The sequence below is a fragment of the Lolium rigidum genome, chromosome 1 (genome assembly GCF_022539505.1).
Source record: "Lolium rigidum isolate FL_2022 chromosome 1, APGP_CSIRO_Lrig_0.1, whole genome shotgun sequence".
NCBI classification, from domain to species: domain Eukaryota; kingdom Viridiplantae; phylum Streptophyta; class Magnoliopsida; order Poales; family Poaceae; genus Lolium; species Lolium rigidum.
The window spans coordinates 232,270,318-232,339,838 of record NC_061508.1 but is presented as its reverse complement, the minus strand read 5'-3'; the positions used below and the strand labels follow the sequence as shown (position 1 = coordinate 232,339,838).

At 42.7% G+C, this 69,521-nt stretch overlaps 5 protein-coding genes, 1 long non-coding RNA gene and 1 other non-coding gene across 7 annotated transcripts; 5 read left to right on the top strand and 2 right to left on the bottom strand.

Moving 5' to 3' along the window:
• Positions 1-4,284: 4,284 nt before the first annotated feature.
• Positions 4,285-5,242, top strand: LOC124683308 (pectinesterase inhibitor 28-like). Its single transcript, XM_047217856.1, has one exon. It carries the CDS (start codon positions 4,389-4,391, stop codon positions 5,034-5,036), a length of 648 nt encoding a protein of 215 aa, XP_047073812.1. The 5' UTR covers positions 4,285-4,388; the 3' UTR covers positions 5,037-5,242.
• Positions 5,243-11,341: 6,099 nt separating this feature from the next.
• LOC124683307 (protein mago nashi homolog 2) lies at positions 11,342-14,082 on the bottom strand. Its single transcript, XM_047217855.1, has 3 exons — positions 13,810-14,082; positions 13,534-13,710; positions 11,342-11,605 (listed from the first exon to the last, which is right to left on the bottom strand). Exons 1-3 carry the CDS (start codon positions 14,047-14,049, stop codon positions 11,540-11,542), a joined length of 483 nt encoding a protein of 160 aa, XP_047073811.1. The 5' UTR covers positions 14,050-14,082; the 3' UTR covers positions 11,342-11,539.
• Positions 14,083-15,325: 1,243 nt separating this feature from the next.
• Positions 15,326-25,409, bottom strand: LOC124655877. Its single transcript, XM_047194709.1, has 6 exons — positions 25,084-25,409; positions 18,837-19,236; positions 17,423-17,626; positions 17,214-17,319; positions 16,899-17,125; positions 15,326-16,810 (listed from the first exon to the last, which is right to left on the bottom strand). The coding sequence occupies exons 1-6, from the start codon at positions 25,407-25,409 to the stop codon at positions 15,326-15,328; spliced, it is 2,748 nt and encodes a 915-aa protein (XP_047050665.1).
• Positions 25,410-34,123: 8,714 nt separating this feature from the next.
• Positions 34,124-37,687, top strand: LOC124691356 (GDP-mannose transporter GONST1-like). Its single transcript, XM_047224644.1, has 9 exons — positions 34,124-34,202; positions 34,978-35,203; positions 35,326-35,465; positions 35,962-36,091; positions 36,282-36,380; positions 36,515-36,669; positions 36,933-37,049; positions 37,137-37,234; positions 37,334-37,687. Exons 1-9 carry the CDS (start codon positions 34,192-34,194, stop codon positions 37,390-37,392), a joined length of 1,035 nt encoding a protein of 344 aa, XP_047080600.1. The 5' UTR covers positions 34,124-34,191; the 3' UTR covers positions 37,393-37,687.
• Positions 37,688-50,648: 12,961 nt separating this feature from the next.
• LOC124655866 lies at positions 50,649-53,296 on the top strand. The gene is made up of 11 exons (XM_047194700.1): positions 50,649-51,053; positions 51,163-51,345; positions 51,817-51,924; positions 52,024-52,065; positions 52,142-52,237; positions 52,324-52,416; positions 52,524-52,637; positions 52,754-52,786; positions 52,877-52,927; positions 53,000-53,077; positions 53,184-53,296. The coding sequence occupies exons 1-11, from the start codon at positions 50,649-50,651 to the stop codon at positions 53,187-53,189; spliced, it is 1,209 nt and encodes a 402-aa protein (XP_047050656.1). The 3' UTR covers positions 53,190-53,296.
• Positions 53,297-53,784: 488 nt separating this feature from the next.
• TRNAF-GAA lies at positions 53,785-53,857 on the top strand. Its single transcript has one exon. It is a non-coding gene; the product is annotated as a tRNA-Phe (tRNA).
• Positions 53,858-62,252: 8,395 nt separating this feature from the next.
• LOC124683306 lies at positions 62,253-63,218 on the top strand. Its single transcript, XR_006996628.1, has 2 exons — positions 62,253-62,428; positions 62,904-63,218. It is a non-coding gene; the product is annotated as an uncharacterized LOC124683306 (long non-coding RNA).
• The last annotated feature ends 6,303 nt before the right edge of the window (positions 63,219-69,521 follow it).

Below are 69,521 nucleotides of genomic sequence, written 5' to 3'. Positions count from 1 at the left end.
GTGGTCTCTTATGAATCTTATTCATATGCTTGCAAGACATTAGACGACATTCCACCGAGAGGGCCCAGAGTATATCTATCCGTCATTGGGATGGACAAATCCCACTGTTGATCCATATGCCTCAACTCATACTTTCCGGATACTTAATCCCACCTTTATAGCCACCCATTTACGCAGTGGTGTTTGGTGTAATCAAAGTACCTTTCCGGTATAAGTGATTTATATGATCTCATGGTCTTAAGGATTAGGTAACTATGTATTGAAAGCTTATAGCAAATAACTTAATGACGAGATCTTATGCTACGCTTAATTGGGTGTGTCCATTACATCATTCATATAATGATATAACCTTGTTATTAATAACATCCAATGTTCATGATTATGAAACTAATCATCCATTAATCAACAAGCTAGTTTAAGAGGCATACTAGGGACTTCTTGTTTGTCTACATATCACACATGTACTAATGTTTCGGTTAATACAATTCTAGCATGATATATAAACATTTATCATAAACATAAAGATATAAATAATAACCACTTTATTATTGCCTCTAGGGCATATCTCCTTCACTAACAATACTGCACCAATAACTTTACATCCATATGATTCTCAAAAAAAAAAACATTGCATTCATATGAAAGCCAAAACAACTGAATATCCAAAACATTAACCTTGCACGAGGAACTAACATCACATAAGTACTACTACCAACACGGTGATGTAATCTCCTGTACAAACTGCATATATGTACATCAATATCGTGTTTTATGAAAGAGATGGTAATCATGTGACCATAAATTAAAGGTGATTAATTATATTGCCCAAGTATGATAATAGCATAGTATTTATAGTTTCTGTAGAGTATCTTCGCTTGAGTTCAGGAGATGATAGGTTCGAATCAACCTCCCTTCGTAAAAACATATGCCTAGAAATATTCGTGGGTGTTTTCAGTTATTTATAGCGGATACGGAGGATTACAATTTATACCTTAACAAATGAGTACCGATAACACGTGTTAAATAAATTCCACACATCATGAGAGATAAGAGCCCCTCGCATTTGCGAGGGCCACTATGCTAGTTAATAAATAAAGCAATGTCATAATATCACAACTAAGGTAGAAAGTGAAATTATTCGAATGAAATAAATTGGGTGCTATAGATAAATATTTGATTAAGAATAAAAATATAACTTCTCTTAATTTGTACTGGAGAGAGTACAAATGAGTTTTTTTTATTTGAAAAAAATGAGAAAATTTGCCCTCCAACTCCAAATTAAGTGACGTGGTCTTGTATAGATACGAATATATGTACGCATTAAAATATGTCTAGATAACGCAGGTATGGAGTCGAGGTGTATTGTCTGAGTACTCTCCGGTCACCTAAATAAATCAACAAAAGTACATAACCGAAGTCCACTGTCCACGCACAAAATATTTTCGAACGAGTAATACATGGACCGTGGTTAGGCATGAAAAGGAACCAAAGATGTCCAATACATATGTAGAATGCTCGAGATTACCAAAGCATGTATGCGAGCCAGCTGGTGTAAATGTTTCGAAGAGTTATTTGTTACTACCGTGCACTTCTAAAGTTAACCTAGCCTAATTAATACTCCCCTACACTTGATATGCATTTCCAAGTTACATCTTCGTAGCAGCAGAGCTTCGAGAAAGAGCTCGAAGCCTCGGATTGTTCTTCAATTCGAACGCGTGGTTGAGCTCGGACTGGATCGATCGGTGTACACTTCGCCGTGTCCCGTTGACGTAGGGTTTTTTTGCTTTGAGGAACCCTGCCGGATTCTGCCAACTGCCAAACCTCCTTTTTGTATGCAATAGTCAAGCACTCTTGCTTGTCTAGTGGATGACTGGGTGAAGAGAAGCAGACAGGAAACCAGCTGGGGTTCCGCCTACAGTCAACACGCCTACATGTTTAGCTGCACAAAGGAGTTCCGAATCCACTAACTCGATCAGTCATCCACCTTTCTCGCGTGTCAAGTCAAGCTAGCCACACAGATGATACTCTCTCAACGATAAAGCTCATTTTAGGGTTTTGATACAGTATCCAGCACTCAACTTTAGCCCTTGTTCCCTTTAAAAAAAAAAATAGCCCTTGTGATATGGATAGGTTAGCAAAAAGTTATAGATATTAGGATGTTATATGGAATATATGTGAGAGAATTTGTCACCTAAAGAAAAATTGAAGGTTTAAATACAAGTGGTAGGATGGTAGGGTTGTACATCCTCTATTCCTCTGCTCCAGCCAAATGAGCTATGCTTTACTTTCCATAGACAAATTTAACTACCCAAATGATTTCATGGATTAATTAGTAGCCAAAGTTAGCGAAATCTAATTGTAAGGATTCTGAGTTGGTGTACTCCTGTATCTAATGGACAGTTGGGCAGTACTACTCCCTCCATCATAACTACCCTGCCTTCCAGGTTTAGTCCGAGCCAAATTTTGTAAAATTTAATCAAATATATAAGGAAACATATAAGCACTCAAAATATAAGCTTGCATTATTATAATCATTATATAATATATTTTTTCACATTGGTATTATAGATAATGATGTTTTTCCTATATGTTGTTAAATTATAAAGTTTGCTTTAAACTAAACCCAAAGCTCAGAGTGTCTCTGCATAACATAGATCCACGCAACCCAATTAGAGAAATTACATGTTTCACGATAGAGCCGATATACTTGTCCTAGATTGAACCCTAGATATGCTACATATGGAATTAAGTATGTTTGTCATGGAGTGAGCACTTACATGAACGTGCTATCAGGCTAAGCTAGGGCACAACCAGACACAAGAAACGTGCATTTTTTAGTGTCGCGGTGCCTTTTTCTTTTAAAAATCATCCGGTTCAATATACTGATTTATTCCACAAATGTGAAAATATAAATTTCGAACACCAAAATAACAAACATGTGGATATGAGTATGCATATTTTTAAATCCCCAATTTTTTATCAGATTTTATCATTTTTATGTAGCCCACAATACAAAGAATTTCACATTGAATTTTTTGCATGATTGTAGGCTACATCATTGAATATCTCCATATTTTTCATTCTTTTTTAAAAACTTATAAATATGATTTTAGTTTTCTAAACAAAGGGATCACTGGAGCTTGGGAGCCAAAAACATTTTCCACGCATGACTTAATTAGAAAATAGCGGAAAATTTATAATTAACAAAAGTGCCGACGGCAAGTACTTTTCTTGCTAGTGCACAATGTCATCAATTTCTACTTGTCGAGACCAAATTAAATTAACACGTTGCTTCCAAAACGAGCCAATGTCATCAAATGGTCTGTTAGTGCACTGCAATATATATAAGAGAAAACAACATGTGACCACATCTTAGTAGTATCTACTCCTAGTAATATTATATTTCGCCCAGGGTCCTCCTTTAAATTAACAATCTTTACTTTGGCCAACTCATATTTTCCTTTCCTGTAACAATAAAAAAAGTTGAATACAACTCACTTTTTTAACACTAATACATCTCACATTAAACAAGCAGCAACATAGCTATCCACAGTAAAAAAATTCATCTCTAGTACTCCCTCCATCCTATACAAGATGTCTTAACTTTGTCTAAATTTAAATGTACAGTTACATCAAAATTTAGAAAAAACTAAAACATCATTTATGGGATGGAGGAGTACATTTCTTTGGGGGGGGGGGCGATATATGGTGGAGTAGGTATGACTAGATTTTGCCTTAGATACTCCAGCCTAACCACTTGCACTCAGCTAAAATTTTGTACACCAAGTCTTTTCTAATTGTCATTTTGGACATCACATAGGGTATGAAATATTCTCTTGACAATTACCTTTTCTAATTACATGCTAGTATAATCAGGTAAACTTAGGAGTCACAGAGAGAAGGAGATTGAACAAGGCAGACTCTGTGTAATTTGTAAAGGTTCAACAATTCTAGAGACAAGTCATCAGAAACACCAACTTCATGTTTTGTCCCGTTTTTCCTAGTATAATATTTTCTTCCTTTGTGAACTGCAGCATCACTCTACCCACCTGAGGAGGTTTGTTAAACAGAAGAAACGTACAACGGCCACATATAAAAATGGAAGAAGCATATGTATGGCACACGGTGTGGACTGCTCCACTTGACAACCAACTTAATTTGGCTGATTACAGGAGTAGGAGTCAATTTTGGCAGCCATGTATGGAGTATGGACTAGACTGGCCAGCTCTCTTCCTATAAAACCCCATCAACACACCACAAACACCACACGCACAGAGCTCTTCACTCTCCAAAGACAGTCACCACAAGAAAGCATCTCCTTCTCCACAGAGCCACAGCTAGATAGCTCAGAGCAAGAAGCTACCTGGTATTCGTAGCAAGTTCAACTAATGGCGCCAACAATGGCCATCACCACCGCCACCCTCGTGCTCCTCGTCGTCTTCCTCCTCGCTCCCACCGCCCTCGCCTCTCGCTCAGGCCCATCCTCGCACCACGGCCACGGCAGCCACGCCAAGCACTCGCCGCCGCCACCACCCCCGCCCGCGCCAGTCGCCCCGGTGGCCGCGGCGCTGGTCCGCACCACCTGCAACTCCACCGCCTACTACGACCTCTGCGTGTCCTCCCTGGCCGCGGACCCCTCCAGCGCCACCGCCGACGTCCGCGGCCTCTCGGCCATCGCCGTCTCCGCCGCCGCCTCCAACGCCTCGGCCTCGGCCGCCGCGCTCGGCTCCAACGTGACCGCGCAGGGCGGCGCCGCCGTCGACGGCACCGTGCAGGCGCTGCTCCGCACGTGCGCGGTCAAGTACGGCCAGGCCCGGGACGCGCTGGCCGCCGCCAAGGTCTCCATCGCGCAGCAGGACTACGACTACGCCGCCGTGCACGTCAGCGCCGCCGCCGAGTACCCGCAGGTGTGCAAGGTGCTGTTCCGGCGGCAGAGGCCCGGGGCGTACCCAGCGGAGCTCGCGGCCAGGGAGGAGGCGCTCAATCAGCTATGCTCCGTCGCGCTCGACATCATCTCCCTCCTCAGCGCCACCTAGGCCTAGCTGAACCAAAGCTACGACCGAATCGACTATGATCAATACGTGCTGCGCACAAGCGTACACGTACGTATAAATTAAGGATGTGACCGTATGTGTACGTGTAGTTGTAACTAGTGTAGCGTACGTGTAATGACACGTACTAACTACTAAGTCTGCTTATGTTTCTCCTACTACTAAAGGCCGGGTTACAGATATTTGTTGAATTATATGGTATACTTACTTGATCACGTTATTTGGGAAGTTGATGTCTAATATTTTCAAAAATCCCATTCACCTAAAATTAGGCATCAATTAGTTCAAGTTTGAACTTTGAAGTACTTAAAGTGTGCAACTTTTGCTTGACGGTGGTGTCCGCCGCAAACATCAAAAGCCTTATTTCTAAAACCTTCGTAGCCATCCCTTCGTCTCACGAAACATGAGACATGCGGCGACACCTCTACCTCCCCAGATCTCCACCGACGTGAGTACTGGTCCCTTCTTCCCTTCGCTTGCTGCTCCGGAGACACATAAGGGAGGGGGGGCCGTTCCTCCGTTATGGTCTACTAGTGGTTTTTAGGTTTTGTGTTTGTCTAATATGGTGTGTCGTTGGGTGGTGGAAGCGACAACCGGTTGAATAAATCTGCCTCAAGTCTACTCCCACACCGGTGTCGATCTTCACGACGACGTCTCGCTGTCGTTGCCTACTCGACAATACCCCGTAGGAGGGATCCTCACGGAGGGGGAAAGAAATGAGGGCCATAGGCGGAGAGCACTCGGGACGGTGGTACGCGATTTACCCAGCTTCGAAACACCTGCTCGAGGACAGGGCCTACTGCTGCTTGTCTAGAATTATGTGGGCGTTTTCGTGTTGTTACAATGAGTTGTGGTTGGGCCTCTAGGGCTCCCATGATACGGCTTATAAAGGCGCCCGGATCTAGGATTTACACGGAGAGTTTTAGCCGGAATACAAGATGCCTAACTACGGAATATACATTGCCGTGCAGATCAAGGATCCACCTAGATCTAACTTACCGTCATGGATCCAGATACTTCATGGGCTTCATGGATCCGTCTACTTGCATAGGTCGGTCGGGATCCGACTCCTGTTCCTGGGCTGGACTTCATCCATCTTCTATCAACAGCAACTGGGCTGCCCGGTGGGTCATAAGTCACCACCACCATCTGTGGGCCACCCGGGCTTGCCGGATCTAGACCATGTCGTTAGCATACCCATAAATTATACCCACAACACTCGCAGTTGATGGCATCGTGTGCTTGTCGATCCTTCAGATTGGCAGCTTGGTCTTCTCATCGTTCTTCAGATCGATTTGGTGGGACCAGTTTCTCGACGTGTCGCATGCATTGGTCGTTATCCACGGCGGTGCTATGGGCCTAGGCGAGGTGGATGATATGGAGTAAGGATGTTGGTCCAAAGACGATGGATTTGTCGTTATTCCCTCACTCGTCGATGGGATGCGGTGGATCCTGGTCCAAGACAGCACAGGGACATCCCAGTCGACGTGCCACAACAACATTTGCCTCGTTGTTTGCAGCGGACATGTTCATCGACTTACACAACCTCGTTGGCGATGATGCTTTTTTTTGGATTTGGCAATGGTAGAGGCTCAATGTTTCTTCCAACGTGCGTGTAGGCGGTGTTGGACTTTGGCGGCGGCCGCTGGTTTTGGCGAATGCAAGGAACTCTATGGATGATATTTTTATGTCCTTCAGAGTTATTTTGCAAAGTTTTCAGGATAATTGTTTTCTCCTGATTTGTTTGTTAGTTTCCACCTTTATTTATTCATGTAACTTGATTTTCTATTAATTAAAAATATGTGGTTGCTCTTAAAGAAGAGGTTTGCAACTTTCTCTAGTCAACGGAAGAACCTCCAGACCTGTGCATTTGAAGATGCACACAACTAGTTCTTACAAAGTTTTTAGTTTGACAAACCTTACAAAGTATTAATAATAAATAAAAGATAAAAACAATACGGTACTACATGATTTCATTTTTTTTTTCGAATTATGGTACTTACTTGATCACCTTAAACAAAGCCATTAATAATAAATCTTACCCAATTTCAATATCCAAGAAAATTGTGCTCTCGAAGTTTCAATAAATATGTTTTACCTACTAATATACTAGTTATTGGTATTATATATAGTACTTGTTAGGTGGTGCCCTTTAGAGAGCTTCACCATGAATGCATATACATACATTATATATTTTATGCTCATTCAAGAAGGAACTTTTTACAAAATACAATTAAGGATGGCACAATTTATTTCAATATGTAAACTAGAATTGTACAATTAAGAACATTAATGCTAACATTTAGCAATTTTTGTATGTGGTTAATTGCATAAAAAAATAATAGAAAATTATACACGTTAATACCACAACATGAAAAGAATATTTTCTAAAATGTACAAAAGTTGAGTACAAATTTGCCATCCCTTTACTATTTTTTCTTCCGCCATTGAAAAAATGGACTGAGATCCACTTCCTTGCTTAAGACAAGGCATGGATGAACAGTGTCATGCCTTGACCCCTTTTGTTACCACTGGATCCATAATCAATGGCTAGATGAATATCCATAGTGCATGATGTACAGTACCATCTACAGTGCGCATGCTACAGGGCGCCTACTATAGTGTCACCTACAGTGCATGTGCTGCAGTATCTACAGTACGTTGCTACAGGGCTCAGGTCCTTTTCGTCGATTTCCAATCTAACGTCCAAAACATCAAGGCATGTCACAGTTCATCCGTGCCTTGTCTTAAGCAAGGCACTGGATCTCAGTCCTGAAAACATATGTGCTTCACATCTTTCATCATCATCATGATGAGACTCGTGTATCTGGGGTTGTAATTTTTAACTTAGAACACAAATTCTAATCTTTTTTTAGATTTTTTCCCTAGCTTTATCATACCACCCTTGCACTTGTTTATGATACATTGCTCTATTTTAACTAAGTAATCAATTTGGTTCATTGATTTCATAATAGCATCAGGAATTTTCAATCTAAAAAGAACTTGTTTTGTACTATCTAACTAGGTATTCTCACATGGAATGAATGACTTGAAAATCGTATTGAAACCCCATGAAGTCGAGCAGTCGCCGAAAAACACACCACAATTGTAGTGATGATTTTTTTCAGCTTTTTTTTGTATCACCTCCGTTATAATTATATATCTCCTCAAATAGTACATGAGTGTACTACAGGAATGGCGCAAGGCGCCGACGGACGGAAGCCCTCGCCGTAGCCACAGTAGCCATCGGCGTCTAGACCCTCGGCGCAAGCTACGCCATCTGTTAACTTAAAAAAAAAAAAAATTTAATCTCTCACATAAATCATTTTAACTCTAAGTCTCTAACTACACTTAATCTTATGTTAAATTACACTCATGGTCAAACTTCCCAATTTTGTCACCCATCCTCACACTACTCCAAGCCTAGCACGCTTAACATCTTCGTTCCTTTCAGTTAAGCTTCCATGAAAAAACAAAACATTGTTGATAATACTACCATATCAATCCTATTAACCCTTAGACCGTGATATCACAAATCTTTATTATTTTGAATTTTAAACAATTATTTAAATAAACATCAATGATTAAGTATTACTAATCTTTATGCGAAGGATGCAATTAATAATTTAATTTTAAAAAAAATAAAAAATATAAATCATGAATTTCTGAACAAAAACTAAAATCTTCTTGCTTTCATATTTCCATTTGAAATTTTGAGAATCTAAAAAAATGCCAACCGAGTAAATCCCGGTGAATTCGGATGCAAATTTTCCGGCGATCATTTTGATATATTTTTTTCGACTTCGTATGCAACCAGAAAAATAGTTTTACCAATACATGACGCAATTTTGCAAAAAAGGTTGAAATTCATTTTTGTTAAATTCTCTTGCAACTAGATGACATAACACATTGACATCTCGAAGGATTTTATTTCTTGATTTTTTATATCATTTTTTGCTATTCAGTTGAAACTTAAAAAGGCGATCCGCGGGGAGGGGGTGGTGCGTGGAGGGTAAAAAGTTGAAGGCTACGCCGAGGGTGGCCGTCGGCGTAGATTTAAAAAAGGGAGGAGGCTATGTCGAGGGCAGCCCTCGGCGTAGCTCTAACGTCGTGACAACACCGTCACGGCCTGGCTTTGGAGGGGCGCGTGTCCAGGCCTACGCCGATGGCCCGGAGTACACCGAGGGTAACCATCGACGTAGAGTTGCCTACGTCGAGGGTGTCGCTACGCCGACGGCTATTTGGCAGGGCTGGCCTGGCCGGGCCCTACGCTGACAGCCCCGACTTTTGGCCGTCGGCGTATCAGCAGGCCGTCGGCGTCTTGCGTCATTCCTGTAGTGAAGCCCAGCTCTCTTGTCCTTGGTAATTCTACTCTATCGTGTCCTTGGTAACTCCACTACGATAGAGGTCGGCATAACTGCTTGAAAATGTTAAACTTTGCAACTCTTTTCGTGTACATAGTACTGTAGTTTCTAATCATCATTTGTCACAAATAACTAAAGAAGAGTTAACAAAGTCATAGCTAAAGCAAAATACTTTGGGACTGTCTTGTAATAGAAACTCGTGAACTTAATTATGGAAAGACCAATACTTCTGGCTCGGTTTATACGAAAAAACACAGATAAAGATTTGTGTGAACATAAATAATATTGAAAATTCAAAGAATTAGAACAATCCCAACTGTTTTCTTCGAGAACAAACAAAAGGTCCATGCATCATTGTACAATGGTAGCAGCAAAAAGAAGACATCGCCCCTCTTGAATTCAGGTGCCCTACACAAAGCCATCAAAGCTTAACTGATTTAGCTGGCCATTGCACTGAATTTGAACACAAAAAAGCCTAACTAGACAATGCATTGGGATGGGAATATGTACAATAGGGTAAAAGCCATCAGAGAATTGTGGAACTAGTAATGATGGTTGGTAAACTCAAAATGTGTTTGGGCCATCGAGATGATGGATCTTGCCTGCTTGGACCATTTGGGTTTTTTGAGAAAAGGAAAGCAGTAGCGAGTGAAGTAACATGCTTCTACTCCTGATTTTATCATGGAGCGGGAATAAAACTGAAAAGCAGCAAAGCATGGTCGTCCAATTGTTCCCTGCTGTACTGGGTGCACGTGCACCTGAAGAAGCAGTTTCAATTCATAAACGTGTTCTTTCTCTGCCTATTTTTTTTCTCCTCCTCGGCAGTAACCTGGCTATTTAATTCTTGGTCAGATAGAACTTATTTAGAGCTCGGTCATGTCTTTAACTGTTGGATTTGTCACATAGATTAATGTTGGTATGGTTGCAAACGAAAATTTTCTGGTTGAAACATGGGTACAACTGATTTTTTTTTTTCAGTATTGAACTGGTTTTCTTTTCAGTTGTATATACTGGTTTCAACAGTTCTTTTTCTTTTCATTTTTACACTATGGCACCTCATGAATCAGCGGCAACTAATATGGAGCAGAGCAAGGGAGTACTTTTTCTTTTAACTGATTAGCTCAGTTGCATACTACTGAGCACACCCGGTACAATTTTTTTATACGTAGGCGATGTCATTCGACCGAGATTGCCATTCGCACCAATGACCTCCTTCCCTTCCAATTTACTCTTATGTTTTGAGTTTACCTTTCAAAACTAGTCTTCTGTTATCCACAATTACAAAGTTTTACTGTTGGCTACACGAGGTAACATGTCTATATGATGGAGAACACGATCATGTTCATGTGACTTTTCTCACGTAATAAGATCTGACCTTTTTTCCTTTACTATATTCCTCTTTACATGTAAGAAAGTAACCTCCGGTATGCGGTTGCAAAAGCCAAAAGAAGGCTGGCTGGCTGGCAACCGAACAGTGCATCCGAGATGTCATTAACCGCACTAAAGATGGATCCTTTAATCACAGGCTAAAGATGAAGGTTCATAGGCCAATGGTGCCTTTAATCACACTATTCTGCTTTCCAAAATAAAGGCCCCATCCCTACTTGGTGATCTCTCTTATTAGTGAGTTTGCTAGTACGAGTCAACAACTTACGAAAGAATCTGTAGAAATCAAAAGAATATCTTCAATGCTGCATTGGCAAAAAGAACACAAGTGCAGTTTTCCAACATTTGTAAGCATGTTGATATGCATCAAAGTTGACATCAGGCAGACAAACATAAATAATGTCCTGATGAAGTGATGAATCAAAAAACTAGTGACAAACAGAGTCACGAGGGCAGCAGGAGGAGCTCTGGTCATAAACAAGAAAAAGGTTGTAGAAAGTAAAGCCACGTTGATATAAAAATAAGATACATAGTACCAGATAATGGAAAAGAAGCATGCATAAATATCAATGGGCACTCAAAGTTTGCACAATCCAACAACCTCAGGCGATACCAAAATATATCAACCAGTGTTTCACGCACATCCCTACATCACGAGCAACTCACTTCATATTACATAAAATACAGAATTCTCTAACACTTCCAATACCATAACACAACTGGGAGACCAAAAGGAGCTCAAAGTTGAATAGGCTTGATCTTAAAGTGGAGGTTGATAAGTGAAAACACGAAACACTTCAGGTCCTGCACGCAAAAACATCAATAAATGTTAGGAATAGTTTTCAGTTACAGGTACAGAGTAGTGGTGCAAAACAAAAAGTACTAGTTATCCTCACAACCATTTGAGCCAATTAGTCATTAATCTTGGCGGGGTTAACAGAAGCAGCTCGTAACATGGTTTTGTGCCCAGCTTTAAACTTTGAGTATAATGCATGTGTCACTAACAGTTCCTTAATGTAGGCAAGGAATTATTAATATATGGCCGCACATGGCATTTGTCCACTAAGTCAACCTAAAAGAAAATCATGATTTAATGATCAATATTCAATAGATGGCAGACAATTTTAGTCTTTTTTATTAGGTAGAAAATAATCAAATTAAGAATGCCATCAGAAGTGCGCTATTATTAACTCAATTAAGTTTATTCTAGGGTGGAAACCTAGCATCTTGAAAGTACTCCATCTGTTAAATAATATAAGACGTTTTAGGTTGTAGTAGATTCATCTATTTTGGTATGGATCTAGTCTACTTTTAGTGTGTAGATTCACTCACTATGGTATCTACTTCACTTTAAAATGCCCAAAACATCTTATATTTGCGAATGGAGGGAGTATTTCTAAGGAACCCTGATGCGCAATCAATTATACTCATGTACATGAATAGTCTGTTAGGTCAGGAAAACTACCAATTTGGTTAGGTTTCAACAGTGTCTTTGGTAGTACAAAACCGAAAGCAAATGTCTTGCTCTTTTTAAAAAAATTTGCAAGCATATAGTAGAGTTTAACAGGTGAATGTCATATCATGTTCAATATTTCTTTCTTTGACTTCATATAGTTCGTCTATTTTTACAACTTCCATACATGCCATGCTTGCTTGTCAAGATGGAACCAGGAACACCTCAGAAAAGGAAAGGACACTAGCAGATGTCAAACTGTATTTTTGTGTTTTCAGTTTTCATCTTGGTAGCTCGTAGTACACCAAAAGGTTGATGTGATGTGGCATGTGTATTTTTTGCTTCCTTTAGATAGCAGGTAGGGTGCTTACGGTGGTACCACGCTTTAATGACTGGGTTTAAAAGGTTGTGACAAATTGGTTGTCCCTTTTTTGTAATGGACGGGGTGGGTCCAAATTTCAGAGAAAATAAGATAATTTGACATCTAAGCTAGCGATTCACCAGCAATATATCTCAAAATCAGTCAGCTTGAATTAGACATAATGCAAGTGAAGATATGGCTTTAGTCCTCCTGCAGCTGATAGATAACATATTACAATGAAATTACAAACTGGTGAACATATTGACAGCGTGTTCCATAAACATATCAGAGTGTTCCCAAACTTCAAATTTGGTTGTTAAGTGTGTATTTCAGTGTACAGCGAATGAGTTTGCCAAAAGGATAGTTCAGCACCAGCACAAATTAGCAGCAAACTTGTTGAGGGGCTTCCCATTTTCTATTAGTTATCAGTACCATTAGAAAAGCATTCTAATTGCTACCATTATGACTGTACAGACAGAATACACGGAATCTACTTACAAATGTGATACCAAAGTGCACATTAGCAGACACTGATGTTTTTCCATCAACTTAAACGAAAAATAAAAAATCTGCAGGGCCATTGTCGTGAACCTACTTCAGCTAAGCTGATTTTTAACCATCAAGCTTATAAATGAGACAGTGTCAGTATAACCTCTCCCAAGTGAACAAACCTAGGCACATAATCTGTGATGCTATGCGTAAAGTTTTCCTCTGGTGAGTCTAGAGCTATGCCAACGACAACACATATTTGTCAAACTGGAAGGTACATCCAAGACACAATCGACAAAATTAGCACGAAATTGAGACTAATTTTCGGTTAAGTTATGTTCCAAATAGCAAGCAGAACATATAATCCACATTGCCGACATGAAGCAAAGTGTGCTGGCGATTCCTGGGCAATAATGAGGGTGGAATTACCTGGACGAGGTAGTAGAAGATGCGGAGGCCCTCCGGGTCGTTGCTGGTCTGGACGTCAACGAGGGAGCCGATCTTGGAGGTGGTGAAGGAGATGTGCTCGTTGCCCATGACAATCTCGAGCTCCTGCCTGCCGACGCGGTCGGGCTCCGGCCAGTTGCTGTCGTCCTCCTTCATTATCTGCCAACAATTCCAGCACCCACAGATTCGGCCGTCAGTAACTAGAACCCCGCAACCCTAGATTTCCTGTTGGTAATAATTAGCAAGGGGGATACAGACCTCGGAGTCCTGGATGACCCTCCTGGCCTCGCGGAGCACGGAGGGGGAGACGAAGACCTCCTTGCGGATCATGGTGTCGTTCTTGTAGTTGGAGTTGTTGGCGTACCGGAGCTTGCCGTCGGGGCGGAACTCGAACTCCAGGAACTCGTGCCCGAACTTGCCCTTGTGCCCCACGTAGTACCGCAGGTAGAACTCGGCCCCGCTGGCGTCCTCGCCGCCCGCGCCGCCGGCCGCCGCCATGGTCTCCTCTTGGTTCGTGGGGGCGGAGGTGCTCTGTTCCTGTTCGTGCTTGCCTCGTCGTCGACCTCGAGACCTTACTGGACCTCCCTTTTCTGCCTATTCCTCCTTTTATGGGCTGTCGTCATGTTTGGGCCGATGAAAAAGGCCCACATTTGGAGTCTGATACGTTCTCCTTTGTAATTCAGTCTGAGGCCCGTTTATCTTTCATCCTAAAAAAAGGTTCGAATACGTGTTCAAATTTAAACTTTTGTTTGACGCTGTAACAGTAGTTTTTTTCCTACTCTCTAATTTTATACCAAAATAATATTTACATATGTACAGATATACAAAGAAAAGGGAAAAGATAAAAGATAAAAGGCAGGGAGAAAATTCAGAGATTCAGTTGTATCCAGTCCTGACTCCTGAAGGTGTTGAGTTTTTTTTTCTGTTTTTTCTATATGAAAAATCAAAGCAAAAATCATCTTTTAATTGTCTTTCCCAGTTCTGAACTGAGGGTATTTCTCCCTTGGACACCTTTATGTTTCTTTCATTCCAAATTTTCTAGCATCCCATGATGATGATTTCCGTGCAATTATCTATGTGAAAACTCTGATTAGCAAAGCCTATTTCAGCAAAGAACGAAATGCCTCTTTTCTTTGCTGGTAAAATGAAGTTCCAGCAGTCCTTTTCAAAAGAGCAATAACACGCAGATGGGTCTCTGTGAGACTGTTTCTGTAACATCTTCTTCGCATAAAACACCGTTAGAATTAGGTAAATGGAAGTTTTTTTTTTTCCTTTGCAGTAGGTTCCTTGTATTAACTCTGTCATACAGCAGCAGCCTGAGAAAAAAAAAACTTATGTTCAAATTTAAAATTATCATGTAGATATCACATTTTCCTTGAAACTAAGCTCAGTTTTACAAGCTTCTCAAGCCTGCAATGTGTTTATTTGTTTTGATTGGGGTGCACCTTGCCCTGGTAATAGTCCACTTTTTTTTTTTTTTTGCGAAACTGGTAATAGTCCACTTATCTGAACATGAGAGCCCAAACAGATCAGAGAAATGTTAATTCAAAGAAAAAGGATTCAGTAACATGGACTTCTTCTGCAAAAGTAAGCATGGAACTTGGATCAACCACATCGTCCAACAATGCCAAGAACATATCAATAACAACTTTTGTACTAGCAACCGTTAAATCACTTTAAATTTGTACCAACAGAATCGCTTCGCAACAAATATGTAGGTGCACAGGGACTTGATACAAATCAAAGTAATATTGTGCCATGATAAAAAGAAAGTCTATCGTAGATGCAGAGTTTGGGATGAGACCCTTGGTCGTTTGGAGTCCCCCATGAGCTCCACCAATGACGGCAATGGCCGAGGAACTGCCACGTTCATCGACCTGTACAGCCTCCTCAGCTTCACGTTGAGAACCTTCGAGGACCCGACTCCAGCAGTATCTGCTCCATCGGTACCAGGGCCTTCAGATCTGTTGCTAATGTCTGCTAGTACAATGCGATCCTCCGAAGGCAGTTTCTCTGTTAGTTCTACTTTATCTTCTTTACCTACTGCCTCGACAATGAATCCGGCGCTATTCCTGGTCTTGCAAACATCCCAGAGCTTAGCTCTTGCAATTGAAATCGCTTCTCTGGATACGAATCTAGCTTCCCTGACTCGTTCCGCGCTCTGACTGCATTTCACGTCCTCGACAAGTTCAGCACAGCCTTCTGTACTCGAGCTCTGCTCTTGCACTTCACCTTCAGCAATGTCGATTACTTCACTGCCGTCAATGGATCCGCAGTCCTTCTGCAACTCAGGTTCTATTGCTGAAGCATGGAGCTCTTTCGTTACAGCCTGAGTTGAATCAATCATGCCTTTGTCAGGTTTGACATCCTTCCACAGCTCAAAGGATTTTGTATATGAACTATGCAGTTCCTCCTCAAATTTAACCTGCTCGTCCACTTGAACACTCCCATACGCGTCTTTCCACAGTTCACAGTCCTGAGGTAACCCAAACCTTGCTCTCCCAAAAAGTGTCACCGGTGGCGCCACTTCAATTGCAAAATCCTCTACCACTGATTCTTCATTTTGTAATACCTGACTGCAAACAGCAGAACAAGTGTATTCTTCCTCACTCTGCTTCATGGCTTCTAGTGCAGTTGGCGCCGTCTGCTGTGAGCCTACGACAGTAGAATTCCCATGCGGTATTCCAAGCAACTTCCAGATGGGATCATCAGGGCCTAGCTTGGACATGAAGCAGTGTTTCTTGACGTAGGACAGATCCATGGCAAGGCATGGAGGCGTCGTCGAGATGACCCACTTGGGCTGAAGGAACCGCAGGGCCTCCTCCAGCTCCTCGCGAGACGAATGCATCGATAAGCACACGTGCCACACCCCGAATTCATCCCGCATAGGCTCCGTCAGCACCAGCTTCTGCTTCAGTGATGCCTCCTGCGGGGCATAGTGCGCATACCACTGGGAGGAAGGCCTGATTATGAGGGGCTCAGGCTGCTGCTTTGCCCGTGCCAATGCAAGCATCTCCGTCGCCTGCTCCGACAACCGGGGGAATTCCATCACCTGGAAGCGCGAGGACGTGTCTTCAGTGAGGATCTCCGGTGCGACAAGCGAGAGGTTGTGGTAGCAGTCTGGACTCTTGTCCCTGTTGACGTATATCTTTGACCCGAATGCCCTCGACACCTCGATCAGTATATCCTCCTGTCCCAGCATGTCGGACACGAGATAAACCGTCGGCGCATTTGGGTGCTCCCAGATGCAATTGATCACCTGATATTTGAGGGCACGAAATGAGAATTCGACACACAAGCTCAGTTGATGGTCTGAATTGCTGAGTGCAGCACCATAACACAAGTACCTGGCGTATGGAGGCCTCCTTGGTCGGGAATTGCAGCGAGCACTTGGCAAACGTGCAGTCCAGGAAGAGGTAGTCGATGCGGCAAGACGGCGGCGCCTGGCTGGCTCCTGATCCCTCGACGGTGATGTACCCGAGGGGCAGGCCCTGGATGCAGTCGGGAGTGAGGCGGCAGTCGCCTGTGTGTAGGACGTTGCCGAAGGCGCCCTCGAACAGGAACATCACCGCGCCTGCCAAAAAAAAAATGGAGTCAGTCGTGGTGGCACCAATGAGGAATTAACCAAAAGGGGAAGAGGACGACATTGGCGGCGGACGGACCAGGGCAGTGGTTGGCGTCGAATGCGGTGACGGTGAAGTCGCCGTCGGGGTCCTGGACGAGCACCGGCGCGCCGAGCTCAATCTCCAGGAACGCGTCCGGTCCAAGCTTTGAGAGGAGAAATTTTCCAAGAACACAAGAATGCAGATCAGATGGAAAGAAACGGATAAGGCAGAGAGAGACGAGGCGTAGGTTGCTGCTGGTGGGTTACCTGAGGGAAGATGTGGCGGGCGATGAGGACGGTGAGGCGCGAGGCGTAGACGGCGCCGGCGGCGCTGGTGGTGGTGATGCCGACGAGGTGGTCGCGGTGGGCGTGGGTGAGGAAGCGGTGGCGCTTGAGGGCGGAGGCGGGAGTCCACGTGTCCACCGCGAAGGGCAGCCCCCTCGGCAGCTCGATCGGCATGGCCGCTCTCTCCTCCGCCTCTTCTCCCTCCCACCACGACGACGGCGGCGGCGGCGGCTTTTCAACGGTTTTCTCGCTGTTTTGTTTGGGTGGAGCCGTGGAGGGAAAGCGCAAATTACTTTAGCGCGCCGTCCGAAATAATTGAATTTTTGGCGCCAAACAGTTGCGAACATTTCTAAAGGCTAAAGCCGATCAGATATTACTATTTCTATATAATTTTTTTATGTTTTTTTAGCAGATTTAGATACGAATTATATTGGGTTGTGGATTTGGAACTGACTCGGATCGGAAACGAATAGTTAAGCAACTATACACATAAAATTGGAAGTACATTTCTTTTATGTAAAAGGTACGAGCAGAAAGAGTGTAATAGTAGATTACAGTGAGACGGGCACACGTGTTCGTATAATAAAGCAAGTTGCGTGCTAGTAGAATATATAGTTGGGCCGATGAAGTAACTATGTTGTCTCGATTTTTAGGGTTGGGCTTTTTTTATCGGATTATTCTCTTTGAGGATCTCAGATAATCCGTAAAAAATGTTGGATAATCCATACTTGTCAGATATTATCAATGTCATATTCGCTACCATATCCGCCGGGTATTCTCTTGACCAATATTTACATCCGCATCCATATCATATCATATCATATCCTCAAAAATAGATAAGATGCGAATTCGGAGTGAAAATTATGTGTACCATTTACACCCCCCTATGCTTGTATTGGGTCTAAAAATAGTGTGTCCAACAGTGTCCACTTAATTTTACATCTGTTCCAAGCAGACAGGGTGTTTGATTTTACCCAAGTTTGCCTTAACAAAAAAAAAATTCCAAAATTTTGGTTTTAAGGTTTTGCTTGCCCATGAGTTGGCCAACAATTACAAGAAAATTGAACGGGGATAGCATTGGCATGCCAAAATGTTGGCCATTAATATTATTATCCAAATAAACAACCAAATATTTGCCCATGACAAAAATATCCGTAAGGTAGCTTTTGGCCACACTCCCACTCATCAACAAACTCTGTAAAATACCTTCAAACATACCCTACAGAACATCTCTGCATAGCTGTCCTCACTCCTCACAATCCCACTCATCAACAAACTGATCCACAACGACATATATTTTTTATAAGGTAACAGCAATATTTGGAATCATCTTGTTCTTCTTAATGGAGAAAATACCTAGTCCCTTCTAGTAACGATAGGTTTGAAGCCTCAGTGCCTTAATCCTGGCACACTTGGCTCTGAGGACCGTGTTGCCGACGATCTTGAAGCAACCAGTCACATGAAGACGCTCCAACTGAGGGCAGCTATCAACAATGACTGCCAGGTCTCCGTCGTCGATGGCGCAGCCTACGAGGGCAAGGTCTCGCAGCCCTTCCAATGCCGCGATCCCAAGAGCCTGCTCCCTGCTCCCGTGGTGTAGCTCGAGACGCCTGAGTTGTGTGCATGTTTTGCCAATGATTTGATACACATCCCTTCCCATGTATTTGTAGCCGAGTTCTTTGTAGCCCGAAAGCACGATTCCATCCAGCAGAGGAAACCTTGGTATCACCTCGGCCAATCCTTCATAGGAGATGTTGCTGCACTCAACAAGGTCAAGGACCTTCAGAGAGGGCGACCTGCAAAAGCAGCACAAGCCTCTTAGCAACCCCCTGAAACGTTGATCTTCTATTGGAAGCCAAATGAACATGGTTACAGCTACACAGCTCATACGTCCCATTACAATCATGGTGGTGCATTATCTGTAACTTTTTTAAATTGGTACATAACTTTGTTTTTTTCCTTATAATTAAATACAAGAAGATCCGTAGAATGCTATCTTTTCACTGTTTTCATAGGAAAAACTTAGCCGTGCTATGTAGAATGCTACGTAGTAAAACGGTAGATAATCCAGCATACTAAAAATTGCAAAAGATGACTGCAATTGGATTTTACATGATGGATCTAGTTGGCTTGCATTTCCTAAACCATCCGATCCAAGGGCACCAAGAAATGAATTGAGAGGGTTGTTATGGAAGGCTGAAGTTATGCATCACTGATTTGACCGCCAGTGATAATTGAATTGCCACCAGAATTCTACACAAGTATTAATCTCTTTCTTGCAACAAAATTCCTTTCTCTACCAAGAATTTCGACCAGTTGTGCAGTATAACTACACTGGCCAATTACAATGTTGTTTCATCAACGTGGTACAAGTATACACATCCAAACAACTGATTTGACTCATAGTCATGGCTCATCATTCATGAACCTTCAGTTTAGTAAATGAATATAGGTGCCTGTATCTATTATATACTAAAAGCACAATACGGATGTTTAAATAGAGACGCCACGTTAATCCACATCATCCTAATTATTGTGGTTGTTAGATCTATAACTTACGGTGGAGATTTAAAGATAACAAAAGTTACGTAAAACTGTGGTTGGTAGACACAGCGGTTAAGGATGGCATGTATAAGAAGTCCCTTTTTTAGGAACTGTCACGTATGAAAGATACTTGGAGAACCTAGCTGGCCAGGAACAACCAAAATTATCCAAGTTTCTATATGTGAACCACTCAAATAGATGGGGGGTTCCAATTTAAAAGGGAAACAAAAAAAAAAAAGCTACTTAGCGTGCAACGCTAGGACACCATCCAGGACTTGAAGAAACAAAGGGTCTCCTTCACGTGGGCTGATCACTAGAAAACGGGTACATGCATGTAAGTAAAGAAATAACGTCTGTTGCTTCACATACCATATAACAAGCTTGGCATGTGTTTTCTCTATCTAAAAAATATATTTAATATTTTTATAAATATGAACATATCTATAATAAAAATAAATCTAAAAATATATGTATCTAGATAAAAGTAAGACACTTATTTTAGCACAAAGGAAATACTACTCTTCCCATAAAAATAGCTGCTCCTACTCCGTGATCGTGATGGGAGAAGGAGAGTCCCTACTATGCCGACCGACTGAGCATCATGATATTCATGAGAATGTTGGTCTATTTAAGTTTTAATATATACTTTGTAAAAGGAGTGAAGGTGAGTTTTGCGTAAATTAATCACAATAATATATGCCAGCTATACTAGACCACTTGAATATCTGATGGTTATGGCTCACGCGTTACACCTGAATATGAGAAATATAAGGATAAATGTAGAATTTCAATTAAGTGCTCGCGAGCTCCAGTGAACTTAGGATTTTAAAATAAAAAATGATATTTTAGTGTTTAAATATTTTTCTAAAAGTATTTACATGGAGATTTTCCAAATAATATGGAGACATGCATATATTTTCGACATGCATACAGAGATTTTCCCAAATAATAAATTGTGTTTTGGCTACACAAAAATCACAAAACCATGGCTTTGAAAAGGTCAAAAATAACTCCAATTTTTAAAATATTTGTGTCTTTTTATGGACCACATATGAAAACATTTTTCAATGAAAACATGGTCGTACATACATGTACCCGTATATTTATCTACCGATTTTTCACAGGAAGAAAATAAACTGTTGATTTTTTTTCTAAACCAATCTCACTGAACGTCGGAAGCCAAAATAAATTTTCACTATATATCAATATTATCATATTACTAAGACCGTTCTATTTGTTTAGCATGATTGTACATATAGGCTAAAATATATGTTTGTTATATAAAAAAAATTTAGGTGGATGAATGGTCCAATCCTATCATATTAATCCATTGCTATATAACATTTACATTTTCTTTTTTCGTCATTTTCTCTCTACAACAGCAACAGAAAATGAGAGAAAAAACATGATTTTGTTTTCATAAGAACTCCATATCAAGTAATGCAACCAAGCTATCTATAGAATTTACCGATAAATTCTATGCACATATAATTATGTTTTCTCACACAGACAAGTGTCGAGGGCAACTTGTGTAAGATGAGCACGAGCACAAAATTTAGGGAACACAAATGCACGAAGTGGAAAAAAAACATCAATTCGACACAACTTAAGTGTTCCGTGAAAGAAAACATGCTAAGGACACATGTAAGAGTGTGTGGTGATCATGGATCAGTTTGTTCAATATATTTTATTTATAGATAATAGATATATCTAATTATACATGTGAGCAAAAACTTAGTAAATATATATCAATTTTTTTTGCATCAACGATACCAACAAGAACATTGGATTATAAAAAATAGCTTGTGTAAAATGACAAATATGCATAGAGCTGCATACCACCTACACCAGAGAGCATACACTAATTGAGGTAAAGGCCTCGCAGATTGTAGCATACTTTGTAGGTTTCACAGCTCCAACTTTTTGTGTTACATGAATGTCTTTGAGAAAATATAAACCACTACCATCCGATTTCCCTAAGATATATTTTATTTTCTTTTGTTATTTCTATGCAACATACAAATATATTAATTTACAAAACCGAGATAAAGTTAACCAGTATCAAAGTATGTATTTTCAAAACAATTCCGTAATGAAGAAGATTAATAGAAGGAAAAAGGTATAAATAATTTAAAATAATTTTAAACATTTATAATATAGATGATGCCCTCGCATTTACGAGGGCCACCATGCTAGTTTGGTTTAAAACACAACTGCGATGTAAAGGCAGCACAAAAGGCCTTACCTAGCTTTAGAAATATGTGAAATCTATTTAAATTCTAAGAAGATAAATCCTCCCGTGTTTTGTGAAAAAGGCAGTGACGATAAGAATTGGGACATGATTTTAACACAAGAATTATCATACTGTTTGCAACTAAATCCTTCACTATATCCACAATCTATTTGCCGACATATAGTTTAGTATCACAACCTAGTAACTAGAAAATAGTACCTGTCGCCTATGTACTTGAGGAGGTTATCAGTGAGAAACCAGTCTCCCACAAACACCTCCATCCCCCCGGCAGAGCGGTCGACAGCCGCCTTCAACATTTCCCGCAGATCAACAGCGTTACTAAAAGCACAATACGGATGTTTAAATAGAGACGCCACGTTAATCCACATCATCCTAATTATTGTGGTTGTTAGATCTATAACTTACGGTGGAGATTTAAAGATAACAAAAGTTACGTAAAACTGTGGTTGGTAGGCACAGCGGTTAAGGATGGCATGTATAAGAAGTCCCTTTTTTAGGAACTGTCACGTATGAAAGATACTGGAGAACCTAGCTGGCCAGGAACAACCAAAATTATCCAAGTTTCTATATGTGAACCACTCAAATAGATGGGGGGTTCCAATTTAAAAGGGAAACAAAAAAAAAAAAGCTACTTAGCGTGCAACGCTAGGACACCATCCAGGACTTGAAGAAACAAAGGGTCTCCTTCACGTGGGCTGATCACTAGAAAACGGGTACATGCATGTAAGTAAAGAAATAACGGCTGTTGCTTCACATACCATATAACAAGCTTGGCATGTGTTTTCTCTATCTAAAAAATATATTTAATATTTTTATAAATATGAACATATCTATAATAAAAATAAATCTAAAAATATATGTATCTAGATAAAAGTAAGACACTTATTTTAGCACAAAGGAAATACTACTCTTCCCATAAAAATAGCTGCTCCTACTCCGTGATCGTGATGGGAGAAGGAGAGTCCCTACTATGCCGACCGACTGAGCATCATGATATTCATGAGAATGTTGGTATATTTAAGTTTTAATATATACTTTGTAAAAGGAGTGAAGGTGAGTTTTGCGTAAATTAATCACAATAATATATGCCAGCTATACTAGACCACTTGAATATCTGATGGTTATGGCTCACGCGTTACACCTGAATATGAGAAATATAAGGATAAATGTAGAATTTCAATTAAGTGCTCGCGAGCTCCAGTGAACTTAGGATTTTAAAATAAAAAACGATATTTTAGTGTTTAAATATTTTTCTAAAAGTATTTACATGGAGATTTTCCAAATAATATGGAGACATGCATATATTTTCGACATGCATACAGAGATTTTCCCAAATAATAAATTGTGTTTTGGCTACACAAAAATCACAAAACCATGGCTTTGAAAAGGTCAAAAATAACTCCAATTTTTAAAATATTTGTGTCTTTTTATGGACCACATATGAAAACATTTTTCAATGAAAACATGGTCGTACATACATGTACCCGTATATTTATCTACCGATTTTTCACGGGAAGAAAATGAACTTTTGATTTTTTTTTCTAAACCAATCTCACCGAACGTCGGAAGCCAAAATAAATTTTCACTATATATCAATATTATCATATTACTAAGACCGTTCTATTTGTTTAGCATGATTGTACATATAGGCTAAAATATATGTTTGTTATATAAAAAAAATTTAGGTGGATGAATGGTCCAATCCTATCATATTAATCCATTGCTATATAACATTTACATTTTCTTTTTTCGTCATTTTCTCTCTAAAACAGCAACAGAAAATGAGAGAAAAAACATGATTTTGTTTTCATAAGAACTCCATATCAAGTAATGCAACCAAGCTATCTATAGAATTTACCGATAAATTCTATGCACATATAATTATGTTTTCTCACACAGACAAGTGTCGAGGGCAACTTGTGTAAGATGAGCACGAGCACAAAATTTAGGGAACACAAATGCACGAAGTGGAAAAAAAAACATCAATTCGACACAACTTAAGTGTTCCGTGAAAGAAAACATGCTAAGGACACATGTAAGAGTGTGTGGTGATCATGGATCAGTTTGTTCAATATATTTTATTTATAGATAATAGATATATCTAATTATACATGTGAGCAAAAACTTAGTAAATATATATATCAATTTTTTTTGCATCAACGATACCAACAAGAACATTGGATTATAAAAAATAGCTTGTGTAAAATGACAAATATGCATAGAGCTGCATACCACCTACACCAGAGAGCATACACTAATTGAGGTAAAGGCCTCGCAGATTGTAGCATACTTTGTACGTTTCACAGCTCCAACTTTTTGTGTTACATGAATGTCTTTGAGAAAATATAAACCACTACCATCCGATTTCCCTAAGATATATTTTATTTTCTTTTGTTATTTCTATGCAACATACAAATATATTAATTTACAAAACCGAGATAAAGTTAACCAGTATCAAAGTATGTATTTTCAAAACAATTCCGTAATGAAGAAGATTAATAGAAGGAAAAAGGTATAAATAATTTAAAATAATTTTAAACATTTATAATATAGATGATGCCCTCGCATTTACGAGGGCCACCATGCTAGTTTGGTTTAAAACACAACTGCGATGTAAAGGCAGCACAAAAGGCCTTACCTAGCTTTAGAAATATGTGAAATCTATTTAAATTCTAAGAAGATAAATCCTCCTGTGTTTTGTGAAAAAGGCAGTGACGATAAGAATTGGGACATGATTTTAACACAAGAATTATCATACTGTTTGCAACTAAATCCTTCACTATATCCACAATCTATTTGCCGACATATAGTTTAGTATCACAACCTAGTAACTAGAAAATAGTACCTGTCGCCTATGTACTTGAGGAGGTTATCAGTGAGAAACCAGTCTCCCACAAACACCTCCATCCCCCCGGCAGAGCGGTCGACAGCCGCCTTCAACATTTCCCGCAGATCAACAGCGTTCATGTCGAGGACCTTGGGGTGGTGCCGCGTGTGCACCGATCGCCACAGATCAGGCTGCTTGGCCTCCTCGAGCCATGAGTGGCAAACAAGGCCCGCGCCCATGAGCAGATCAACAACCCCAAGCTTAGAGAAGACTGAATGGAGGGGCTCAAGAGGCAGCTCCGACCAGTTCCTGGCAGGCTGCTCCGGCGACGGCGGGGCGTCCATTTCTCTGGGATCAGCCTCTGTCGTGGGACTTCTCCTGCTCTTATAACTTGGCTGATCAGCCTCTGTCGTGGGCCTTATTATGGCCTCGGTGCCAAGCAAAATGGCACAAGATACCGCCTCGGCTCGAATTTAGTCGCCAGTAAATGGTGCCGATAAGTGATCATAATTTAGGCTCCAAATCTGCACGCGGATCCATTGTTAGATGCAGAAGTATGCTTTTTTTAGTAATCCGCTAAATATGGATGGATATGGATATAAATGTGAATATTGGTTAAACGGGTATCCGACGAATATGGTATTTCCCCCGGCCCTAAATACTTATCACGGATTTAGGTATACGTAGGATAAAAAGCGTCTAGATTCATTGAGCTGTGACAAGTATTTACATCTACTCACAATGTGAACAAAGTGATAATATTCGCTCAATACAAAACAACAAAATGGAAACACAACCGTGGAAAACAAAAGTCGTAAAAACTCAGTCAGTGCAACCTGCTTGTCGTCGCCCTGACTCTTTAATCGGTGTAATTTGTCATGTACTCATGTGTCTGCATGGCCTCGTTTAGCTCAGGAAGAAGGGACCTTCACTTTACTTTAGACTAGCTACAATGAAAGTATCATGAGTAGTCATACATGTCATGTTGACAAAAATCTGATGTGACATGACAATTAATAAGAAGAGATGCGAGAGTGATATCATAGGTAGATATTGTATCATAGCACCTAAAACTATAAAATTTATATCAAATACATCATGTACACATATTTGCATTGAAATTCTATAAAATATAAAATATGATGAAACTATGATACTACCTCACGATACTATGCATTAGAGGGGTGATATCATAAACTAGTATCATATTCATGATAATAGTGTATGATACTTTTCATTGTGACTAATCTCATAGATTCATCATTTTTTTTTTACCAAAAACAGCTAGCGGTGCCATTCAGTGATATTAAGAAGAAGGATGGTGCGGCAACGAAAATCTACAACACCTAGCAAAACTAGGACCCGAAGCATGGAAAAACAACGAGCTACATCAATAATTACGACAACACCAACCCCAATCCCCACAACAATAATAACAATACGAGCTAACTCACACCTACCAACAAAAGAAAGCACACAGAAAAAATTGCACGACACAAACTGTCAGGGAGGAGGACCTTGTCTTCCATCTTCATCTTTTTTTTAGAGCATGCCAAAGAAATACCTTATTTTTATAGAAGGAGAAGAACACAATTTACAAGAGGGCTAAACTAGGATGCAAATATCTTGGAAATCCACGAACTCCACACACACCCACACTAGAAAACCTAAGCCTACTCTCGCCAAGGTGGGGTACTCCCTCTAGCGTGAGCCAACTCCCAAAGACATATCTCCTCTTGTATGCCTTTAACAAGTTGAGATTTAGTGCATTGCTCGTGGACATTCCATCTTCATCTGACAAAGCAAGGCGGGCGATATGAACTTGGTCTTATCTTTTCCACCCGACAATACCCCAAAAAGAGGGAGGGGTGTCAAACATGAATGAGGTGGTCCAAGAAGGAAGACAAGCTCGCTAACCCGGCTTCCGATGAGAGCATCAGACTGACCCAAGGGCACACCACAAAACGGCCAACCACCTACAACCACTATCACAAAACCCTTTTGCGCATACCGACAAACAACACTGCGATAGAAACAACATAGGACCATCCCGGTTTAGGTGGCTCCAAGATGGCGCCTCCAAGGAGGTAGCGACGTCAAAGACAACACCCTTTGTCCGATCTAAAGAAAGATCTATGGCTTTTTCCCAAAGAATACTTAGAGTAGTCGGGTGTGCGAGGTCCACGACCATGCTTCCAATGAGGAAGATGGCGCACAGGAGCACCGACACAGAGCTTTCGCTCATAGAATCACACCCGAGGCCGCCACCAAACCAATTTGGCTGCAAGGATATCCGAACCTTAGCACTCTAGTCGGATTGAAGTTCATGAAGTTCGTGTCTCCTCCAAGGAGATGGCCACACCGAAGAGCTCCCCATACGTTGCAAACGTATCTATAATTTTTGATGCTCCATGCTTGTTTTACACCAATTTCTATATGTTTTGTTTATACTTTGTGGCATTTTTATGCATTTTATGAAACTAACCTGTTAACAAGATGCCACAGTGCGCTTCCTATTTTCTGCTGTTTTCGTATTTCAGGAAAGTTGTACATGAAATATTCTTGGAATTGGATGAAACAAAAGCCGAAGTTCCTATTGTACTATCACGAAGACGGAGTCCAAAGCAGAGACGGAGAAGAGCCAGGAGGCGGCCGCATGATACGTCTCCGACGTATCGATAATTTCTTATGTTCCATGCCACATTATTGATGATATCTACATGTTTTATGCACACTTTATGTCATATTCGTGCATTTTCTGGAACTAACCTATTAACAAGATGCCGAAGTGCCAGCTTCTCGTTTTCTCGCTGTTTTTGGTTTCGAAATCCTAGTAAAGAAATATTCTCGGAATTGGACGAAATCAACGCCCAGGTTCCTATTTTGCCCGGAAGCATCCAGAACACCCGAGAGCCGCCAGAGAGGGGGCACAGGCCCACCAGACCATAGGCTGGCGTGACCTGGGGGTGCCCCGCGCCCCCCTATGGTGTCGTCGCCCCGTTGACCTTCTGACGCCGCCTCTTCGCCTATATAAAGCCCCTCGACCTAAAACTTCGATACGGAAAAGCCACGGTACGAGAAACCTTCCAGAGCCGCCGCCATCGCGAAGCCAAGATATGGGGGACAGGAGTCTCTGTTCCGGCACGCCGCCGGGACGGGAAGTGCCCCCGGAAGGCTCCTCCATCGACACCACCGCCATCTCCATCAACGCTGCTGTCTCCCATGAGGAGGGAGTAGTTCTCCATCGAGGCTCGGGGCTGTACCGGTAGCTATGTGGTTCATCTCTCTCCTATGTGCTTCAATACAATAATCTCATGAGCTGCCTTACATGATTGAGATTCATATGATGATGCTTGTAATCTAGATGTCATTATGCTAGTCAAGTGGGTTTTACTTATGTGATCTCCGGAGACTCCTTGTCCCACGTGTGTAAAGGTGACAAGTGTGTGCACCGTGTGGGTCTCTTAGGCTATATTTCACGTAATACTTATTCACCGTTATGAATGGCGTAGTGAAGTGCTTATTTATATCTCTTTATGATTGCAATGTGTTTTGTATCACAATTTATCTATGTGCTACTCTAGTGATATTATTAAAGTAGTTTTATTCCTCCTGCACGGTGTAATGGTGACAGTGTGTGCATCCGTGTTAGTACTTGGCGTAGGCTATGATTATGATCTCTTGTAGATTATGAAGTTAACTATTGCTATGATGGTATTGATGTGATCTATTCCCCCTTCATAGTGTAAAGGTGACAGTGTGTATGCTATGTTAGTACTTGGTTTAGTTGTGTTGATCTGTCATGCACTCTAAGGTTATTTAAATATGAACATTGAATATTGTGGAGCTTGTTAACTTCGGCATTGAGGGTTCGTGTAATCCTACGCAATTAGTGGTGTTCATCATCCAACAAGAGAGTGTAGAGTATGCATTTATCTATTCCGTTATGTGATCAAAGTTGAGAGTGTCCACTAGTGAAAGTCTAATCCCTAGGCCTTGTTCCTAAATATCGCTATCGCTGCTTGTTTACCTGTTTTACTCGCGTTACTACCGCTCGTGTTACTACCGCTTGTTTATCGTCCCGGGCAAAGCACTTTTCCGGTGCCGTTGCTATCGCTTATATATATTCATACCACCCGTATTTCACTATCTCTTCGCCGAACTAGTGCACCTATTAGGTGTGTTGGGGACACAAGAGACTTCTTGCTTTGTGGTTGCAGGGTTGCATGAGAGGGATATCTTTGACCTCTTCCTCCCTGAGTTCGATAAACCTTGGGTGATCCACTTAAGGGAAACTTGCTGTTGTTCTACAAACCTCTGCTCTTGGAGGCCCAACACTGTCTACAGGAAAAGGAGGGGGCGTAGACATCACCGCACCATGCCTAGGCACGGGCCACCCCTAGCCACGCCTAGGGATGGTGTGGGCCCCTCGGGTGTCCACCGACCTTGCCCTTTCGCCTATAAATTCACATCCTCGGGAAAAACCTAAATACCTGAGCCTCCATCCATGAAAAGTTCTGTAGCCGCTGCCATCGTCAACTCTAGTTTGGGAGGGTTCTGAAGCTCTTCCCGGCACCCTGCCGGAGAGGGAGATCATCACTGGAGGCCTCTTCATCACCATGCCCGCCTCCGAAGTGATGCATGAGTAGTTCATCTTTGGACTGCGGGTCCATAACAGTAGCTAGATGGTTGTCTTCTCCTCATTATGCATCATGTTTAGATCTTGTGAGATGTCTATCATGATCAAAATCATCTTTATGTAATGCTACATGTTGTGTTTGGTGGGATCCGATGAATATTGAATACTATGATTGAGTTGATTATAGACCTGTTTATATGTTATTTGTGATCTTGCATGCTCTCCGTTGCTAGTAGATGCTTTTGCCAAGTATGTGATTGTGACTCCAAGAGGGAGTATTTATGCTCGATAGTGGGTTCATGCCTTTAGTAATCTGGGTTAGTGAAAGTAACTCATAAGGTTGTAGATGTGCTGTTGCTACTAGGGAGAAAACAACAATTCTTTATCCAAGGATAATTCTATTATTTACTTTACACACTTTACTTAATGCAATAATCTGTTGCTTGCAACTTAATACTGAAAGGGGTGCGGATGCTAGAAGGTGTAATATTAGTCATAGATGCAGTTGGATTACGATCTATGAATCTTGTTATAATGCCCAAATGAATCTCATAGTAATCATCTTGTCATGTATGGTCTTTATTCTATCAATTTCCAGTTGTAATGTGTTTACCCAGCATGTTATTTATCTTTATGGAGAGACACCTCTAGTGAACTGTGTACCCCGGTCCTTTCTGTTACACTGATAAAACCATCTACTACAAAGCACTGTTCTCTTTATTTCACTGCAAACAAATATCTTTTTCCAAACTATACGTCTAATCTTTTGTTTTCAGCAAAACCAGTGAGATTGACAACCTCACTGTAAGTTGGGGCAAAGTATTTTGGTTGTGTTGTGTGCAGGTTTCACGTTGTTGCTGACACCAGTAGTGCGCCCTGCCAAAGTCAGCCAGCAACACCTTCAGAAGTGATTTGTTTCTCCTACTGGTCGATTAAATCTTGGTTTCTTACTGAGGAAAAACTTGCTGCTGTCCTCATCATACCTTCCTCTGGGGGTTTTCCAACTGCGTGCTCTGCACAACATCAGCTCCCATCGACCCAAAGACGGCACACCGCACAAGAGCCCACCAAGGAAGGAAATCCACGGCCTAACTACACGACGCCTTAGCGACACCAGATCTCCATGCCTCTACACCACCGCACTGCCGCCCATCGCACTGCCTTCTCCATAGTGCCCACCGAATGGTCGTCGGATGCATCAATGCTCGAGGCCAAGTAGGATGGAAATGTAGCGGGTTTGGACGGAGATACCAAAACTAGATCCATGCACAAATCCATTAGCCTCGCTCTGGCCCACCCACGAAAGTATCCATGGCATGGATGTCGCTTCAAATCCAAATCCGTCGGATATCCAGATATCCATGGATATCCATGTGTTTGCGCACTATGTACATTAACATAATAATATTTAAGCATAACAATAACAATTTGGCGGCATTTCGATAGTATTTTCTTTAGCATTTCAACAATAAGTATGTGGGCCATGAATAGGAGGAGGAGAAGGAGGAAAGGCGACATGGTGAGAGCAAGCCCACCGCCAGCCCGCACGTCTTCTAGGCGGAGGAGAGCCATACTACCAGAGAGGTGGAAGGGAGGGCCGCTGGCCAAGCCCTCCCTCGCAGCGTGCGAGGGAGTGCGAGGGGATCCGTCTCTCGCATCTTGATTTTACCCTCAAGAGAGGGGCATCTAGGCCTAAGTAAAATCTCATGTCTCACTGACATGTAGGTCCCACATGCTAGCTGGATATTCATGGAGCAAAACCTCTACCCATGCCCGCCCCATGAAATCCATGGGCATAATCTTCCCTCCATACCCGTGCCCGTTGGGCCAGATATCCATGGATAAAATTGCCATCCTTAGGCCAACCCTCTGCCGCCTAAAAACCCTACACACACTAGCACCACCGCAAAAACCCTCCCGTCTCCACCATGACTGAGCTTGCGACCCTCACTGATGCCATGTGTAGACACACCACCGTGCCACACAAACCCGCGACCGAGGGCGCCATGTCCAGCGCAAAATAAATCACATGATATGATGGTATGTCCTCTTTGTTCCTATGAATTTGAATCAAATAGTGTTTGATACCTCAGGAAAAACAAATTAATCGCCATAATAGGTACGAGGGGGTGTGGTTTTTCTTTAAAATAAAGAGGGAAAAGGTCCATACCAAAAAGATCATAATGACTCAGCGGTGAGAATCAAATGGCATGCCAAAGGAAGATCCCTAGGAATTTCTACTTATCAAAGAGGGATTGACGCACAAGAGAAATAAAAAAAGTTTGAGTATATCTATAAAGTTCATGCATGAAAATCAAAGAAGCTTGAAATAAATTCTTAAGGGTCCAAAATCCTGGAAGTCAAACTTATTTCTAAGAATTTTCAAATTCTAAAATATTCTAAAATTCTTTTAAATAAAGAGAAAATTGCACATAGCCATAGTTTCAAGTCAACTCATGAAGGTTAGCCCCAACTTTTGGGCAAACTTTCATAATGCAACTTATTTTAAAGAAATATCTAACTAGCAGTCAACAACTCATCCAAATTCACCCTTTGATTGACAAAACTGACATTTCAGTCCTTGGGTCGGTTCTTGATGGCATGCATGTACACCACGCTGGCCTAAGATGTGAGACCCAAAATGTTTGTTTTGCGGTCAATGCGTGGATTTGGATGGATCATTCCTGTTTAGCTTAAATGTTGGGGTATTGTGGAAGGTTGTTCAGAAGTTGCGGCAAACAGTTAGGGATGTATCAGGTGAAAATGGCATATTCTGCAATTTTGACTAATGTCTGCCTGAACCGTTGGATCGTGTACATCTACAGAGATTTACCCAGCTCTATCCCACCCCAACTGTTTTTGCAAAATGAACACTGAAATCATATTTCCCTCCCGTTCTCACACATTGTTCTGAGTTCTCACTCTTCCCATCTTCACCACTCCCTAGCCAAGTCCCTCCCCACTGAGGCAACACGCTGGCAGTTCAAAGAACGGAGGCGAAGTGGATAGCAAAACCAGCGGCGAGAAGACAAGCAAGATTGCAACATTTACTTCCTTCTTCTCCCCCATTGGGGCCTGATTTTGCTCGGTAGAACACATGGCTCAGTTTGTTTGTTGCCATTCCCCTCAAAAGTTGCAACAGATCTAACTGAATGATCGCAAATTCGGTAATAACTTTTGTCGTGTTCTCTCTGAAAAGGCGAGGTCTGTTCTGGATTTGGAATGTTCATTTGGACAATGATTTTTTTACGGTGACATTTTTTTCGAGATTTTTAAAAGTTATGTCTTCACATTCGAAATTTCTTCAGATCGGCTTTTGTTCTTCAACTTCTTCGTAGCTAATTTCAGCGTTGCTAATATCCAAACTAACTCGGTAACGATTTCCTAGAACATGAAAACGGGGTTATATGAAAACATCTTGCCTCATCTTTGTTGCTGGGAAAATAGTGAAATCTCACCCTTGGTACATGATCGAAGGGCTAGAAATAAATAAAAAATCAGATTTTCAGAACTTGGACATTTGCAGCTGATACGTCCCCCAAACAGTTATAAGAACATCTCCAATGAACCACCTAAAGAGGACATGAAAAGTGTCGGTTTTGGTTGGTTTTGTGGTCGAGGGCAGACATGATCAGACTTGGATAGTGTTCACATCAACAGAAATCCACCCCAACTTTTGCTCGGAAATGGGGCGAGACAAATAGAAAGCATACTGCTTGTCCGCTTGGGGTGTCCAGTTGGGTGCTTGTGTTCGTCCATCCGACAGAAGTGGGCACGAAAAACCAAATGAGATTCCCCGTAGGAGATGCCCCAAGTCTACCAGAAACTTTGGTTTTGTGCAATTTACTCTTAAACAAAAGGGCTCCAACTGGGCGACCAGGATTTGGTGGATACAATTTAGGTGTACCAATTTTTTATTGAAAAAATTACTATTTAAATTCTATTTTTCTTTTTGTAAAATAGCATTCGTTCGATCAAGTCCATCTATTCCACCAGCTATTTCTGCTCCAACATGTCCACGGCCAGTGCGCAACACACAAAACATGCCACCTCATTTTGCTCAACCACGAAAATCGTGCACGCCCAAAAACAACGGGAGAAGAAATGAATACCACAAGTAACCTCCACAGCAGCGCCCACGTGTCTGTTACCCTTTCTTCCACAGTCACCGTACCGTGGGCCACGGCTCCTGCGGGACCCAGTGCTCAGCGACCGCGCGGGTCAGCGCCACGAGTCTGCCGAAGAACGGGGAGCGAGCGGCGCCGCGCTGTGTCAGCTGGATAGGCACGACCCGGGCCCACAGCGCAGCCTGCGAACGTTCCCTTTCCGCCGGATATTTTAAAGCCGCAGCCCCCCTTCCGTTGCTCGTCGCCGTCGTTTCCAGTTCCTCCGCCGCTCCACTCCCGTCGAGCGCCGCGCCGTCGTGCGCCGCCGCCGTGGGCCGCGAGGGAGCCGCGAGGGAGCTCCCGGGACCCGGCTCCGGCGCCATGGCTTCCAGGTGAGCTCCCCTGTCGACCTCCCGCAACCTCCACTCCACCTACGGCCCTCTCCCGCCCCGGTTGTTTCCCTGAGCTCCGATGCTACCTTCGGATACGCGGGCTGAGACGTTACTCCGGTCTAGTAGTATGCTCTATCGCCTTGCCCCCGATTCGGAGAGGGTTTGGGTTGCTCAAATTTTCGCTTCGTTTCGGGGAGCTGGTGGTGCCTGCCGGGGTGGGGGAACTTGCGATTGGATTCCTCTAGCGCCAAACTGTTAGTCGGATTCCTCCTTGCAATTTTTTTTTTGTCGATTAGCTGCGCAGCTCGACTCCAATTTAGTACAGTACTACTTTCGAAGCGTGTGGGCATGGGAATGTTTCATTGTTTCTGCTTGGCTTTTAGCCCCTCCAAACAAACAGGAATTACCTGGGGCCCGTTCTAGGTTGACCACTGTACTTGTTATGTCCTCCCGAATTTCATCCTTGCACTTGGCCGGCGGGATAGTTTTACTGCAGGGTTCTAGTAGTAGTACAAGTCCTGTAGCTGACTGCAACTGCGAGAACAAATTCACTGAAGCTGATACTTTAGGACATATTTTAACTGGAGCAATCGTGGTGAATCTTTTGGGGGATGCAGATGCTTGTATTTTTGTTCCAGTATGATGCTTGTTTTGCAAGTGACATTGGTTTCAAACACATGCTTCATCCATGGGTTCAGAACTTCAGATCAGAAGCAATCATCGCGCAAGCTAACGCATGATTCGTTGTGTTTCTTCTGGCTCATATTTTCTCCAGGCCCACGATGGGGTCCTTCGGTGTTGAAGGCACTGACCTGGAAGATGTCAAGGTCTCAAAAGACAGAGACGGCCCTTCACGCTTCCTCAGGCTCCCAAACATCCAGAACCAGTCTCTGATGTCCGGTCTGGCTTACTGCATAGCGTCCTGCAGCATGATTTTAGTCAACAAGTTTGTTTTGTCTGGCTATGGTTTCAATGCTGGAATATCTCTGATGCTTTACCAGGTAACATACGGTATTACTGTTACTGGCTGTATACTTCTCATGCTAGTTGTGTTTTCCTTCTGTGTTATGTCTGTGCTGCTTGGGTGGCATTGACATGTCTCCTTCATCATGGTTTACTGCAGAACATTGTATCGGTGACCATTGTTTCTACATTGTCCCTCTCTGGTGTGATTTCAACTGAACCGTTAACATGGAAGTTAATCAAAGTTTGGTTGCCTGTGAACATCATATTTGTCGGAATGCTAATCACAAGCATGTTTAGGTATGTGTCAGATATCCCCATCATTTTGAGCTTGGAGCACTGTTTTTTGTGCACTTCACTTTGGTCAGTACTTATATCCTATTTGGTTTTGGACCATGGAATCTTTCACTAAATTTGAGCAGGTAGTTTTTATTGTTATCTATTCTTCCATTTGGTAAAATATAAAAACCACACTCTATTTATTCCTTCCCACTCTCAGTACTAGTGCTTAATAATATTTGACAGCTCATAAAGTTCATTTAGGGATAAATGTATGTTGTGCTGATACTTGGTGGATGTTGCAGCTCATCTGCCCTGGGTCTGTCCACGTTCTGTTAATTAGTTAGACAGGACAGCGGAAAACTTGGATCAATTTCTAGGCTTAGGAAAATTTTGAGTTCAGTCTTTCCATATTAGCTGTGAAAATATTTTTCATCAACTTATATTAAGGAAGATAGATTTTAGTCTTTGTTAATGTTAATTTCCTGCACCTTATAATAATTTATGTACCTTTCAGTCTGAAGTACATCAATGTTGCGATGCTGACTATATTGAAGAATGTCGCAAATGTACTTACTGCTTCGGGGGAAACATACTTCTTTAAAAAGCAGCATGGTACACAAGTTTGGATTTCTCTCATGTTGATGGTATGTCTAATTATAAGTTATAAATGTTTTAGTAGGACTAGAATGCTTGGGGGGCTTATTTTCTTCTTCAATTGCTGAATAGTTGCATGTAGTTGATTTGTTGCCTTATATCTAATAATAGGTACTCAGGAAACACTGCCTCAGAATAACATGTGTATCGAAGACTTGACTCGCCTCTCATTTTCTGTAGATAATCTCAGCCATTGCAGGAGGAATAACAGATCTCTCGTTTCATAAAGTCGGCTATACATGGCAGATCTTAAACTGTTTTCTAACAGCATCATATTCGGTATTGTTCTTGATGCCAGCTGTTACACCTCCCAAATGTTTTAGATTCTCATCTCCAGTCCCATAGATTAACACTAGTTACAAGACAAAAATCTTTTGTTCTGTGGCACCTCCATATAACATGTTTTCTTCCAGCTTACATTGCGGCATGTAATGGACAGTGCTAAGCAAGCCACCAAGTCTGGGAATTTGAATGAGCTTTCAATGGTTTTGCTTAATAACGCCCTTTCACTACCATTGGGAATTATCCTCGTGCTTGGTTTTAATGAAGTGGAGTACCTGCTGGAAACGTAAGTTCCTCGCTCACTTTTTCTAGCACAAACCTAATGAACAACATACAATCTGTGGAACCGCCATCTTTGTGCAACTATCCACCCTGAAAGTTCCTTTCAACTTTCATGTCCACCCTGACATTACAAATCAGTTCCTTTTAGACGCACCAACACCAAATAGAGTCTAAAAGTTAGTGTATGTCCATGTCATCTGCTAGCTAGAAAAACTAGTTATAATTGCAAATATTTACCTTTTAGTCTTATGGAAAATGAATTTGCAGGCCACTGCTGAGGATGCCCATGTTTTGGCTAGTCATCACTGCCAGTGGAGTTTTGGGGCTTGCTATCAGCTTTACTTCGATGTGGTTTCTTCGTCAGACAAGCGCAACAACTTATAGGTACCAAAGGAATCCAACAGGCCTTTCTTAAATGGACGTACTTTCACTGTTCGTGAGCTTCTGACCCAAATATTGCTCCTGTTACAGCCTTGTAGGGTCTCTTAACAAGATCCCCCTCTCTATGGCTGGAATCCTTCTGTTCAAAGTCCGGACAAGCATGGAGAACTCCATAAGCATACTGTTTGGTAGGTTTTGTGTACGATGAGGTGAAACCTATATTACCTTTGGGCTGATACATGCCACATTTGCCTAACAGAAGAAACCTGCACCCTTTGACCATGCAGGTCTATTAGCGGGAGTATTTTTCGCCAGGGCGAAATTGCGCGACAGCTCCCAGTCCTAGCTGTCTGCCGGGTGTACAGGTGGTAGAAGAAGGTAGCTAGGATTCTCCTGGTCATCAGAAGCAGGATGCTCCCTCAGCTTACAGTCTGGGAAACCTGTGCATATGCGAGGTTCTTTCCCAGTTGGCAAAGGCATCAGACAACATGTAGTTAGCCTGGTGCTACAGTTTTCCTTTTCGTTTCTTCTCGGCAACGACCTGGAAAGCTGGAACCCTGTTGTCGCTCCATTGTTGCATGATGATACAGTCATACAGATAGATACTGCTGAAATATACCTGGTTGGGTGGGTCTGCTCTATGCATTGCTATGGATAGGTAAAATGCTCAAATGAACATGTAGTCCTTCCACTCTCCAGAAAATGCTATCGGAGCCCAAGCTCACTGGAGCTCTTTATTTTTTAAATTCGAAAATGATATTTTAAAATTTCAAAAATTCTGGGAAAAAAATGTACCTATCAGCGAACTCTTTGATCCAGTGTCCAAAGATGGGTGCCTAGTGCGGCTTGTAAATCAACTGGGATATGGTGTTTTTCTTGTTCCAGGGATGATCTTCAATGTTCTTCTCCAATGGCTTCTTCAACGACAATGCATAACTGGCGGTCGGTGACCTACCAATAGCAAGCACGAATAGTGATATGTTTTGCCCCGTGTACGAATCACTCAGTTTTGTTGCATGTCAGTGTTGGATTATTAGGCAATTTTCGTGTAAGTTTAATTACTGAAAGCAAGATTACAGTTGCACAAGCATACTTAACCATACACATCAGACTAAGCACATGCATCAGATCTGAACATGGAACAAGTAGCAGTGCAAGGTAGGAGAGTAGAAGCACGTACATCGCGACCGGGAAGGTCGCACCAGCAGCAGCACCACCACCATTGGAGTTGTTGATGTCGCCCATGGTGTAGTCGGATCTGTCGATGAAGCAGCCGAACCGTCGATGAAGAAGACGAACAGCAGCGAGCAGTCGCGCCGAGACGCTCCCCAAAAACCTTATCGCCCGTCTCCCGGTGCAGGATCTCAACGGACGGAGTTTCGGAGGCCTGCTCTCCCGGACAGCTGTGCACGCAGTCGCTGGGATGGGGAATACTAGAGAGTAGAGCACTGTTCTCCAGATCTGATCGGTCTCCTTGTATAGCCTGGGAGGAGAGCCGCCCCGAACACCAAGCAAAATATTTAGGCTTCCTTGAGTGTGTCTCGAACTCGAACTCGAGTCACGAAACACGGCGTGCGTGCGTGACGAGGCGGGGCGGGGGAGGAGGAGTGCGCGAGGGCTCTTTCTATTCTCACTCACTTGGAATGACTAGAACAGCAGCCTTTATATACCACTCCAACTCACTCCCAACTAGCAATGTGGGACTAAACTTTGTCCCCCAAGACTATCCCAAGCTGACAACGTGATGGACCTTGAGATTTCAGGAATTGTAAACTATATGGACTGCATTACTGGGCTGCAGCCCATCTACATTCAACAGTCAGTCTGTTTGAGATCCCTAAAACTTGACGAAAATGAATGAAACATGGTAGCACAAATCTCAAAGCATAAAACTAGGTGAATCCGACGGCACAAACATGCACGGGAGGTCATGTGCATGGAACAATCGCCAGTTCAGCACAAATACATTCGCTGATGTTTATGTTCTTTCGTTACTTGTGGGCATTTTTTCCGAGTGATACCTGTGGCTGTGGGCATTTTTAAAGGGTCTGTGCGCATTTTGTGCACTACATCTGTTTCGATGAGTAATGCTTCGAGCATCTCCACTGGCGCGTCCCAAATAGTCGTCGGTAGGGGCACCGGCACTGTCGTATGGATGGGAGGCGCCGGCACAACATCATCCATTTGGGGGAGCTGTTCCCACATCGGCGTCCCCCATACGATAGCCCCCGATAGATGATTTGAATTAAAAACTCAAACAAAAGCATATAATTCGAATAAGTTTCGAATTTAAATTTTAGCCCAACACATGGCCACCAAATTCGAATATGAAGTTTGGGCAACATACGACCACCGAATCGCCGTCTAGTCCGGCTGCAAAAAACAACTCCGGCTTTCAAGTCAAATGATCAGATGAACGGGGTCATGGGCGGCTCAACCTCAACCACGTCCTCATCGTCGGCGAGCCCCGACGGCAGCTCCGTCGCTGCAACAGGATCCACGGGCGCTGGGGGAGGCATGAACGTCGAGGGTGCCGGCGGAGACATGAACGTCGAGGGTGCCGGAGGAGATGCCGCCGCAGCCGCCGCCAACACCTCTTGGCCGATGCGCTCGCGGTACATCTCATGTCACACCCTCGCCAACGGGTCCATCTTCTCCATGTCGGCCATCAAGATCTTGGATTCTTGAGACATCTTGGCAAACGGAAGCTGCGTCGCTTCGTTGGTGGCCTTCATGGCAGCAGCGTGACACTACACCATGGACCAAACAAGAGGGCAGAGAACTGCCGGTAAAAGTCCACCTAAGCAGGCAATTTAACTGCCAGGAAAAAATAACTGCCGGCACAAGTAGGAGAGGGCAGACTTGCTGCCGGTATAGATGGAGGAGCACCGGCAAACAAACTGCCAGCAAGTGTCAAAACATATGGCGGCCCATATTCTGCCGGTACAACTTGATCCCGGCCCATCAACTGCCGGTACATCTGTGGCGAGGGGGGAGCGAAATAAGCCCGCGCACATTAGCGAGTTTGCGCGGGGAGCGAAACTTTGGCGAAAAAGGACCGCGCTCAGCCCATCTCTCTGTAACTAGTAGGTGGAAAAATCCCAAATCCCTAAATCCCCAATCTCTCTGGCCCTCACGCTGCCGCCACCTCTCCCCGCCGCCGCGCTCGCTCGGAGCTCGCGCGCCGCAACCGCAACCACCTCTCCTCCGCTCGTCGCTCCCGCCGCCGCGCGCGCCGCTGTAGAACCGTCAAACCTCATCCTCCCAATGGCCGCCGCCCTCTGCAGCATGTGTTGACCCTGTCCGCGTCCGTCCGGCACTTCCCGTCCACGTCCGGCGCCGGGCTCGCAGCCACCAGGAGGAAGTCGCCGCAGCCAGAAGGGAGCTCGCTGCCGGCTTCTCGAATCGTCCCCAACCTTGTCTCTCCGTGCCTGAGAAGTGTATTGTGCTGCCCGCTTCCACCATCCAAGAGAATCCTAACAAGAACTGCATCTGCTACTCACCACGGTTCCTGAACCTGTAGTCGACCAGCGCATCAAGGTGAGACCAGCCCCTCTTTTCAGTTATTTTCTACAGTTTTCTTATTGCTAAATCATGAATAAATCATGTGATGTTCTCACTGTGCTGTAACAAATATACGTGATTGCTAAGTTAAGTCAATAGTGAAATGTGCGGTGTAGTAGTCTTGTATACAGTTTGTTTTCGTCAGTCTTGACTGATTGCTAAGCTGAGTGTGGCAGCAGATGGTCTTGTCGTTGATCAATGGCGGCGCCAGAAAATAGATGTTGGGTATTCATTGTAAAAAAGACAGGATTAGGAGCTTGCATAGTTGGGTTTAGGGAATTCGATCTGATAGTGCTAGGTTAGTACGCCAAATAGCTAATTTATTAGTCTACTAGTCTACTAACAGCTAGTGCTAGAGCTGAAGAAGGGAAGACTCAAGAGCACCTGGTCGGCCGCTGCGTTCAGATAATTAGGTTCAGTGCGTTGTGCGTTGCCGTCGCCACCTGAGGTCGCCTGCTCCACTGGACACACCCTCAATCTACTGCCTGCTCGGCTGATGTCTGCTAACCGCCGGCCGCGGCCGTTGTCGCTAGGTCGCTGCAGGCACCGCCGCAATCACTAGGGCTATTGCAGTGCCGCGCCGCCTGCCGCTATCTGTGTGTGTGGGAGCCAGAGGCTGAGAGGTTCGAGCGCACTCGAGCGAGAAGAGACAAGACGGGAGTTCTTCGGCGTGGGCTGGCATATTGGGCAGTACGAGGCTATGGACATGTTCGCATAGTATAAAATTTATGTTGCCAAAAAAATTGGGTATTCATGTGAATACAGGTGCATACCCCCAGCGCCGCTAATGTCGTTGATGCACAACTGAAATTAGATTTCAGTAGTAACTCTATTTGTGTCGATTTTACAGGCCATCAGCGAGTATGTCATTTCCGCCAAACTTAATTAACATATTGAATGAGTTGTTTTGCACGAGTTGGAAATTTAATCATGTTATGTTATAGAGTAAGAAATCTGTATTATTTCACTTTACTGCATGTTTAACTACTGCATGTTTAATTCCATCTCCTTGAAATCTGTAGTATTTCACCAAAGTGAACCCATAATCTTAATTCCTTGATTGTATGCACTTTTATATATCTTCCTGTTGTGTCAGGTTAATTTTAATATCACTTGTGAAAAATGGATAAGAGCTGGATGGTTGAGGATAGGCACACCGAAAAATACATTAACGGGGTAAAAGGATTTATACGAGCTTTGCTTTTAGCCATTCAGCAAAAGGGAATACAATATTATGTCCTTGCAAAAAATGTCTAAATTGTTCTTGGCTTGAAGCTAGTCATGTCCTAGAGCATTTAGTATGTGAAGGGTTTGTCAATGGGTATAGAAGATGGGAATATCATGGGGAGGCATCATCATCTCTTGAGTCTGGTAGGGATGCTCATGTGCAACAATTTGACGAGGTTGAGGAGAATGATGACTTAGAAGAAGACTGCGATGAATTGGCTGGAATGATGAGAGACATGAGGCATGATTTTGGGGATTTGAGTGATGTTGAGGATGAGGGGGATTGTCGTGAACCTACCAATGAAAGTGACCCTTTTAAGCAATTAGTAGGTGATGCAGAGGAACAACTATATCCAAGGTTGCACTTCGTTTCTCAAAACTGCGTTTTGTGGTGAGATTACTCCATATCAAATCTCTTGGAGGTTGGAGCGATAAAAGTTTTAATATGCTACTAGAGTTGCGAAAAGAGGCCTTCCCCAAAGGTTCAAAATTACCTAAAAACTTTCATGAAGCTAAGAAAATGATAAGATGCCTTAGGCTTGACTATGTTAGCATCCATGCATGTGATAATGACTGCATCTTGTTTTGGAAGGAGCATGCAAATGATGATTGTTGTCCTAAATGCAAAGCCTCTCGTTGGAAGTCTCAAAAGAAGAGACCTGACGGGAGAGCTGCACACAAAGTCCCAGTGAAGGTTCTACGATATTTTCCAATAGCAAAGAGGCTACAACGGCTGTTCATATCGGCGAAGAGTGCAACAGACTGCAGGTGGCATGATGAAGGTCGTACAAAAGATGGTTTACTAAGGCATCCAGCAGATTCTCCAGCTTGGAAGCATTTTGATGCCATACACACACGCTTTGCTGAAGATAGTCGCAACATCAGGTTGATTATAGCAACAGATGGTTTCAATCCTTATAGATCAATGAATTGTGCATATAGTGTATGGCCTGTTATTGCAATTCCAATAAATCTGCCTCCTTGGGTGTGCATGAAGCAACCAAACTTCATCCTCACATTGTTGATTCCTGGCCCAAAGTCACCTGGGAGAGATATAGATGTTTTCCTGGAGCCTCTTATTGATGACCTACATTTACTTTTTGAGAAGGAGTTCGAACTTATGATGCATCCATGTCTCAACACTTCCAATTGCATGCTGCTGTGCACTCAACTATTACTGATCTCCCAGGTTTAGCTACTCTAGCAGGAGTTGTCACCTCCGGTGAGTATGGTTGTCCCAAGTGCCACTTACTTACTTGCTCACGTTGGTTGACCAATGGCAAGAAAACTTGCTATATGGATCATCGTAGGTTCTTAGTTCGAAACCACAGATTTAGAACAATAGACAAGGCATTTTTTGATGGCAATGTGGAATCTAGGACAGCCCCTGAACCACTTACTGGAGAGGAAGTGGATGCCCTCACAAGAAACATGGAGACCGTATTTGGAAAAGATCCTACGGGAAACAAACCATAAGAAAACGTAAACGTGGGGATCCACCACAGATTTTCAAAAGGAGGTCCATTTGGTTTAGGTTGCCATATTGGAAAGACTTGTTGCAGCCTCATAACATTGATGCCATGCACATTGAAAAGAATGTGTGTGATAACATTGTAAACACACTTTTGGGCATCAACGGGAAAACAAAAGATAATACTAACTCTCGTCGAGACCTGGAGTTGTTCAATATACGGACGGATCTTCATCCTGTTCCAGTAGGAAAAGATACATTTGATTTGCCTCCTGCCTCATACTCCATGAGCCCTGAGTTGAAGAGGTTATTTTGTCAAGTTCTGAAAGGAGCCATGTTCCCGCATGGTTATGCATCTGACATAAGAAAGAATGTCCATGTAAAGGAGAAAAAGATTGCTGGGCTGAAGAGCCATGACTGCCATGTTCTCTTGCAGCAATTATTTCCATTAGCAGTTAGAAAAACATTGCCAGAGGGAGTTAGTGCTGCATTGATCCGTGTGAGTAGATTTTTCAAGAAAATATATGCTCCCGTCATTCGCATAAGCGATATGGAGAAGCTTGAGGAAGAAATAGTCTGAGACGTTGAGCATTCTTGAGACCATATTTCTACCAAGCTTTTTTGATATGATGGTTCACTTGATGGTTCACCTTCCACTCCAAGTGAGGCTCGGGGGCCGATGAAGTACAGCAACATGTTTCCAATTGAAAGGTCATTTTCTCGACATGTTTGTGTACATCATATACAATTTCCGTTTAACAAATAAAAATGATACATGTTTAGTATATTTTGTATAGGTTCTTGTGCACCTTAAAGGGTTATGTTCGTACCAAAAGCCATCCTGAAGGGTCAATTGCAGAGGGCTACATTTTTGATGAGTGTCTTAATTTTTGCGCTCGTTATTTCGAAAGATGTGAAACAAGAATTAGCAGATTGGTCAGAAATGATGATCCTGAGCCCATGTCTAGTAGTATGCCTTTCTTTAACGGGGGCGGTCGTTATTTGGCGGGAAAGTATACTATTACTTTAGATCGAAATGCATGGCTTCAAGCACATAGATATGTATTGTTCAATTATGATAATATAACTCCATATTTGAGGTATGTAATATGTTATTGAAACCATTTCTTACTAGAGTCTGTGTTTGCATTCTTGATTGCTTTGCTTAATTTACATGTGTAATGAATCTTTTGCAGCAAGCATCTAGAGTATTTGTCCTCAACTGGCCAACGAAATGCCTTGCATGATTGACAAAATTCATCATGACGAGTTCCATGAGTGGCTTAGGTTGCATGTAGCACATTTGGTTGATAGTGGTGAAAAGATTTCAGAGGAGATTCAAACTTTAGCCAAGGGACCCTTATTTGTGGCAAGGACATACAGTAGTTACACTATTAATGGGTACAAATTCCATACAAAGTCTTATGATGAGGGTAGGCCTACCCAAAGCAGTGGTGTGGCTCTAGTTTCCAAGTTGTCGTCCTCTTCTAATGAAAGTAGAATATACTATGGTGTGATAACTCAAATTCTAGAGTTAGATTACGATAATAAAGGAAATGTTGTGCTCTTCAAATGTGAATGGTTCGACAATCGTGTGCAAGACAAGTGGGTTAAAGTTGACAAATTTGGTATCACACATGTCAACCGCAAGCATCTAATCCACACAGGGCATAAGTCGAGTGATGCACCATTCATTCTAGCATCTCAAGCAACTCAAGTGTACTATGTTGAAGATCCTCTTGCTCCAGACTGGTTGGCTGTTAGGCAAGCAACAAACCAACGAGACCTATATGACATGTTTGGCATGGGAGATGAGAATTCCGAGCAAGCGAGATGGACCTACAGTGGCATAATCTTGATCCTATTGAAACTATAAGCATTGATCTTAAAGACATACCTAAAACTAGGACAGACATAGATGGAGTGCTTGTTTCGCAAAAGAAAATCCAAAGTTTGTGATGTTTACTTTCATTATTTTTATCGGCTTCAAATTAAATATGTTTGTTCTAATATTATTGCATCTTCTTTTCAGGAAAAAGAATGGCAAGGGAAGAAGGGTCAAGCGAGGAGGCTCGCACATACGATGATGTACGTGAGGAACAAGTGGCAAGAAACACTGAGAAAATGAAGAGTTTGGGGCTTGCTGTTATTTCTAGTGAGATGAAAGCATCAAAGAAGGCTGCTGGAAAACCAAAGAAGAAGGTGATGAAAAATGACTTGATGTTTTGCGTTTTTGTTTTGTTCCTCTATGCTGAAACTTCTGTTGTCATTTTCATTTCCAGAGAGCTCTAGAAGTAGCTATTGCATGGCTCTATAAACATGTAGGATTATTTTGCTTTATTCACATTCCAAATAGCCAAATATTGTCTCAAGTTTCTAACGAAGCTTTACTTCATATGCAGCTGGAGGTTGACAAGTCCAAGATGAAGCAATCCTCGCCGCCACAAGAAAATGAACTCCCAAGAGGTAATAAAATATTGTCTAAGTTAACCATGGTGCATGTTACGATTATATACATGTCTATATATCAATGTTACAGTATGGTCATATGCTCTATAGTTTGCAACTTAACTCCATTCGATCTACATCATTTTAGTTATCAGGTTCTGAACCATAGCATTAATATCTGTAGGTTATGAATATGGACTGGCTTAATTAAACGAATTTTCCTTTACGTAATTGAAGTTGTTGTGTTGTATTAATATCAGTCAGTAGTATTTCAGTCGTGCTGAATACACAAGGTAAGACCGAAACCTGGGTATACTACGTACAGTCCAGATCATCCAAACAAGCTTGCTTGGCAGCTATAAGTGTGTTGTTTGCTAGTCTGGTTCCCAATCTCAGACTTGTCCTACATTCATGCTCATGTACTTTACTTATCCAAATCAGGGCGTTGTAGTAGCCTTTATTATGTCTTTGTTGAACCTGGTAATAATGCACTCTATTCCTATTTCAGAAATAAGAAGAAAAAAAGATTAAGACGGCTAAGTCGAAAAGTTGTCAAAGCAAATAGATAACTGTGTACTGTAACTGAATTTGTGATAGCAAGCTGTAGCCAGCCATAGAAACACAATGGAATTGCGGTTCATATTTCCAGCCATATACAAAACTTACGATGCACTCCACCTATCCATATATCTCAATCGATAGTTTATACAGCAAAGCCTGAAACCTCAAATCATGGCATCCACAAACCTTTGAAGCAACCGCACTATACTACAGAGTACCAGAGTGCGAAACTATTACACATGGACTAAACCAATCGTAAAATCATAAGTCCAATGGAGGTCATTAAAGTGGACTGGACAACTAACATATATACTTAACTGAGCAAATAGACGTTGAAAATTTTGCTGAACTTACGTTGACCTGATCTTCATGCGGGCAGAGCTCTGAGGCACGGGTGCACGGCTACACCCGGATAAGAAAATGCAAAACAGAGCAGGGCGTCTCTGCTGCTGCAAATCAAAATCCAGCCCTGGGTGACAACAGAGAGTGCTTAACGGGCATGATCTGGTGGCAGTCGATTGCCGTCGTGGTCAAACTTGCGGATGATCTTGTAGGCCGGACCGACTCGTCGTGACCAGGCCCTCCTATCCACTGGTGTTACATGCCTTCTAGTGTCACTGGTGCTCAGCGATTACCATGTTTTTTTCCTGAATTTGGTCTAGTTATCTTGTAATATTGAAAGGCTTCCAGTTTTGCTGTGGAGCAAGCTCCAGATTTGTCACATGGCATAGGACTATAATCGAAACTCACACTGAAACTTCATCGGTTAGCTCATAAAGGAAAACCGCTGTAGTGGAAGATGTAGGTCTGACATGATCAACAAAAATACCTTGTCTTCATGTTGTCTTCGACTAACTTTCATGTGCTTAATTAAAGATTGTTATTAACTCTCATCTCTCACTTTGTTTTGTTCAGAGTTAATTAACAACGTAAGAGGTTGATCATCATCGGGGCAAGAAATAACTAGGATTTCCATGGACTAGATGCATGCCCAACCACTGTCTTGGACTTATTTATGCACTATTCGTTGTCTTAGGAACAAACATATGTACCTGTCATTGTCTTAGAAACAAATCTATTCACTCGTTGTTGTTCACTTTGTTGTCGATGGGCGAACTATTTATGGTTTTGTGCACCTGATGAAGTATGACCTATGGATTGACCATGCTTTATGAAGAATGTGACTTTTTGATCATATCTCACTTCGCAAGATATATTATTATTATGTTTATCAAAGTTTGATTGAATTGTGTGTTTGAGTTGACATACCGCCAAACAGGGGAGCTAGGAGTGTGGGGGTTGAACCAGTTCAGCATGCCAAGGCGGTCGGACCGCCGGAATATGATCTCGGGGCAGGCCCACTGCCGGGACAACTTGACTATTCAATGGCAATTAGACTGCCGGGAGATGTCCAACCTGCCGGGACAACTTGTGCCGGCAGTTTATAGACCTGCCGGGAATTGTTCCGATAATAGGGCAATCTAACTGCCGGCATAGATGTACCTGCCGGCAAAGACATTTGCCGGCAGGGTTATAGCGGGCATGCCAAACTGCCGGGCAAAAATCTTTGCCGGCAGTTACATTGCCATCTTAGGCGACTTCTCCCGGCAGGAGAGCTGCCCTTATGTTTGGTCCATGGTGTAGTGTGAGCTTCCATCTTCGCCGCCTCCACCTTCTCCCTCAATCTTCATGTCTTGCTTGTCGAGGATTGCCTTCCACACGACGACGGTCCTATCCACCGCTTCCTTGTTCTCCATTGAAAAGGAGGATATCATCTTCTTGAAGGAGGCGTCCATGGTGGCCAATGCCGACGCTGCATTCCTCTCGGTCTTGGTCTTTTAGTTGCCAATGGGTGCCCCGTGGAGGCACCGGCTGGATCGACTGGCCCATCTTCCCTGTCCTTGTTGAGAGTGTGGCGGATGATGTCCCATTTCTTTTAACCTTGTAGCTTGTTGAAGCAATACATAAAGGGGAAATCTTTGTCCTCGTTTTGGTACGTGTACATCGCAAGGGCGTCGAGAATCTAACAATACATGATACAATAACAAGATATAGAACAAGATGGATCATCAAATAGATATAGTATGATGCATTATGAAATAGACATCACCAAATGGACGGAGATCTTACCCAATCCACCATCGTCTTGCCGCTCTCATTATGGCCCTTAATCTTCTCATAGTAGCCATGGAACTTGCTACACGCCGCCTTGATGATGTTCCAACGGTGGGAGAGAGCGCCCTTGTTCCGGATCATGTTGATGGTGGCATACTCACCATAGTTCTTCTTCTCATTGAATGAATCTAGGATGCGCTTGTAGTACTTGCCGGAGGATTGGTTGGCGCCGGTGATGGGAGAAAAAGCTCACTTGCTTCCACGCGTCGATGAGACATTCATCCTGCAAAGACCTCCACCTCGGAACAAGAGTGCCACCGATCCGCCTGTTCGTCGTCGTCGTCGTGGTCACGCTAGTGTCGGCGTCGATCAGCTCCTCCTGGACCTCCTCCTTACCTTCGTCCTCCTCGGCCTCTTCTTCATATTCATCGACGGGAGGTTTGTAGGCGTGGTCGCGTATGAAGCCGGTGAGGATCTCGCCCCCGGCGGCAATCTACGCAATAAGTTACCTACTTTGAGTCACCGGTGGTGTCTACGATGCACATAACACATAAAAAATAAGGAAACTCACCTCGTCCTAGCCCATGGATACGCCGGACGTGCTTCCGAACACTTGGTTGGCGCTCCTGCTCTCGTCAACGAAGAGGTGGCAGGGAAGGCCGGTGCCGTCTGTCATGTGGTCGTCGGTGCTTCCCGGGCAGCGTAGGTCAGACGACGAGTTCAGGTCCACGCCCAAGCGAAAGGCGCTGCTGCCCCTCGGTGCCGAATCCGGCGAGAACAGAGCATTGGGGTCGAAGGTCATGTCTTTGTTGGCGCACTCGGGGGAGTAGCGGGCGCGGCCGTCCATCTGCGACAGCCGCATCTGCGAGAGCGACGGCCCCTCCACGTAGTACCCCGCGTAGTACCCGGTGACGACGGTGAGCTCGAGAAGTTGCGGCCGGCGGGCTGCTGGCTCCCTTCGGGCTGGCCGCCGCCCAAGCTGAGGCACACTTCCACAGCAGACGCCGCTTTCGTGGCTTCAAGAGCTGCAAGGCGACGCCTCCTGCGTCGGCCGTCGCAAAGGAGCAGCGGCGTTTATCGTCCTCCCACGCCTCCTGCGACATGTTCGCCGGCTTCTCCTTTGGTGCGACAGTGCGTGGCTTTGGCGGCGCCTTCGTCGACGCCTTCGCTCGCTTCGCTGGAGCCTTTCTGTTCGGTGGCATGGCGGCAGCGAGGGTTTTTTTTGGGTTGGGGGCTGGATGGGAGATGGAGCGGCGGGCGGGAGAAATGAGCGGCAGAGGAGACGGAGTTTTGATGGAAAAGATGTATACTTTTAGGATGTGTGGCTGACAGGCGACTCCCACGCCCAATTTTTTTTGTCTCGCGAGACACCGGCGCGCTCGATTCACGCCCTTCGCGTAGGGGCCGTCACGGGGTTGCTGGCACTTCCATTAGGCTCGAAAAATCGCTGGCGCTTTTTGGTGCGCGCTGGTGTGAGCCTATTTTCACTGCTGGCCCCCAGAACGCTATCGGGGCCGCTATGGGGCGCGTTGGTGGAGATGTTCTTATATTACTTTCGAAAAGTCAAACCATGTAAATTTGATCAAGTTTTTTTAAAAAAAACCATTAACATGCAAAATACAAAATCAATATCATTAGGTATGTCATAAAATATATTTTCATATATTATATTTCTTGATAGATTATTTTTAAGTTTGGTCAAACTTTACTTGGCTTAATTTTTTTTAAAAAAATAAAAATACAAGAATTATACTCCCTCCGTTCCTTTTTATAGTGCCTATAGATTTTTGGCATTTGTTTCAGAATATAAGGTTGTAGCTTAGCTTTTTTTAATTACCCCCTCCCCGTTCAGCTCCCAAATCGTTTAGCTCTCAAATTTAATATGGTAAGTTATGAAGATATGGATTTCCCAAATTTTATGTTGATCTCAAATCGTTTAGCTAGGGGTCCTGTGTAAAAAATATCCTTGCGCTAATTTCCGTGCCAAAAAACTATAGGCACTATAGAATGGAACAGAGGGAGTACATTGAAACGGAGGGAGTATGTTGATGGAGGCAGCTGCATCCTCTCGACATGTGTACTCGTGTTTGTATGCCATCCTTCATCCTTTTCTGCTACACAAAAAGCTCTAAACATACCCTGACACACCGTCTTGATCGGGTTCGTCAGCCGGTGGGAAGGAACCCTCGCCCCTCTCTCTCTTGTTCCCACCCGAAATGGATCAGGGTATCGCCGGAGGAGAGATGCACGATCCGGCGAGCGGCGCCAGTGATGAAGGAGGGGCATGGACGGGACAGAAGAGGCCCAAGCACCAATGCCCATCTCCCACCAGGGATTCCGGCGAGATTGGCGGTGCCCGTACTAGCTCATCATCCTCTGACGTTCATGCCGGCGCGGATCACCAAGAACCTTCCACCGAGATCGCGCGTGTCATTGACATGGTCGCACCACGGGATGAGCTGGAGGAAAATGACATTATCAGCGATGAGGAGTTCCTTGGATACCTCAAGGTTTTGGCCACCAGGCCTGCTCCTATCACCATCTCTGCGCGCAGTCTGGACAAGGAAGAGCAGCGCAAGCTCTATGGGCGCCTCGCTCTCTACCGTGCCAGGGCTTCCAAGGTTCCTTCTCATCCACATCTTTCATGTCGTGTGTGAGTCTGTAATTTGCAATCCTCCTGTTTTGCGACTGAACTTTATCCCTCACTGCGTATGTTTATGTTGTGCGTAGTTGGCCCGAGGAGTTTGCGTAGAAGATCTGGACGAGGTGACACTGACAAAGGAGTACTCTCCGGAAAATCTCAAGGCCTTGCTTGCTGACTATGAGAAAGATGACGCTGTCGATTGGTACTTTGACCGTAACTACTCCTCGCTCGATGACTTGGGCGACTACCATCGCCTTGTCCTTAGAGAAGTAAGTTTGTCTGCTGATACTTGTAATGGTTGCTAGTTCGGCGATTATTTAGAATCGAAAAACAGAACAGGTGTTACAATGCCATGTCCATATTCTTTATTTATTGTTCACGGGGTTATGATCAACATGTGATATATCTCCTACCATTCGTTCATTCATTCATTCATTCATTCATTCTTAGAGCATGTTGTTTTTGAGCCTTCCACGGAAGTGGGTACTACTGAGTTTGCTGTTGAAATATCTGGGCTGAAACTCAAGGCGATCAGGTTCTATTAAATCTATCAGTTCGCACACTTCAAATTTACCGTGATGTCCAAGTTATGTGTTTTCTCCTTATTCTTCAGAACCATTGCGATCTGCTGACTTATTTTACCACTTCCGTGATGATGGAAATTTCACCGTACCTTGAACAGTACTGATACCGTTCACTGAATTTCCAGTGTAGTTACGTCTTTCCCCTCTGGATTGCAGGATGGTATAAGGTACTTCGATTGGGTGACATACCGCTCATCGTTTACTAGCTATGAAATTGATGAAGAGTATGTTAAGCTCTTTGAAGAAATATCAAAGAAAATCAAGGTATGCATCTTCATTTCTTCAGGCAAAGCTATGAAAGTTTACAATATATTAATTTCATGTTTTTTTTTTGGAGGCTGATAATCTATATGTTTTGAGCAGTGGGTTAAACGTTACATGGAATGTCAACTAGCATCTTCCGAGGTAAATATGCCCTAAAGAAAATAATGGAGTAAAGGTACAAACGTGGTATAATACCATGATTAACTTTGCTCTTTAGTGGATAGAGATGAACAATAGAGGATTCCGCCAAGCAGTGAGGATCGCGGCAGGCTTTCCACGCATGAGCCATTTTTTTGCTCTAATGGCCTTTAAGGTACAGTCGTATCTACATATATTTAATTCCTGTGTTCAGCGCAGGTCTTTGTTGTATTTGACAACAACATTATTCCTTTGGTTCAGGAGCATGTGTCGGATGTGATGTTTGATTATTGGCAGCGTGAAGACATTGATCGTCTCTTTTTTGAGATTTGGAAGTGTATGACTGAGAAAAAGGTTAGCATTTGTGATGTACTCATGGAATAAGCAACAGTAGCGTCTGTCCGTGTTTTTGTGCCTGCTGTATATACTTGGTCAAGTTTCCTTTCTTGAACGTGGCTCAGATTGATTCCACAGCTGCTTTGGTCGAAGTCAATCGACAAGATATCTTCCCTCGATATCGAAGAAAAATCCAGTTTGCACTGGATCGTAGTGACATTTCTGATCTGTTTTTAGAGGTATGTTCTTATAATTAGCAGATGGTCTGCGATTTGCACCTTGATCCTTTGATTTCTGGTTAGTGACCGTGCGTGATCTTTGCTAATGCCTTTCATATGCTCTGTCTCTTGTTTAGTTTGATACCTGCGTGGAAGGCATCCCTGATGACGTAAGTTCGATGCATAGTGGACATGAATTTGTAACCGGAATGCAATACTGATTAATCACATCAATGGCACAAACACTGTTTTTTATTTAGGCAGCCCAGGATGGAGCACGTGAGCTGATTACATGGGCGGTTTGGAATAAGGTATGCATGCTTGTTCTTGTGTGTTCTGGAAGAAGATGGCAACTCATTTTCAGTTTCATCTTTCATTTTCAGCTTAATAAACCGAAGATGTGGCACCAGTATATTATAAGGAAGATGGAGATTGCTAAACACATAGGCTTGTATCCACAAGTATGCATATGCGTATTTTATACATTCTATATTTCTGTCAAAATTTCTAGTAACTGTTCACGTTTATTTGGTCTAAAAGAAAGCTGTTGTGTAAATCACCTTGCAGGCTTGACGTGTCTCGAAACCTAGGACACGGATGGATGTGACTAATAACACTGTATTATCCCTACAAGACATGCAAGTATTATCCTGCAGGTCCTGCACGCATTATCCTGCAGGGCCAAGCAATGCACCGAACAGCACAGCGCTACCGACGATCAGCTATGTCCTTCCAATTGACATTGCCGGTGTGCATGTGCAGCGTGGACCGATGCTAGGGATCTTTTTGAGAAACGTTGATATAAGACGTCAGGTTACATGGCATTGCGTGTCTCCGCATGGAGAGGAGACCGCGTGAAGTTTTTTCCTTCCACCTTGTGAAGAGTTCAGGAACAATCATCTTCATCTTGGTGTGGCCTTCTCTAAGAGGCACTGTGCAGACCTTGCAAGTTTTCTCAGATGAGGTGTCTGTAATTAATACTGTATTTCTGTTTAGAGAAGGGCAGGTGATAGAATTTACAGTAACATATGATCCGAATCATCCGATTTGTATTCTTTTCTTTTCCTATTGGTCTAGATGGACAAAGATCATGTCTGTGCTGCATATTGAATAGGCACACATATTAAAGTTTATATATAAATCTTAACCGCGACATAATTTCGTTTAAGCGGGGATAGCTCAGTTGGGAGAGCGTCAGACTGAAGATCTGAAGGTCGCGTGTTCGATCCACGCTCACCGCATTATTTTTTCGATCTGAAAACCAATTTTTTCTATACTACCAAGCTACCAATACATGCGGTCTATCTCGTAGCACTGATTCCTGAACATTGCTTATTTTTTAAAATTTGGTTGAAGTATCATATCTGTAAATCGAATGTGTGAATTTGTCCTGAAACATACTTTTACTAGTCAGCTTCACGTGCTTTGCACGTTAAAAAACAATCGTTGCAGCGAATAAACCTCCTAATTTTCCCTCAAAATTGCATTACATGTATTAAATTTAATAAAATTATGTCTTACTGAAACGTGGATACTTTCACATGCTTAAATGTAAATTGATGCCATGGATGTACTCCTGGTTGAATTTCTTGTTCCTTTTAAACTTTTTATTTCTACTTGTAAAGCTTTGATCATCTTCAAAGATATCTTCTAACATGCATGCCAGTATGTCACCAATGAGGGTGTTCCCGGCACTGATGCAACTTTCCATGAACGCGGTGCCAGCGAGCTGCAAGCCACACGCGACTAAACGAACTGCCGTTTTCATGCATACGACAACTTGTTTAGCCGAAGGCACGTGTTATACACATGGCCTTTTACGATAAAACTTGATATGATTAGAAAATATGGTACCCCATCTTAAAAACATATTATAGTATTTTTAAATTTTGGATGTACCTTGACACTATTTATTGTATATATACATCCGACTTTAGAAAAAATTGTAACATTATTTTTAAGGCTTAGAGGGTATCTGCTTTACAAACATGACTAATGGAAGATTAACGGCACCCATTAAATTCGCTCTACTGAAGCAGCTCTTTGACCAGGCAGTATCCGACACTTTGCCAAGGACATTATGGGCGTTTGTTGCTATAGAATTAGTGTACCGTATTTGTTGTCGAGCTAGCTGGATTTTAAAAATTAATTGTGCATGCACGCAATTGATGCCCTCAAGCGTTGTTTGCCACATCCTATGTGTGTCAACTTCCGTAATCATCGCGTCGAGACTGCCTGCCCTCTCTGTCATCTCGTCAACGCGAGTGCGCAAATAGATGTGAGAAGTCTAGAACGTCCTACTGTTTTGGCGCTCCGTCCTTTTCTAACTAAGGCCATCCTCCGTGTGGTGAAGTGGTGATTTATATGGAGAGCATAGCTGCATAGGCTAGCCAGCCAGCTGTGGCACACGAATGTTTCTAGAACAATGTAGAGATGACAGGTACTACTGTAGCTGCGAATCCTAGTGATTTTGGCCGTTGGATGGCATCAAATCAACGGTAGACATTGCATTATGATGGTTGGATTCAAACTTTCAAAATTGGTACACTATATAGGAGTATAGACAATGTACTACCGAAGTACCTATCAAACTTTTCTACTCCCTCCGTTCCTTTCTATAGTGCCTATAGATTTTTAGTACGGAAATTAGCGCAAGAGTATTTTTTACACAAGACCCCCTCGCCAAACGATTTGAGATCAGACTAAAATTAGGAAAATCGATAACTTCCTAACTTACCGTAACAAATCCCACAAATCTGTCTGGTTGACTCTCCATATATGTGCAGCCAGGTTTAATTAAGGAAAGAAAAATATTACTTCCTAAATCTAAGCAATCCTTGGGGCCATGCATTAGGAATCTCAATTAACTTTTTCCTATTTTGTATGGATTTTTTTCATGCATGTCGTGTAGGAGTTGACCGGTGGAGGGGGTAGTTGAAAAAAGTCAAACTACAACCTTATATTATGAAACAAATGACAAAAATCTATAGACACTATAGAAAGGAACAGAGGGAGTATCTCTTAGCACTGATTGATAAAAGAATATTTTGTATCTGTTGGATCTATATTGTACCAATAATTGTGTTGTTATAAATCACAAATGTTATTATTAGTTTTATAAATTTTGATTTACATATTCATCCTGAACGTCCATCCTAAAATACATGACATCCTAAAATGCTTTGTCTCAAACTTCTCTATCTCCAACCACTAATTGATGGAAATTACTTGGGATTTAGTAAACCAAACTTGCATCAAATAGTATCACGATATTATATGTACACAAATTAATGGTCAAAGTTGTTCATTCAAGGCTATGCAAAATCTAAAAATTGGTATTAAGTGGCATACCCGAAAACCGAATGTGGAGTTAGTTTTTAAACAGAACCACCGCTTCTCGGAAAGGAAGCGTATAATTTTTTTTACAATAATACTACCAATACATTTAGTCAAACTTTTCTATCGCATAGCCCTAATGATTTTTTTATCCACCAGATGAAAATCTAGCTAATAATTTCGTAAAACAATACATTTACACCGTCTAATAACGAACTTGGGGACACCATTATAAGTGTGAGTGTGGTTTCAAAACTTTAAACCATAGCTAAATAAAGGAAGAAAATTCAACGGACTCTACATCAATTGCATACAACCATATATATTATTTAGAAATGATAGGGCTTGACCGACAATAGGTCCACTAACATAACACAAACATATGACAAACGATAGAAACAAATAAAAAATTAACAACTCCTAGTCAAAGTTAAAAAATGGTTTGTTGCACGTGCGATGATTTCATGATGATGAGTCTAACGGTAGGCTGATATCGGGTGCCATGCATACAACGAGACGTACTATCTAGCTAATGACATCTAGCATGACTGGTCTTATAACTATAAAGACAATCCGCAACCCCGAAGAAGAGAAATGTCGTAGGTTTGCACAAAAAAACAAGATGCTTGTAGGAAGGTTGTGAAAAAACATTATATTTGAAATATTCAAATTCAAAGTTTTTCCATTTGAATTGGTATTTAAAAGTAACAAAGTTTTGAAAAAACATTATATTTGAAATATTCAAACAAATCTAATCACTTTTTAAATTAAATTTTTTCCATTTGAATTAGTATTTAAAAGTTATGAATGTTTGAAAACGTTACTATTTAAAATATTCAAACATTTCTAAGCACTTTTCATACTAATAATTTTTCCATTTGAATTATTATTTAAAAGTTATAAAGGTTTTTAAAAAATTATATTCTAAATATTCAAAAAAATCCGAGCACTTTTCAGATTAAAAGTTTTTTCATTTGAATTAGTATTTAAAGTTCTGAATGTTTGGAAAAAGTTTATATTTGAAATATTCATACATTTACGAATGTTTGAAAAATAAATAGTAGGTTTTCTGAAAACTGCGGGGTGTGAGAGGCATGTGCGTAACTTGCGAACAAAATTTGAGGACCTGCGTGCAAAACGGCAAACGGTGCACTGTCTAGCACTGCCACGTCTGCCTGGGTAGTGGGTCGTGTTGTCAGCTTGGCCATCAATTCGTGATCAAAGGCGGTCTAGTGTTTTTCGAGAAAACCGACGAAAAATCCGATAGTTTTTTTCTTCCGAAACATAAAGTGGTGCCAAAATAAAGATTTAGCTGCAAATGTGGTGGTTCTATGCTAACAACTCTTATTCATTTGAATTATTCATTGTTGATGTTATTTGTACTGTAATAATAATTGAACTATTTATGGTTGATTTTATGTGTGTGTGTTTGATCTTCATGTGAATAAATGCTTGTGAGATTTGCTTGTATTGGAGACGAACACGTTTCAGTTAGTGACGAGGCTATTTTTGTTCTGCTCCACGGCTGGCCGTTGTTAACTGAAAAGAAAAACCTCAAAACGCGGTGAGGCGAGGTTGCGGTTTTGTGGGCCGGCCCAAGTGAGCAACGCGGGCTCACCAGCTCGCTAAAGGAGGTCCCGAAGAATAGCCTGGCCGTGAACTGCCTAAAACCGGCCCAGCTCATGCCGGACGTGAGCGTCCATCCACTAACGGAACGGAACTCAGGGTCGCTGCGCTGGGCCTGAGACCCATATATCGAGCCGGCTACATTATTTTTCCTGCCCCTGCCCGACCATCTCGAAAGGAAGAAAAAAAGTACACGGCGGCGCTGCAATGCCCCGTGGCGGCGGTCGACGACGAGCGAGAGGCGGGGAAAACGCAGTCTTTGGCATCATCAGGGGCACGAATATAGCCAGAGCCATCATACATTTTGGACGTCCTCTCTATTACTTCAAAGAGCAAAAGCAGCTCGATCGTAGAGATTATAAAAGCAAAGCCTAATCTCGGTCGTTGGTGTCAGTGAATTTATGAAAGGGCTCAAGTTCGATGCACTAAATGATTCAAGATTTTTCCTGCTCCCCACTGAAAATACTGTCTGCAGACTGATGGAGTTGCAGTCTCGCAAGTAATACAGAGAAACAGAAAATTGCAGGTACGTACACCTGTGGTACTAGCTCGATCATTCAATCAGAACATCCAATCCCATCCGAGGAGTTCAAATAGAAAAATCAGGGGAGGAGCAGCCCGTAGCTGCGCTCGACGCACGCCAGAGGCCGAGAGCGGCCGGGGTCGTTCACCACAGCCATGCTGCGCGACTTGAGAGGCGGCGAGGGGCCGGGGTTGGTGACCACAGCCACGCTGCACGTCCCCTCCCGGCAGCAGTGCCGGCCTCGTGTTCACCTTCTTGTTGAGCAGGGTATCCTGGTGGTAGCCCCCTAGGAATGGCGGTGACGGGAGGAGCTCCCCTTCTCCTTCTCCCCCGATTCAAGATCTTGGAATTGTTGAAGCAGGTCGTTCCGGCTTTGTTGGAGCCACGCGTGTTGCAACTCGCAAGATCGAAACCGGAGCGACGCGCGGAGGTAGGTTGAGCGAAGCCTGAAGACCACACCGGGCCAGCGCGACGCCGGGTGGCGGTGATGCGGGCCAACGTTCCATCTTCACAGACTTTTAGGCACGTCCCGCACATGGAATCGTTATTTTTACTTGGCGGTGGCATACTTTGTAGTAATATTTAACGGTTTTTTTTTTACATACGACGAATCGACCTTTCTTCGCTGGTTTTCTTGGTCTAGGCAACTTTTCTACAGTGGGGTCGCTAGGTGCCTAGGTGGCACCATCGCTGTTGGTTTTCTGGGAGGGTTTTCTCCCGGGCTTTTTTTCCCACGTACCAAGATTGGAAGTGCTAGCATGCTAGCATATCTAAAAACAATAAAATGTTGTAGGAAAGCCAAATAGGCAGAGCCACATAGTGATGCACATGTCCTAGCTAGCAGGCAGCATATCTTAAAAACAACAAAATGTTGTAGGAAATCCAAATAGGCAGAACCACATAGTGATGCACATGTCCTAGCTAGCAGGCTAGCATATCTTAAAAACAACAAAATGTTATAGGAAATCCAAATAGCCAGAGCCACATAGTAATAGCTTGTTTCTGATAAGCCATAGCGCCCAGGATTGTGCCAGAAAGAGGCACCAAATAGTTCTACGTGCTCACCCCGCGAAATTGGCAATAATCGCAAAGAATTGCGGGAAGGAGGGCACCAGCTGCACTGAAGAATTTGTCTAAGGACGCTCCAGGAGAACACGGCCACAGGACAAGTGAAGAAGATGTCATCCGCCGTCTCTCTTTCCCCACAGAGAGAGCAGTTGCCGTTGCCCGGGCCATGCCTCGACAGGATGTTGGCACTAGAAGGGAGACGATCGAGGACTAGCTGCCACACAAAGATGTGGATCTTAAGCGGGACTTTGGCCGCCCAAACGTCCTTGAAATGTGCCAAGGTCGCCCCTTGCGACAGTCGCGCATACATGGATTTAACTGATAAAATCCCGTCACTCTCGAAGCGCCAGGACACCCTGTCCGGAACTTCGGAAAGCACGGTAGATTGGATCAACGACTGCAACTCTTCATGGGCTCTGACCAACTCCTGATCCAACTGTCTTCTAAATCTAAGCGGCTCTGTGGGGCCACATACCTGTGCCACGGAATCCATTTGAGAACAAGCAAGGTTGAAAAGAACTGGGAACCTATCTTTTAGAGGTGCCTCCCCCGCCCAACGATCCATCCAGAACTTAGTGCGGCGTCCGTCCCTTATGGAATGCCTAGCACCTAGTTTGAAAAGATGTTTTATTTTGTGTAGAGTGCCCCAAAACTGGGAGCCCCGCTGACCGGACGCCGCGAAAATGTCGTCGGAGTTGGTGTATTTGGCATTGATCAGTTGTCTCCACAGTTGATTGCCGTCTTGATACATCTTCCAAACCCATTTCATCATAAGAGCAACATTCATGAGCCTTGAGTTGACAATCCCCAGCCGCCCCACATTCCTTAGGTCTGCAAACTGTAGGCCAGTTGACCAGGTGGAACTTCCTCTTAGGGTCCACCCCTTCCCAGTAGAACCTTGCTCCGTGTGAATCAAACTTGGCATGGATGCCATCTTATAACAGGAAAAGTCTCATCGCGTACGTAGGAAGATTGGCAAGACAGGCGTTGGACAGGATCAGCCGTCCTCCTGACGACATGAACTTGCCCACCAAGGTTCCACTTTGGCAGCCAGCTTCCTGACCAGGAACAACCATTGTTCCATGGTCAGCACTCTATCCGAAATTGGCAGCCCAAGGTAGATGAACGGAAACTCCCCCAATTTGCAGTTCAGCTGATCCGCCACCCTCTGTTGTCTCTCCGGTGATCTCCCCATGACAATCACCTCTGATTTATGATAGTTAATTTTTAGGCCCGACATGTCCTCGAAACACATAAGGATGAACTTAAGGTTGGAAGCTGCTGCTCATCATCCTGGATCATGATAATAGTATCATCTGCATACTGTAGATGAGTGATTCCCCCAGGGATCAGATGTGGCACAACCCTAGCAATGTGCCCAGAAGTGTTGGCTCTAGTCAGAATGATGGAGAGAGCTTCTGCCATGAAGTTAAAGAGCAGGGGGGAGAGCGGGTCCCCTTGCCGGACTCCCCTTTTGTTTCTGAAGAACGGGCCGACTTCGTCATTGATAGAAATCGCCGTCTGTCCGCCTGAGACAAGCTGCATGATACGGTGGACAACCCCAGAGTCAAAGCCTTTGCATCTGAGGACCTCTTTGAGGAAATCCCAATTGACCCCTGTCATACGCTTTTTCAAAGTCCAGTAACAAATGTATCTGTTGGCTTATCCAATCTTATAACAAATCTTGCAGGAAGCCATTAGGAAAACTGAGTCTGCTAGTAACAAATGTATCTGTTGGCTTATCCAATCTTATATTTTACTTCCCAATAATTATCCTGGCACGCATGAACTTCTCATGCACAAGGAACATTGGAAGCATGTAGCTCAAGTTAAATTGTTTGACAATGCTTATTCATAAGGCAGTTGACAATGCTGAATGATCCAACTTCCGTTAGTATAAGAAGTGGTTTCTCTTTCATACTGCATTTTCTGAATCTAGCTTAGATGTTACCTAATTAACCTTGGCCATTGTGGATTTTTGGTGATGTTCTTTCGGATAGGAGATAAAAAAAGTAGCAATCTCTTTGATTTGTGTAAGGTTGCGACAAGCAAGAACTCATGTGTGCAAGAAACCATGTATTAAAAAATGTGGTGACCATTGCATCACTAAAGCTTATATTTCCATTTAGATCATAATTGTGCAGTTATTCTATAGCCGAGATTCTCATGTGACTTAAATTCAGTTTGCATCAGTTGACTGCATTTGTTACGACTATGTTTCAGATGATACCTGAGATGGTGGTGCCTCTTTTGGGACCAGAGGTGTAAGCCATGGTGGAAAGCATGAAAGGCGTTAACAAAACCTTGTTCACAATTCCACGCTTCCATAACAAAAAAACCCATTGGTAATGATAGTGGTATGTGACCCAGGACCGAATTTTGTAGGAAGGCATCAGTTCACATACTAGGCTTCAGATAAAATAATATCCAACTAGGAAAGAGTACATTTTAGTTACTTCATGATATCCTGAAATGCAAGTCATGTCCGGTCTTTTGAAGTAGGGACTTGATTGGAACTTGAATGCTATGTCCAGTTTTACATACATCAAGGTTAATTCCCTCTATGTATTCTCAGCAGCATCTTCAGTTAGTTTCGATTAACCAATGTGTGAAAGATCATGAATGAAACGTTGCATTTGTTTATGGTTTGGGTGGTATGGTAGGACTCATATACAAGAGCTGAAAATTGGCACCAGCTTGTGTAAAATGAAGCTGAGCTATTAGTCCCATAATTGGTTCTCTATTTCATCCTTTCATGGTTCAAATGCCACTCTGATATGTATATTGTAAATATTCATCTTTGATTAAGCTTTACAATTTAGAGTTTTCATTTGTTCTGAATAGAACAATGTTTGATGCAATTTACATTGGTCACGTGCAAGTATCATGACTTGCAGTGTTTACATGACACTGGTAAATATTTGTGTATCTCAAGATGGACTTTTTTGTTGTTACTTATGCTATAACTGTAGCTGCTAATATTTTTGTCATCCTGTTACCTGTCAATAATTTATGGTATGTTCCAGATTGTTTATTCTTTCTAGCATATCTTAAAATATTTATCATGGTTTATTCTTGCTTCTAGGGCCTTGAGATATGTTACGACAAAGCTCTTTAATTGGGTATTTGCTACGGTCCGGAAGATGTGAGATGTCATGAAGAACTTTTTGAGAAGATGTCTTTGCTACAGCAGTTTCAGTTTATACGTCCTGAAAACTTGGATATGAAACCAGAATATCAGAATGAAACATCATGGCTAGTATGAAACTAACTTCTCCTCTTTATCTCAGAGTTTTGTTTTCAGTAGAGATTCATTTTTTTAGTTATTTTAGAGATTTCTCACCAACAGTTGTAACTCATGAAGTTGGAATTTAAGTTGACTTTGCTTGGATAAATGTGGCTAGGCCAAGTCTTTCTTCGGTATTAGGAATGATTCTAGTATTCATCATGCCATGCTGCTGTTTTTTTAGCGTGGTATCAGATCTTAGTATGATGCACCAAGCAAATGGACACTCTCCTTTTGGTGTGATTTATGATTGTATTTTGTCCTTTTCAGTATTTAAAAATGGCTCATCCACAGAAACATATGCATACATAAATAAAAAAGATAATAACGTTCATTGTGTTTCCTGTAGCTCCTGAGATGGTGATAGTGTGATTGATGGGTGCACTTGCTATCTTGTATGAACGAAAACAAGTGAATCTTGCTAGTCTGACTTTATATGTTTCTGCAGCCAGTTGAAATTGTCGCACCCCGATCACATGCTAGTTTAATCAACCGCACCAGCAGAAGATAACTTTGACATGGCTCTCCAAGCTGTTGCTTGAGACCCCCAACGTGATTACAATTATAGCGCACTGAGCCTCTCATGTTTCAGCTTGAAGTGATGTAGCACAGGGAATTGTATTGTTTTCTGCTTTATATTGTTCTATGGAATACCGTATTCCAATCCTGTACACTCAAACATCTGATTTTGATGTTACATATTGTGATAGTGATGGTACTGGTATTCCATATTATTTACTGTGGTGATTATGTTTTGGTTCTATTGGATTGTGTGAATTATTATTGGGACAGTTCGCAAAGTGTCCCTAAATCCCTTTTGGGGCAGTTTGCAAAGTGTCCCTAAATCCCTTTTGGTGCAGTTTTTGAAAAGCCCCAAAATCCCTTTTGGGGCAGTTCGCAAAGTGCTCCTAAAGCCATTTTGGGGCAGTTCGTAAAGTGCCCCTAATCTCTTTTGAGGTAGTTTTCAAAGTGCCCCTGAAGCTCTTTTGGGGCAGTTCTCGAAGTGCCCTAATGTTATTTTGCGGCAGTTCTCGAAGTGCCCCTAATGTCATTTTGGGGCAGTTCTGAAAATGTCCCTAAAGCTCTTTTGGAGCAGCTCTGAAAGTGCCCTGAAATACTTTTTGAGGCACTTCAATTAAACTGCCCCTAATACATTTAGGGACACAAGTATCCGGGGCATTTTTAAAACTGCCCCTAAAGGTAATTAGAAGCACTTTGTTAACATATAGGGGCACTTTGAAGTGCCTCAAAGTCCCTACCGTGTAGTAGTGCACGTTGCTCTAGCGGTCCTCAGTCCGCAATCGTTCATGTCACGCCAAGGGCTCTCTCGACGCCATGTTCTAGGTGCCGGCAGGGCCTTATGCGCGCTTGTACGAAGACGACGGCTGCACGGCGTGGCTCGATCGACGGGCACGCCGACCGGTACATCGTGTATGGATTTCTGCTCGGCTGCATATGTCCACTCACAAAAATGACCTGAATTATTGCTGGCTTCGCCATTCAATTCGAAACTATATATTAGCCGGTAGCCTGCTTGTACTCGGCACCATAGTTTCCTGCCCACCCAAGAAAGTATTAGTACATCTCCACAATCACCATGGCCACGCCACCGGATCACTGCCTCACTGGTGACTGGTCGCTCGCCGTATCTGCTCAATCACCATGGCCGCGTCGCCGGGTCACTGGATCGGCGCTGGTGTCCATGCCATCGGCTCCCACAATGCCAAGGCCACCTTGACGCGCTTCTCCTCGCTTGCCACGTCCCCGCCATCACCGTGGGCACGCCGCCGGGCCACTGGATCGACGCTGGTGAGTGGTGGGCTGGTGGCTATGCCATCGGCCCCCACATTGTCGAGGCCGGATCGGTCGAACCCTCCAGAGATGGAGTACCAACGCAGCCGTCGTACCTGGTGCCCTGGTGGTGCTGATATAGAAATTCAAACCGACATTGATTTTATTCACGTGACAAATCTGTATCTCACATCCAGTTGTATAATCGCGTACGACAATAGGGCTGACACGGATACGAGCAGGAGAGCGAACAGCGTGCGCGATCGGGAGTGCGTTTGGCTAGGCCAGGTATTCAATATATAGGGACATCCGTATTGGTGAGAAATAGTTTGGATCGGTCACGATGTTTCGGATGTTGCTCAGCTCGCCCGGAATAGGTCAGCGATCGATAGCCTCGACCACGGACGACGGACCAAAACCAGGAAAAAGGACCAAACATACCGAACGAGGAAAGGCTTCGTACTCTAGATCGGTTTATGTGACGGACGAAAATTTGGTCCGGTTTTTTTTGACCTACCAACATCACCGATTCGTAACTTATTAGTAGAGATTAGGAAACAAACCCATGCGTTGCAATGGGATATGCAAAATCTACAATAACAAAGACGCATAAAATAAATTCTTGTTGGCACGGCGGAAATTTCGCCGGGTTAGACGATGCTTGATCTGATATCTGAATCAATTGAATTGCCTCCGATTTTTCTCAATTACCATACTTCCTCCGATCCATATTAATTATCGCTAATATGACTATATTTGGACAAATTTTAGTTCTATATACATATATTAAGGACAATTAATAGGAATCGGGAGTATCAGCATACATGTCACATCCACAACAGATAAAATCAAGTAGCTAGCATTGCTTCGTACGAATGCTTTCAACGAGTGATAGCTTTACTTGGAATGCATGTTTCTTGTACCGTAGTATAACTAATATGTGTGATGACGTGGGCATAGCCCAGTGGTTGGGGTCGCAGTGGCGCACCGCAACGATCAGAGTTCAATCCTTGTCAAGAACGAATTTCTGGAATTGTCACGCCAAGTTCCGCTTCTACTATATCAATGGTGTCTAGTTTCTCCTAGACAATGTTTCATAACTAATATGTGTGTGCACATAACTGCTTCAGTCTTATATACGGTACCAAGGATTTACCTTTTATTTCATGAGCCTCGTCAATAGATTCTTGATTAGAGAAGTTGTGCTATCACCGGTCTATAGACTATATAGTGTAGATTGTGCCACCGTGAAATTCAGTAACCAAGTATAAGGTATAAGCGTATTTGTGCGGCCAACCAAAGCAAGCACCCGATGAAGCTGCCGGTGCCGGATCATACGCAAGCCTAACACACGCCCAACTCCGTTGATTGCACCAAGTCCCTGGAAGAGCCATGGCGCGGCGAGATGGGGTACGCGAAATCGTGAATAAGCAGCAGCCATGAGAACAGGCACCCCTTGCGAAAAGTTCTTTTGGATCATGGGCACCAGTGCTCTCAGTGTATTAAAAAATTCTAAAAATATATTTTTATATTTCAAAAAATTATGTAGCAAAATTCTAAAAGTAACCAATGATGTATTCCACTAACGTATAAAATCTCAATTACAATTTTTTGTTTTCTGAGCTACACAAAAATGATAAATTCTGATTTTTTTTTGAAATTTGAATCACTATACTCAGATCCATATATTTGTTATTTTTGTGCAGCCCAAAATACACATTATTTTCAGTTGAAAATTTACACGTTTGTGGGATACAATACTGACTACATCATGATTTATTTTCAGATTTTTCTAAAACATACAAATATGATTTTTAATTACTTTTCTGAAAAGGGATCACTGGAGCTCATGTGCACCAAATCTCTGTCCCACCCCTTGTCGATATGAAAGGCAACCTTGTCGAGACAGGGAGCGTGAGGATCTCGGAGTCGTGGTTGCAGCGGTCGAGGTAGAATCCCTTGCTCTAAACAAATCTTGATCGGCTCGTCTGGATTTTCCTGTCTCATTGTGAAATATGCCCGCGCGTTGCGGCGGATTGATTTTTACTGAATATATTATTTCACGGGAATGCAACTACCATCGATAATATTTGAGAATATGTTTTTCCTAATTTTTAGGTGTCCAACTCTGTCTCTAAATCTCAGTCACCTAGATTACCTTTTTAGCTAGTTTTCCTATTTTTATATTTGATAAAATCTAAAGTCACCTAAAATTACAGTATAGATAGTTTGCAGATTGAGCCGAAAATAAGGGGCCTCCTCACCTAGACACTAGTAGGGAAAGCCTCATCAGTGGCGCACGAAAACTTGATTCTGTGGCGCACGGGTGGTGCGCCACAGAAACGTCGCCACAAAAATAGGGTTTCTGTGGCACACCGAACCATGCGGCACAAAATTAAGGTGTTCTGTGGCGCACACGGGCCGGCTGCGCCACAGAAATAGGTGCGCCACTGAATTCTGTTTTGGTGCGCCACAGAACAATGTACGGATATACTCGATTTTGTGCTCCCTGGTGTATTATACAGGTTTCGTACACAGTATACAGGTATAATATAGACAGATAGACAAATATAATATGGACACATATAACATAGCAACATTATACATCATTATCACAGTACTTAGAGCCCGATCGAGATACATATATAGTGGCAAGTGTCAAATGTTTTGCATACAACTCTTAATTCATACAAAATTCACAATTTCGAGATACAAAGTATTCTTCATCTGGTTCCTCCTTTGCTCCCTCCTCTCTACCCACCAGGCTCGCTTGCATCGGGGTCTTCATCCGGTTCCTACTATGATTAAAATGGAAGAAAGTGAGACCAACAAGTCCGGTGCACAAGAGAAATGGAATAAATGACAAAGCAAATGGAATGACAAAATGGAATAAGTGCCTCATACATTGTTGGTCAACACAAATATTAACATTCCGGGATGGAGTCAGTGAGACCAAGTCCGATGCACAAGAGATTGATATTTGTGCTATCTTACCAGGCTCACTTACGCCACCCCAGAGTGTACCGGTGACCAAACATTTTAATCATCGGCATTTTGAAAATACCAAAGCAAATGGAATGCCAAAATGGAATAAGTGCTCATACATTGTTGGTCAAGGACTGAAGCGCGGCAACACGGGCCGGCATGATGCTAGGGAGGCCGGCACGGTCTTTGCATCAAGGACTCGTTCACTGGACGGCGAGAGAAGAAAAGTGGCATCTGCTGCAAAGTACTCTATAACTGTGGAGTCTGACGATTGTGGTTATGGCGATTATCATTATTCCCTCGGTGTGTCCAATCGTGGTCCGGCCATGGAGAAAAGCGCAGAGCGCAGGAGACGCGGCCACAAGAGAGGCGGCTGGGACTGGCGTGGTTCTACGCCGGAGAGGCAGGTCGGCGTTGTTGTCTCGTCAAGGCCTCGTTCACGGAACGACGGCTGGGGAAAGGGGGGCCCGTCTACAAAGTATATTGCGGCGTATAGGTGACCAAACATTCTAATCATCGGCACTAAAATGGAAGAAAGAGCCAAGTGGTATCTCAACTAGATATCATATGCCTCATACTTTGTTGGTCGAAAGAAATATTAACATTCAGGGATGGGGTCAGCGAGGCCAGGTAGGATGCACAAGAGATTGATATTTGTGCCATCGCACTAGGCTCAGTGGCCCCACCCCAGAGTGTACAAGTGACCAAACAATTTAATCATCAGCACTAAAATGGAAGAAAGGCCAATGCAATTAAGAAGTAGCTAGTATGAACTAAATGGAATGCCTCATACTTTGTTGGTCGAAACAAATATTAACATCCAGGGATGGAGTAAGTGAGGCCAGGTAGGATGCACAAGATATTGATATTTGTGCCGTCACACCAGGCTCACTTGCTCCACCCTCGAGTGTACGAGTGATCGACCAACCATCTAATCATCGGCAAGTACAAAAACACCACCAAACCAGCAACCATGGTGACATAAGTCAAGATGCTCAAACACACATAGCATGCATGGAGCAGATGCTCCAAAGGGATTATTCATCACTTGGTATATAGACCAAGTGATGCTGGCAAAAGAGAGGCCAATCAAGAACCAATAAATCCAGTAAGTGATAGATATGCCTAAACAAGCAACAACACATAGCATATCCCAGCTAACCAGATAAAACCAACCTTGACAGCCAACTTAATAACCTAGCATCACCTAGTCTTTTAAACCATCAGAAACTTCCCATTTTCTTCAAAGGATAACACAAGTGGCATTCATTTACATGATCCCCTACCGTGTATATCTCTATTTTCATCAAAGCCAACAAGAAATAGAAATTTATCATTACTCGCTTGAGTTCGTAACAAAGTCAGGGTACCATAAGGGATTATTCATCACTTGGTAGTAACCAAGTGATGTCGGCAAGAGAGAGGCCAAGCCTGAGCTAGTCAATCCAGTAGAGATGGATATGCATAAGTAAGCAAGAACACATAGCCTATCCAACTTAACCAGATAAAACCAACCTTGACAGCCAACTTAATAACCTAGCATCACCTAGTCTTTTAAACCATCAGAAACTTCCCATTTTCTTCAAAGGATAACACAGTGGCATTCATTTACATGATCCCCTACTGTGTATATCTCTATTTTCATCAAAGCCAACAAGAAATAGAAATTTATCATTACTCAGTTGAGTTCAAAACAAAGCTGGGGTACCATAAGGGATTATTCATCACTTGGTAGTAACCAAGTGATGTCGGCAAGAGAGAGGCCAAGCCTCGAGCTAGTCAATCCAAGTAGAGATGGATATGCATAAGTAAGCAAGAACACATAGCCTATCCAACTTAACCAGATAAAACCAACCTTGACAGCCAACTTAATAACCTAGCATCACCTAGTCTTTTAAACCATCAGAAACATCCCATTTTCTTCAAAGGATACCACAGTGGCATTCATTTACATGATTCCCTAATGTGAATATCTCTATTTTCACCAATTATCCAACTATGAGATGCAACCAATGGCAGTAGCAAGAGCTAATGAGGTCACAAAGACAAAGCACAAGCAATCACACCAAGTGAACCACTACCGAGGTACATCAACCATAAATTCATCCAAGCCAACAAGAAATAGAAATTTATCATTACTCAGCTTGAGTTCAAAACAAAGCTAGGGTACCCAACTCTAGTTGGCTTCCATCCAAGCTTCAATAACACATCAAAGGAATCATTACTGCATAATTAAGGAGTTCATCCAATACATGGTGAGAAGCTACAGAGACATGAGCAATGAGCCAAC

Coding starts and splice junctions, on each gene's coding strand:
- LOC124683308 (XM_047217856.1), top strand. CDS start 4,389: ATGGCGCCAACAATGGCCATCACCACCGCCACCCTCGTGCTCCTCGTC.
- LOC124683307 (XM_047217855.1), bottom strand. CDS start 14,049: ATGGCGGCGGCCGGCGGCGCGGGCGGCGAGGACGCCAGCGGGGCCGAG. Junction 13,711..13,809: donor GGGTCATCCAGGACTCCGAG/GTCTGTATCCCC, acceptor AATTGTTGGCAG/ATAATGAAGGAGGACGACAG. Junction 11,606..13,533: donor TCTTCTACTACCTCGTCCAG/GTAATTCCACCC, acceptor TTTTGCGTGCAG/GACCTGAAGTGTTTCGTGTT.
- LOC124655877 (XM_047194709.1), bottom strand. CDS start 25,409: ATGGACGCCCCGCCGTCGCCGGAGCAGCCTGCCAGGAACTGGTCGGAG. Junction 19,237..25,083: donor CTCAAGTACATAGGCGACAG/GTACTATTTTCT, acceptor CTGCTTTTGCAG/GTCGCCCTCTCTGAAGGTCC. Junction 16,811..16,898: donor AGGAGGCCTCCATACGCCAG/GTACTTGTGTTA, acceptor CTCAAATATCAG/GTGATCAATTGCATCTGGGA.
- LOC124691356 (XM_047224644.1), top strand. Junction 35,204..35,325: donor TATCTCTGATGCTTTACCAG/GTAACATACGGT, acceptor GGTTTACTGCAG/AACATTGTATCGGTGACCAT. Junction 36,670..36,932: donor GTGGAGTACCTGCTGGAAAC/GTAAGTTCCTCG, acceptor ATGAATTTGCAG/GCCACTGCTGAGGATGCCCA.
- LOC124655866 (XM_047194700.1), top strand. CDS start 50,649: ATGGATCAGGGTATCGCCGGAGGAGAGATGCACGATCCGGCGAGCGGC. Junction 52,638..52,753: donor TTTCTGATCTGTTTTTAGAG/GTATGTTCTTAT, acceptor TCTCTTGTTTAG/TTTGATACCTGCGTGGAAGG. Junction 52,928..52,999: donor CATGGGCGGTTTGGAATAAG/GTATGCATGCTT, acceptor TTTCATTTTCAG/CTTAATAAACCGAAGATGTG.